The sequence below is a fragment of the Triticum aestivum genome, chromosome 3B, assembly GCF_018294505.1.
Source record: "Triticum aestivum cultivar Chinese Spring chromosome 3B, IWGSC CS RefSeq v2.1, whole genome shotgun sequence".
Lineage (NCBI taxonomy): Eukaryota > Viridiplantae > Streptophyta > Magnoliopsida > Poales > Poaceae > Triticum > Triticum aestivum.
The window spans coordinates 108,594,371-108,666,459 of record NC_057801.1 but is presented as its reverse complement, the minus strand read 5'-3'; the positions used below and the strand labels follow the sequence as shown (position 1 = coordinate 108,666,459).

At 44.5% G+C, this 72,089-nt stretch overlaps 1 protein-coding gene and 2 pseudogenes across 1 annotated transcript; all 3 read right to left on the bottom strand.

Annotated features, from left to right (window-relative positions):
- Positions 1 to 34,369: 34,369 nt before the first annotated feature.
- On the bottom strand, positions 34,370 to 36,010 carry LOC123067374 (elongator complex protein 1-like; annotated as a pseudogene).
- A 9,628-nt stretch (positions 36,011 to 45,638) lies between these two features.
- LOC123064979 (EPIDERMAL PATTERNING FACTOR-like protein 3) lies at positions 45,639 to 46,479 on the bottom strand. The gene is made up of 2 exons (XM_044488355.1): positions 46,167 to 46,479; positions 45,639 to 46,050 (listed from the first exon to the last, which is right to left on the bottom strand). The coding sequence occupies exons 1-2, from the start codon at positions 46,290 to 46,292 to the stop codon at positions 45,850 to 45,852; spliced, it is 327 nt and encodes a 108-aa protein (XP_044344290.1). The 5' UTR covers positions 46,293 to 46,479; the 3' UTR covers positions 45,639 to 45,849.
- A 5,331-nt stretch (positions 46,480 to 51,810) lies between these two features.
- LOC123068889 (BTB/POZ domain and ankyrin repeat-containing protein NPR1-like) lies at positions 51,811 to 63,094 on the bottom strand (annotated as a pseudogene).
- Positions 63,095 to 72,089: the final 8,995 nt, after the last annotated feature.

Below are 72,089 nucleotides of genomic sequence, written 5' to 3'. Positions count from 1 at the left end.
ATAAGTAAGTTGGGAGGCGAAACATTAAGCCCCTATCTTTCTATGTGTTCGATGGATGCTATTTGTTCTAAAATATGCTTTGATTAGAAATCATAGGATGTAGAGCTCTTACTTAGATTTTGTTGAAAATAAGATGTATTGAAATTGGTTGGTGACTAAGAACATAGCTTGTTAAGTTTCAAGAGAATATATTGTGTAAACCATAACATGTGAAGTGATTGCTACTTTATCATGGTGAGTTTTATGAGAAAGAGTTGTTTTATGATGTTAGGAAAAGTGATTGAAATTATCATTGGTTAGACTTGTGCACCATGCTAGCATTCACACTTCACAAATTATTTCTTTTATCATTTACCTACTCGAGGACGAGAGGAATTAAGCTTGTGGATGCTGATACGTCTCCAATGTATCTATAATTTATGAAGTATTCATGCCATGTTTACAACAGTTTTATATGGTTTTAGTGCACTTTTAAATGATTTTTATGGAACTAACCTATTAACCTAGTGCCCAGTGCCAGTTGTTGTTTTCTGCATGTTTTTGCCTTTTTAGAAAATCCATACCAAATGAAGTCCAAATGCCACGAAACTTTACAGTATTTCTTTTGGACCGAAAGAGACCCCTGAAGCCTGGGAGGTGGATGAGACAAAGTCCACGGGAGCGACAAGCTCAAGGGGCTCGGCTCCCCCTAGGTTGCGGCTACTGAGCTTGTTGGCCCCTCATGGCCCCCTGACATGAAACCTGCGCCAAAAATTCATATAAATAGTGAAAATCCAAGGAAGAGACGTAGAACACCCACACCACCACTACAAGTCTCTGTACCGAAGCGATCTCATCTGGAGTCCTTCTAGGGCACCCTGCCGGAGGTGGAAATCATCACCGGATGCCATCTTCATCATCTCGGCGGTCTCCATGACAACAAGGGAGTAGTTCATCCTCGGGCTGAGGGTAAACTAGTAGCTATGTGTTTGATCTCTCTCTCTCTCTCTCATGTTCTTGATGTGGCACAATCTTGATGTACCCCGACCTTTGTTAATAAAGTTGGATCATGTTTTGTTTTTCCCTCTCTATCTTTGTTGTGCTGAATGAGTCTTGCTCTTTGAGGTTTCATTATGTTGGATTGAATATCTTGGATTTGAGAACACTTGATGTATGTCTTGCATATGGATACCCGTGGTGACAATGGGGTATTATATCGAGTCACTTGATATATGTTTTATTAATCAACTTGTGGATTCCCTTGGTGACATTGGGGCGATCTAGGCACATAGGTTGATACATGTTATCGTCCTACGTTCTCCAATAAAAACTTTGGAGTGATTCTTTGTTGCACGTTGAGGGATTTTTATATGATTCAATTATGTTAGCATTGTTGAGAGATTGCACTACTGAAAGTATGAACCCTAGGCCTTGTTTTCAAGTATTGAATATCGTCTGTGCTCACTTTTGTCACTGACTACCTTGCTGCTTTTATTATTTTATATTACAAAAACCTATATCTACTATCCATACTACACTTGTATCACCATATCTTCGTTGAACTAGTGCACCTATACAATTTACCATTGTATTTGGTGTATTGGGAACACAAGAGATTTCTTGTATTTGATTGTAGGGTTATTTGAGAGAGACCATCTTCATCCTACACCTCCCACGGATTGGTAAACCTTAGGTCATCCACTTGAGGGAAATTTGTTGTTGTCCTACAAAACTCTATGCTTGGAGGCCCAACAGAGTCTACAAAAAATAAAATTGTGTAGTAGACATCAGTAATCACAATGCTCGACTCCTCGCCGGAGTACTTGGACTGGCTAGGAGTCTCATCCTCAAAGAGTAACAAGATCAATGGGGAAAGCTCAACTTTCTCAAATCCCGATATCCTTTGGTCACAATAGGGAGAGGGAGTGGATTTATCACTTGATTGGAAGTACTCTCACAAATGCTTCTGGAATCATTGATTTGGTTAGGAAGAGTGAGAAGGAGCACTTCTAGGGTTCTCAGGTTCTTTTTGAATGGAGTGGTCAACCCTCTCCTAGAGTGGGAGATGGATATTTATAGTTCTAGCTAATTGTGGTTGTTGGAGCTGTGTGAGTTGAGTAAGTGTCGAACGTCCAGTGGGTTAGCGGACTTCCGGTGGCAAATCAAGCATTGAACGTCCGGTGGAATCACCGAACATCTGGTAGTTGTAGTGTGCCAAATGATGAATGCAGTGGTGAGTTGGCTAAAATGAGGACTCTTCGGACGTATGATACTTGTCGGACATCCCGTGTCTTGGGAGGCACAAGACATCCGGTAAGTATCGGAAATCTGACATTTTCTATTGGATGAAGTGCACCGGATTTCCAGATGGGACCGAAAATTTGACAAATATGTTTTGTTGAAATCACACCAGATCTTCAGACACAATCAGACAGCAAGTGGCACAAGAGATACCGGATGTCTAGAGAACACTAGATGATCAACATTTTGGTCCTATATAGGATGGACCGGATTTTTGGTGGGGACCGAAAACCCAACAATTGTTCTGTTGTATAGGGATTTTCGGTAAAGACAAAACTACTTTTCCTTGAGATATAAGAAGTGGGTCAATTTTGAGAAGTACTCGGGAATGATTTGTGGGTCACTGGTAAGCGTCGGTGCTATACAGACGGTTTTAAACCCCCTTCCCCAACGACATTTGGAACCGTCCCCAAGTGAGTGTGGGCAATAGGGGGGCCCTTCCCACACGACCTAGAAACCGTCGGGGATATGCCCTCCTGGCACACACGCTCGGCAAAATGAGGTCGTGTGCGGCCGGCGAGCTAGCAAATACGGTTATACATACAGTAGTGCTAAAAAAACAATTATACAGGCGAAATCGTTTCCGGTCGTAAGTACATCCCACACAGTCATCCCCCACTAAACGTTTCCATTCGTATGTACATTCCACACCGTACATCCAAGGAATACGTTTCCGTTAATATGTACAACCCACATAGTTAATCCAAGAAGTACCAAACATTTGCGATGCGCACAACATCACAAACAGCCAATAAATTCGAAGCGTGTGTGATAAGGTGACTCTCGCAAACATTTAATAAAAAAGAACTGTTGTGATGTTGTTGTTAATCGCACACATTTTTTCTTGGCTAATCGTGAGTGCAGTGGAGATTGATCGCACACGTTTTTTCCTGGCTAATCGTGTGTGCGGTGGAGATTGATTGCACACGTAGTGGATCCTAGAAACGCGCCTGATCTCCACGTCTATCACAGACGTTTCGCTTTTGCAAACCCTGTGCAGTGTAATCCATAATTAATCCCTAATTTAAAAATCACCTTTTTGAATTTGAAAGTAGGCAATCACTTATTTCATATCCAACCAGGTTTATTACAAATATAGGTTCAACAATGAATGCATAATTTGATGCACGTGTACATATACTGAAACTACAGAAGCACCAAGTAAAGAATGATGAACCACAGTTGTACTAAAGACTGTAAAGAGAGAGGCGAAAGACATTCTGGTTGCTCGAGAAGCTGAAGCGGAATGCCCATATTGTGCCCTCCTCCATGCGTAATGCGCGCACGACTCTAGGCCAACCCCTTGTGGTGGCTGCCCGTCCACCCTTCATTGTCTTCATTATGACTTCCCGATGCTCATTATAGTCTGGATGAAATACTTTAACCTTCATTGTGTGTCTGCCAATCATGTACTGTGCGAGGTAATCTTGAGTGAACTGCTTCGGGAACCACTACGAATGGGAAAGATTCAGACATTGTTGTCTAACAACTCATTATGGCAGTAAAAAGAGAAGGATGCAGGGTTTGTAGTTACCATCATATAGCTCACTGTTGTGTTGGATAGAGCATAAACAAATAATTTGCTTGCCACCATTCGTATCTTTTTGCTAATAATCCTTATCAGTTTCCTCACTTGATGCTTGTTCATGAATATCTCATCGCCCCATACGCAAAAAGGGTCGATGCATGGATCCTTGCCAAGGGCATATGTACCTACAAGCAACGAGTCAATATTAGAAGCTAACAAGTGTCTAGGCCTGGATCTATATGCACTACATTATGGAACGACGGGGGAGTACAAGCCGAGGGACGAACATAACCTCGGCGGAAAATGGTGGCCACTCCCGTTGTTGTCCTGCATAAGTAGTGAAAAGGCATGATAAGTACGGCAACCTTAACATCACACAAATATAGCAAAGGTAAACAATATCATCTCCAAATGATAGCTTGAATGTGTTGGTTTCAGCATGCTGTTAAAGCATATATAAAATGGAAGGCAATGTTATCGACAGCAGGCTTAACAGCCATCAAATATTGCAATTCAAACTGGTCTTTTTGAAAATGAATAGAACATAGGTAATGCTTAAACATCACTGGATAAATGTGTAAAACTGAAATAAAGGGCATGTGTTAACTACACCAGGCATAACTGGAACCAAATATAGCCGTTCAAATTGGTATTGATGAAGTCAAGCGGCACAGTTCTGACTTGCACATAATGAACAACACATTGTGAATGACTGAAATAAACAAGGCATAAATGATCAGTATAACAACCAAATATAGCCATTGAAAACTGGACAGAGTCTCACTGGAACCAACCTAACAAGCAAATATAGATAAACATGGCATATGCTTGAAAACTAGACAAATGCTCACTCCAACCAACCTAACAAGCAAATATAGATAAACAAGGCATCTGCTTGAAAACTGGACAAATGCTAAAAAAGCAACCTAACAACCAAATACAGATAAACAAGGCATCTGCTTGATAACTGGACAAATGCTAAAAAAAGCAACCTAACAACCAAATACAGATAAACAAGGCATCTGTTTGATACTTGATAAATGGTCACTGCAACTAAACTAAGACAAAATACATATAAACAAGGCATCGACTCGATAACTGGAAAAATGCTCACTGCAACCAACCTAAAAACCTAAAACAGATAAACAAGGCATCTACTCACTATAAACAACCAAATATAGCCATTCGTGAAACTGAAGTGGACAATTCATACTTAAACATCACATAGCCTTATTGAACAATACATTTTTGCATAACTGAAATAATTAAACACGGCACAGTTATAGCACCGCACGACAAATGCTACTATAACAAAGGGTACGGGTTGGCAAGCTATAAAAGGTAAGATTTGCTGATAAGATGTTGACTCACATTTCATGGACCAGATCCTTCCAGTTGGAAGAGCACAGACCCATGGTGGAAGAACCTTTGTGGGTGCCCTCCTTGTCGTCGTGGTCATGGTCGATGAGATCCGACTTGGCAATTGAGGATTCCAAGCCGCCGCCGTAGAATGTGTCCTTAAGAAATGACAAAATGGGCTCAATTGCGTATAAGGATCGCAAATCCTTGACCGCTTGGCGGAGGAGATCAGCGCCAGGGCCGTCGAAGAGATCGACGGCGGTTGAACCAGAGGGGTTGGGGATGGACCACGTAACCTGTGACATGGCCCGCGTGAAGCCGCCGCTGTCGACAAGCTTGATGTTGTAGCCAGCTTTCCTGAGATACATTAATACGCAAGCCCGCTGACATGAAGCCTTCGACATGGCAACATAGTCAATGTCTTCGCCGGCTTCTACAATGACGTGTTGCTCTGGGATCGACAGGTCGGGGCGAATGGTGGCCACCTCACCAATGTCCGCCGGAGAGGCCATGATAAACCACTTCTCGGCTGAACGCTCGTCGGGCTCCCCCGGATACGTGGTCGAGCTTAGGCTGCGACATTCTGGAGAAGGGGATGTGGATCTAGCGGGGAGGGACACTGGATGCCTCATCTAAAAACTCAGGGGAGTGGGGCGACGGTATGAGAATCACTGGGTAACCTGAACTTTATTATCTAAGCTAGGAGGAACGGGCAGACCGACATGGGTTGGCGGTGTCGCCGGTGGCGGCCGTGAGATAGGGTTCCAGGGGGGAGGGGCGGGTGGGGGCTGTGGGGGGGGGGGGGTTGTGGTGTTTTAGGATACGCCGTGACTACTGAAATTTTTAGTAATGGTGGGCGGAGATGGTGGTGGACGAGGGAGGGCGACGGTTCAAATGCCTCGGCTACTGCAATTTTACTATAAGGTCGATGCTGGAGGAGTGTGGGCGATGGTTGAAGTACGGCGGCTACTAAAATTTGGGTAAAGGAATTGATGTGGGGCGGGAGTGGCCAAGATCGCGCACGGTCCAATAAGAATATGTGTGTATGATAATAACGAAAAGTGGCGGAACCGCCGATTTTTGCAATGCTCAAGGCAGGTAGTTTGTTTTTATATTTCTAGCTAGCTGGTCTATCACACACGGTTCATCCTAATTTCTAAATAAACTCACCCACCTTTAGCTTGCGCAGTCGTGGTGATTTTACAGCGCACTTGCATCGCACAAGGTTAAGCCAGTACCTGCATCATTTTGCTCACGCTTGCACAGTCGTTGTGATTTTACAACGCACTTGCATCGCACATGGTTAAACAAGTACCTCCACCATTTGCTCGCGCTTGCGCAGTTGTGGTGATTTCATAGCACACTTGCATCACACGCGGTTAAACCAGTACCTCCACCATTTGCTCGCGGTTGCGCAGTCGTGCTGATTTTACAGCACACTTGCATCGCACACGGTTAAGCCAGTACCTGGACCATTTTGCTCACGCTGGTCACCCTATGGGTCCTACTCCCTCCTATCACGCACATTTGTTCTTTTAGAAACTGTGTGCGATGGCAGGTGTGTTGCCGCCTAGCCTTCAATGAGCACTGACACTGGTAGCGGGAAACCGATTGGAGAAGAGGCGGGAAACCGATAAGAGGAGTGGCGGGAAATGGTAGCCTGTTTAGAAAATGTACAAGAGAAGGAAGCGTGAGCTAGACGACGCATGCGCACAGTGCTTACCTATGTACTGCATGTGCTGTCGAAAGGGCTGAGGGTTGTCGTTCGACCTGGGAGCATCCAACGGTGTAGACGTATGATCCGTGGGGTTTGGGTTCTGGCCAATTGGAACGCACGACTCAGATCACGGGTGGCATCGGCTATGGTTTGGTAGGCACACGGCTTTCGTTTGGCCTTTTTATACACTAATTGAGTTTCCTAGGCATTTAATGTCCATAATTCAAAGCTGAACTTCAAATACATGCTCCAGTTCACCGAAATGGATAGAAAAATTATACATGAAAGTTGACATGGTGTCACGTCATGAAAGTTGGCATGGTGTCACGTCATGGCGCATATATGTCATGGTAAAAACATTGTCCAATTTGGGCCAAGCTTTATTACAAACCTCAAATAAACTCTGAAAAGGTTGAAAGTTGGCATGGTATCATCATTTCACCCACATAGCATGTTCTAAAAAGTTGAGAGGATTACGGCAAAAATTGGATGCACTTCGTGTGCAAAATGGACAATCTCTTTCGAAGTATCAGGATTTCGAACAAAAACTTATCTGTTACAAATGGACAATCTTTTTTGTGAGCTAAATGACCCTGAAATTAAAAAGCACTTCAAATGAAATCTGAAATGGTTGAAAGTTAGCATGGTATCATCATTTCACCCGCATAGCATGTTCTAAAAAGTTGAGAGGGTTAAGGCAAAAACTGGATGCACTTCGTGTGCAAAATGGACAATCTCTTTCGAAGGCATGGTGTCACGTCGTGGCACATATATGTTGTGGTAAAAACATTGTCCAATTTGGGCCAAGCTTTATTACGAACCTCTTACAAATCGGAGCTTCTCTCAACAAGAAGCCTTGTGGTTCCGATAGGGAAACATGTTCCCCTTGTTGTCGAAACGTAATCACAGCCTCTTTTCGCCTTGTATTTTTCTTCTACCGGCAACACGGAACTACATGATATCCATGCTGAAATTTAAAATTATTCAGGGTTCGTTTGGCCTTTTCATACACTAATTGAGTTTCCTAGACATTTAATGTCCATAATTCAAATCTGAACTACAAATACATGCTCAAGTTCACCAAAATGGCTAGAAAAATTGTACATGCATGTGTCCTTGGGTGCATGTTTAATTAGGTCCCATGCCAGGAATGGGAACGAATTACAACCGTACCGACGTCCTGGCTCGTCCTCAAACATTTGGAATCTCGAGTTTTAAATCCTCATAAAATCCAAAACTCACCAGAAAGTCATCAAAGGTGTCATGGTGTCATGTCATGGCACATATATGTCATGGTAAAAACATTGCCAATTTGGGCCAAGCTTTATTACAAACCTCTTACAAACCGGAGCTTCTCTCAACAAGAAGCCTTGTGGTTCCAATAGGGAAACGTGTTCCCCTTGTTGTCAAAACGTAATCACAGCCTCTTTTTGCCTTGTATTTTCTACTACGGGCAACATGGAACTACATGATATCCATGCTGAAATTTAAACTTATTCAGGGTTTGTTTGGCATTTTTATACACTAATTGAGTTTCTTAGGCATTTAATGTCCATAATTCAAATTTGAACTACAAATACATGCTCAAGTTCACCAAAATGGATAGAAAAATTGTACATGCATGTGTCCTTGGGTGCATGTTTAATTAGGTCTCATGCCAGGAATGGGAACGAATTACAACTGTAGCAGCGTCCTGGCTCGTCCTCAAACATTTGGAATCTCGGGTTTTAAATCCTCATAAAATCCAAAACTCACCAGAAAGTCATCAAAGGTGGCATGGTGTCACGTCATGGCACATATATGTCGTGGTAAAAACATTGCCAATTTGGGCCAAGCTTTATTACAAACCTCTTACAAACCTGAGCTTCTCTCAAGGAAGCCTAATGGTTCCGATAGGGAACGTGTTCCCCTTGTTGTCAAAACGTAATCACAGCCTCTTTTCGCCTTGTATTTCCTTTATGGGAACATGGAACGACATGATATCTATGCTGAAATTTAAACTTATTCAGGATTCGTTTGGCCTTTTTATACACTAATTGAGTTTCCTAGGCATTTAATGTCCATAATTCAAATCTGAAGTACAAAGACATGCTCCAGTTCACCAAAATGGCTAGAAACATTATACATGCATGTGTCCTTGGGTGCATGTTTAAGTTCGATGCAAGGAATGGGAACGAATTACAACCTGACCGGCATCTTGGCTCGTCCTCAAACATTTGGAATCTCGGTTTTAAATCCTGGTAATCCAAAACTCACCAGAAAGTCATTAAAGGTGACATGGTGTCACGTCATGGCACATATATGTCGTGGTAAAAACATTGCCAATTTGGGTCAAGCTTTATTACAAACCTCTTACAAACTAGAGCCTGTCGCAAGAACCCTCATGGTTTCGATAGGGAAACGTGTCCCCTTGTGGGTCAAACGATAATCGCTCCCTCTTCTAGCCTCGTATTTTTTTCTATACGCGACACATACAGAACAATTGGAGATTCACACTGAACTTTGAAATTATTCAGGGTTCGTTTGACCCTTTTTTATTCATTAATTGAGTTTTCTAGGCATTTAATGTCCATAACTCAACTCCGAACTACAAATACATGCTCCAGTGCACCAAAATGGCTAGAAAAAATGTACATGTGTCCTTGGGGTGCATGTTTAGGGTTCGTTTGGCCATTGTATATATTACTAATTAAGTTTTCTATGCATTAAATGTAGTCCATAATTCAAATTTGAACTACAAGCACAAAATGGGTGGGAAATCATACATGTGTCATTGGATGCATGTTTAGGTCTCATTTAAGGAATGAGAATGAATTACAAACTTGTCGTCATCATGAAACATTGAGAATCTTGGTTTTTAAATTCTAGTAAATCAAAAACTCACCCCAAAAACATGAAACTTGGCATGGTTTCATGACAAGGCACATATATGCCGTGGTAAAAAAATTCGACCAGCTTGAGAAGAGGCCCACACATTAGTAGCCAACGAAGTCCTTTTTGAAACAATAAGCTAACACGTTAATATCACAAACTATTGTATCATATGAACCGTGTCAATATTTAACCATACTCAGTGGCGTGCGTGTAGCTGTTTGATTAGATGGGACGAGCGCGAGAAGTCCCCTGTGCAGGCTCGATAGGGCGCGTGCGAGCAGTCCGCTGCGCAGGCTTGACGGGACACGTGCGAGCAGCAAGGCCGCCCATGCTCACGGGAAGCGAGCTCTTTGACCTCCATGTACCAGCCACAACCCACCTCGCTCAAAACTTTGCCATTAATGGGTTAATTAAAGCGCCTGGACGAAGGTTTTTTTAGGGGTGGACGGGGGGAGTTTGTTTGTGATCCGATGGCAGCATTTGCTTTGTTCGTGTTTTCAACTCGTATTACGGCCTAATTTAAATTTCCACATAGGGCAACGGATAATACGACGACAAATAAAATGGCAACGGATAGTACGACAACAAATTTACAATGGCGCAGATAATAATTGGCTTACATATTCTAGATAATTTTAAGTGCCACATGCGGCAAAGTTCGGAAGACATGGGGACAAGAGAAGAAGGAAATCGTAGACAACGATCTAGATCGCTATTGTATCTATTCTTCGATGGCTCGCCGGACGATGACATCCTCCAGCTCCTTCCTCATTTCCTCACGGCTTTGCTTGAAAGCAGCCACGGATTTCTCCACCTCCTGCTTGTGCTCGATATGGATCTTCCTCAAGTCACCCATTAGTTCCTCGACGACTGCTGTCAGCGTCAACCCCGAGGCACTGCTCTGCTCATGCAACATCTTCCAGCCGGCGGCCTTCTCCTCCTCGGTGAGCGCCTTGAGGAGCTTCGTATTGTCACCCATGAGTTGGTCGACGAGGCCGGTCGCCTTGTCAACCAAGGTATCGCTGATCTCGAGCAGCTTCATCAAGCCGTTGACCAGCTCCTGATGCTCAATGAGGCCAGGGAGAATGTCGTCGTTGCCGGCCAAGGACTTCAGCAACGCCAGCTCGTCGCGATCGCCGACGCGGCAAGTGCACTCGTGAGAGTCCTCGCATGCCCGTGAGAGCTCATTCGAGGGCTCTGCGGCGCGCCGTGACATCTTTGTTGTGGCCGCCGCTTCGTGGCGGGACCTCGCTAGTGCTTCAGCAGCCTTGGTCTTTGCTGCCTGGTTATATCCCCACCCGAAACTCCTCGTACCAGTCATGGCGGAACGCCTTGACAGGAAAGACCAGTTTTGTAGGTGATTAGGAGAGGAATTGTGAAGTAATTTTCGAGTGGGTAGCTTTGATAGCCGGTGCTAAGTGTGAACACATATGAGTTTGCAATTACTTATTGCATTGTAATCTGCAATGTGAGGAGAAACAAATTCAAAATTTATTGATGGTTCTGGGCCCACAAAGCCCCGTTTTGTTGTTCTGTCTCATTGCAAACAGTTCTTTTGGACCAACCGTATGCCACGCATCGGAAGCCCGAAACATGGGCCCTTGTTGTCGGATGTACGTGTATGTGTCCGCCCACTATCACACACAGTCATGATATCACCATCGTGTCCTATGGATGCGCCGTCGTGTCTCCCACGGGGTGCCAGAAGGTTGACCACGTGGTTGCTCGCTGTGGCGTCCCTGCTTTTTTTTGCGGGTTCCTGGCGTCCCTGCGCGCGCTCTGCTCACCGTTGAGGTAAATTTACAATGTCAACGTTTAATAATTGTCTTATATATTCAGGATAATTTAAAATGCCACATGCGACAAGGCACAAAACACTCACAACCTACTTATGCATATAATTATAATAAAATATAGGCTTAGAAACTAAGCCGGCGGCCTTCCGACGACTGTCTTCACGGACTCCATGATCAGCATATCACCCTTGCGGCCGTTCATTATGTGTAAATTACTAATCATCGCACACGAGTACTCGCAGACGCATCGTGTGCGATACTCCTAGCCACCGCAAGGAACTAGTTTGCATTTTTTCAAAGGTTTTTGTACGAACAGAATCACACACGAATTTACTATAGTAACCGTCTGTGTTATAATTTTTCATCCCAAACAGTTCATCTGAGTGGGATGTTTGCTGCATATCACACACATCTGGTTTACATGAATGGTTTGTGTTCTTTTGGCTGATCGTTAAGATGAACCATTTTCGTTCTCTTGCCTAATCGAAAACAGTTTGTCCGAGTGAACCGGTATGTCATATATCACACATACCTTGATGTGGCTGACCGTTTCTGTTGCATTCCCTAGTAGTACACAGTTCATCGGAGGGAACTATATGTCGTATATCGCACACACATTGATATGGCTACCCATTTCTGTTGTTCTTCCTCATTGCAAACAGTTCTGCTGAATCAACCGTATGCCCTGCATCGCGCACGCAACTAAAATCTGAACCGTGTTTGATGCATCCGTCATCGCAAACGTTTTGGAATTTTTGGCGGTTCTCTGACACCACCGTTTGCGATTATTGCATCACACATAGTTTCTCGAAGGGTCTCTGATCGTAGTGTCGCGTTAGCAGCATCCTGCAATAGTGGGTGTGTATGTGTGAGAAGGATGTATGATGTGAGTGAAAGATATTTGAAGAAACCGTGGCTTTTGAGAAAAAAATTCTTAGTCCCGATAATCCCCTATTAATAGTGCGGGATCCCTATATTGAAGAAGAAACCGTAAAGCCTAAGCTATTTTTCTTGTTTCTTCGTTCCTGAGCAATATACACTTATGTAGTCATGATCCACACACATGATTCGACGGGGACTAAAACATGTGATAATCTTGACAAACATGATTAGTCCCCTATATATATTGTGATCAACATCAAAATATGATTAAGGGCATGATTGCATTTTCATCCAGAACCCGAGGAACTCCACTGCCTTAGTTCGTCTTTTGTCACTGGACGAGCCCCCACATCAAGTTGCACAAGGACCTCATATGATCGTTTAGGGGAAGCCTGTTGTAAACCGGTGTGCCATTGCTGACTGAGGATGTCGTCGTAGGCTACCCTTACATCAATGGGAAATAGGTGTGGGATACTTCCTGTTCCTTTACTGGATCACTAAAAAGGAAGTATCAATCAACCCCACTTCCATTGTGGGTTTTCACATCTAGTAGTAATTCCGTGAACTATTACCGCAACCTTCTATTTTACATTGTAGAATTTTTTTGGCGCCAACAATTTAGCTTTTCACGTATTCCAACAAGTCTTACATTCTTATGTAGTTGGTTCAAATTCTCTCAACATTCAAAGTGCCCACCACAACGTCCAACTAAGCAATGCATTTAAGTCTTCTCTCCCACTAAGCCATGCAAAATCTGCCATATAAGCGAGTCATGCATTTAACTTATAAATTATAATTATTTTGGCATTAGTCTATGCAAGTAACGCTGCCATATATTCATGTTAGTCACCCTCCCCATTTTTGTTCGAAATGACATTTTTAACTGTAATTCAAAAGTTTTTATTCTATTTTAGACACTTATTTATTGATTTTCAAGCTTATACTTTCTTTTCATTAGTTTTAGTTATATTTAGCAACCACTTACAAAGTTACCGCGTCAACGATTTATCTTGACATGCACACATGCCAACTCAGCTATCATGCCATATCAGGAAGCATGCAATTCAACTACCAAATTTCCTTGCTCTACCATGATGTCATGTCATCGCTTATGTTTTCATGTTTTTTCTTTGCTTCAATTTACTAACTGTGAGTCCACTATCTCCTGCATGCAAAAAGAAGCAGCAGAAACGGTTGGTTGTTCACATCCCCATTATCCCATTGATATTCAACTTCTCCACGAAACAAGTCTAGGAGTAATAGCTAAAGGCATCGTTTCACTCCCTCATAACATGTCATTCTCAATGAGTTCTTCTAATAAATAGCAACGATCTCATCACCTAACGTGGATTCATGATTTTTCCCTTCCCTTTCTTGATCTCTTCCACAGAACCCAGACCAACATGGGTAATGTGCGACTATACATACCTAGAGGTTCGGAGGCTAACGTTGGTGCGAAAAGACGATGGCACCGATTTTGTTGTGGCCGTGGACAACGTCGGTGCAGGGATAAGGAAAACAACGAGGCAGAATGAGAGGGGAAGCGCTACATGTGTCATCAACCATGACGACCAAATCAGACGGGGGTGTTGCGGTCGCGAGGCACCTTGCCGCTAAGGATGTCGCCACGGGCAACACCATGAAGCCCCCTCGATCAGGCCATGTGGCCCGCCTTCTCCCGCAGTGTCATGCAACCCAGCAGGGTCCAGCATGCGCATGTCCCACATATCTTACTATTTCTGCACCACTCATCATCAGTCTGCTTTCGATCTGCTACACGAGCAGGTCACTGCATTGCGTCACCGCCGCTAGGATACCTGGTTGGCCTCTGCCTGCTCACTCCACCCGCTCCTTACAACATCTGTTGGTTCAACTACATCACATCTAGTTGTTGTAAAGGGGTGAAACAACCCTCTGGTATGGCTCTTAAATCTCATGCTTCCTTTGTACTATTTCTAGCATAAACTGTCACGACGTCTATTTTATGATCTAGATACTATACATACATATAGCACTATGTAAGTTCAATGAAGTCACATACCCTGAGAAAGATTAGCGCTAAGAGTTTATTCAAGGCGGAGACATGTAATTTATATTGTAGTATTAATTGCTTCGTTTTAAATTTGTATTAAATGATGTATTGTCTTCTTTCCATTGAGATGATCAAAGGTAAGATCCTCTGCTAATTTGGTTAGAGAACTGATCGTACTAAGTAAGTTGATTTCAGAGTTACACATTAAATCCAAACCATCTTATGCTGCAAAATATTTTTTATTTTTATTTCCTTACTCTTTTTCTCCTTACTGTGTGCCCCTCTCTTTCAAATTATTTATTACACTACTATCTCGCTGCAATGCGCGGGGTATTGTCTAGTATATGTTATGTTAAAGTATTCAACCGTGTGAGATTTGTTTAAGTTTTATATAGATGTCTTATCAAGGGAGACACCCCTTTTCAGTTAGACTAAACAACAATCATTTTTTCGAAAAGAAGGATAACCTCTAGCCTCTGTAATCGAGCGATGCACACAACCATCTTTATTATATTATTCAACAAACCTTACAAAATAAATAAATGGATCAACTCAATGCCAACCTTCCGACGAACAATTGTCGTGATACCTACAAAGCTGATGATGTGCCCTGGCCTCGCACTAACACACACTAGGTAATCTAGTGGCCTCACCAAGCCATCCATTGGCGAGCCGGGATCACCAACTAGTCTAGCGAACCCTCATCGCGCATCGCAGGTGCATGCTTTATAATCAGTTGTCATCATCTTCCACCATCCCAACTTCAGGAGTGATCAATGCATTAACCTTGCTAGGCCCTTCTGCCGAAGATGCCACCACGGTGCTAGACAACACCATCCACCTGTGCGTGTCCATCAACATGTGTCCAGCACCGAGATCCCATTGTTCCAAGCCGCTGAGACTCGTTGCGTCGATGTTGAAGATGGAACACGCTCCACCTCTTGCACCCTCGAGCCAACACTTGCTCCAAAACGATGCCCCCAGATGGGAGAACAACACCGGAAGTTTCTTCATCGTCTTATCCGGGAGACTCAGATCTAGGGTTTTTCATGGAACTGCGTGGTGACGCAAACTGCAGCAACGATTCCTCGACAAGGAAGCGACGTCTGAGACGCCGTCATCGTCTACCATGCCCGAAATCAACATGATTTTCATCGACAGTTGCGCCACCAAGTCACGCGCTGCCGCCACCACGGCTGGTCCTTTTGGTTGGATCAAACTCCAGAAATGATGCCCGGCTATGACACAGATGCACCGCCATCGCTCAATCCTTAGGAGATCTAGTGTTTCCCCTGGAGTTGCCTACGCCGTCGTGGACCCCAGACGAGGGATGCATCCTAGCGTGGCCGGAAGACCTAGCCAAGATCCGTCCAGCCACAAACACGCCACATCCGCCACCACACCGTCCACAACCCGGTAACCGTGGCCGGTCAGAAGAAATTGTCAAGTCAACGACCATCACTTGACAGCAGATTGTAAATACTTTATTTAGGATTGAAAAAATTGTTGAGTGTTAGGGTCAACATTAGATGGGAGGTTTTATATTTTGATAAATATAATTATTCAGGCCTCACTGGAATAATCAAAGTATTAGAATTCTACAAATTATTTCTTATTTTGAACAAATATAGTTGAATTTTTTTCGCAAATACACAAATCTTGTGTATCATTTCATTGATAAAAGGAATAAAATGAGTACAGTGAGGGGTAAACACATGACACAAACACAGGCAAACGTGAACATGATGCCCAGAGAGACAAGGAATGCTCGTCCCGAATAGAAAATACAACACAACTAAACCTAATCAAGCCTGAACCAAAAGCGGCAAAGTCGAACCAACAATAAGTCCAACATCGCCAAAGCCAACATGAGGGACACGGCGAGCGAGCGAGGTAGCTCCTTTAAGAAGGAAGACAACACCGAGACGTTGTCGCCATCCGATCCGGAGGAACGAGACCTAGGATTTTCACTGAGCTCGAAGAGGGGCGCATCTGAAGGAGTGAAGGCACCATCTTGGTTTTGGCGATGTTGAGTTTTGGTAGAAAACCTGATTTTGGTTTGATATAGTCCAAATTTTCGAGATGTTTTTTTTTTGTAACCCACCAGTTTTTTTTTTTAAAAATCATCGAATTCTAAACTATAGATATAGATGTGTCCTTGGGTACATACATCGTGTCTATGGTGACAAATCTACGAAGACTATGTTTGAAAAGTGGCATCATCACGGAACTGGTAGAACTCGGATACTAGCGGCTCCTATGTATATACCAATGCGGAATATTCTAAAAAGACACATGCAATCAGATAAGACTTTGAGACCCCTATACTCTATACTCTATATATTCTTCACCAAAACCTGGCTCCTGCAGGGCTAAAAGCATGTACTTCCAGAAAAATGCACTAAAAAGTCCTCGTTATATAGTCACTTGATCACACTGGCTAGGAGCCTGATGTACTCCGATCTGCCATACTTTCTTGGCATCATCTGGGCATGATGGGCCCGTCCTCTTCAAGCTTATCCTAATTAATTCCAACTCTCCTTTGAACTATTCTGACTCTTTCAACAAACTTTGTCACAAAATGAACTCGACGTGAAAGTATTTCACGATCTGACCCTTTTAGCAACGCCACAGCCCGCGACGTTTCTGCCCAACATAGAAACGGCGAGGTAGCTAGCGTTTCTGACCAAGAAGAAACGCCGAGGTAGCTAGCGTTGCGACCAGGTAAGAAATGCCAAAGGCGCTGGCGTTGCTGCCCATAATTGAAACGCCAAGGGACCATGGCGTTGCTCCCCTTACAAATAAGCGACAATAAAAAGAACTTGCTTCAAACGCCACACACTTTGGCGTTTCATACTTGGGAACAAACGCCACACATGATGGCGTTCCCAGCAACGTCACAAGGGCTGGCGTTTCTACATTAAAACCTAGCTATTTGACCAGGCCAGCAACGCTAGCTAGTTCGGCGTTTTTAAATAGAGCAAAAACGCCACGGCTAGTGGCGTTACCAAAAGGGTTAGATCGTGAAATAGTTTTCGAAGGAGTTTATTTTGTACCAAGATTTGCTGAGAAGGTCAAAATAGTGAAAAAGCCCCTGCACTGACAACTGCATTACCCAGATGCCTATGGCATTCTTGCATGTGCACATCATCGGTTCATGCAGACTTTGTTTCCAAATGGCAATATAACATTAACTGTAGTAATTTGAAAAAGAAGGAGACACACACACACAGAGAGAGAGAGAGAGAGAGGTCAAATGGAAGCAGGTCATGAGTGACAACGTGTTTGGTACCTCAAAAAGTGTAAAAGGGCATTGGTTTCACTCAAAACAGAGGACATCATGCATGCAAAAAAGGTTAACAAAGGAGCATCTTCATGCTATTACAGAATCTTGAGATTTGAACATGCCCTCGGCATCAGCTTTACCCCAACCCAATTGGCGCTCACTGCCAAGCAAGAGCAGAAATTTGTGTCAGCTGTGGAAATAAACAAGGGGAGCTAATTTGAAAGTTCTCAGCCTGTCTGTCCTCCCGGTCTCATCAAATCTAAAATTTATGGATAAGTACCTTTTTCAGGGACGATAAGCACTTTGTACTTGAACAGGACGCTGAATTTATGGGCAGTGATGTTTTTTCAGGGAGCAGGTCGGGTGAGTATCATGGGGAATTTAATGGTGGTTAGTGGGCTCCGGCTGTGCCTTAACTTTTTGTTTTCTAGACGAGGCTGTACCTTAGACTGACCATAATGGGAGTAACTTTAACATAAGCTTCAACTCAGTAAAATTGTATATGTGACATTGAGTTAATGAGGAGAGAGACAAATTAAGTAACTTAGCTAATTACAGTAAGGCTGGTCATAGTGGGAAGTAACTTAGACTAGTAACATGCATATGTTACTAGTCTATGTTACCACCTTCATAGTGGGGAGTAACATGTATTTAGTAACATGCAAGCCATCATTTATTAAGATGTAGACTCATTTTGCCTTTGGATGTGTTATGTTACAGTAACATATTATGTTACTCCAACCATCTCTCTCATTAAATACATGTCATGTAAGCAAACTTTTTTTGAGATGTGTTATGTTACTTGCTATGACCAGCCTAACATCATATATCTCAATACAATAAGTGTTTATAACCTAATAAATGAATGTTTGCATGGCACCACACTTATGTTACTATACCCACTATGAAGACAATAACATAGCTTAGGATAATGTGTATGCTACTTTTGAAGTTACTCTCCACTATTGGCTAGTCATAGGCAGCCTTTTAGCGCTCAGGCACTAGTGCTCCTGGTGTACGAATATAATTTTTGAAAATCATAGGAACACAAAAAAAATCTATAATAACAAGCAGCAGGGAAAAATCAAATTCTGATTTGTAGAACTGCAACCGAAACATCTTATTTATTTTTGCATAGGTCGCATTGCAATGATTTTCCTTATGAAAACACCAAATATTTAGAGTACTACATCTGTGAATTTTTTGAAGAAAGAAAAAAATATCTGAAATTTATTCATTGCATTAAATTCCTTTGTAAAAATTAGTCATTTCACCAAACATTTAGAGTACCACATCTGTGAATTTATTTAAGAACGGGAAAAAAGCTGAAATTTTATTTCGGCAGGATGAAAGATCCAAAGAGAATTTCCGTAGCCTGACACGCATAATTAAGTAGAGTAGAAGCGTGCAACAGACTAATTATTTTCGTGTTTGAAATATTCGTACGGCTGAAAACATCCCTATGACTTAGTAGTGGATTTGTCACTGATGCTTGAACGTGACAATAGCTCATGCTTCGGCCTCAGGTACATCTTGATACTACTTCTCTTCAACCTTTTTTTAGCGTAACGTCTCTTGAAATGGATTTGGCGCTGCAGTTCTTTCTTTTTTTTGTTGAGGGGTTGCGGTTCTTTTATTTGTTTGAGGGAAATTTGGCGCCGCAGTTTGAATGGCTCATGCTCCGACCAATCTAGGCTAGTGCTTGGGCCTTTACATGGTACCACCAGAGCGGGTCAGCCCACTATGCTCTAACCGAGGCTGGTGTTCGAGCGTGGTGGGCCAACTCACTCTGGTGGTATGCAGTGCGCTTTCTTGAGCATTTTTCTTTCTTTATTTTCTTCAGTTTTCAAGTCGGGTTTCCTCTGAAAAAACGGCTGTTGGATCTTTTGTGTGGATTTAAATTTCTAAAAATAAATAAATGTTTTAAAAATATTCACTATGTATTTGAAAATGTTTAGTATGTATCCCAAAATGGTCATTGTGTATTTAAAAATGTTTGTCATATATTAAGAAAATTTCACCTCACAATTAAAAATGTTCAACTATATTAATAAAATGTTGAATGTGTATTTAAAAGTATTCACCGTAATTTAGAAATTATCTTTTGCATAGAAAAAATCAGGAAAAAACAAAGGAAAAACGCAAAAAGAAGACCTGGAGAACAATCGAAAACCTGAAAGAAATCGGGGGGGGGGGGGGCAACTAAATCAGAACCAAATAAAAAATAAAACAATTGAAAACTGAACTGACGAAAAAAGGTGAAACAAAGCCAGGAGAAAAATCAGTGAAACCAAGCCGAGAGTGCTTGGTAAGCGAACGTCAATTTGATCCACCTCATGCAGTCACTACAGCCGATTCAACAACTGTCGTGGTAGAAAGAAACAAAAATATGAATATTTTTGTCTGTTGTATGATATGTCTTCTTTTAGTTGCATGTTTTCTAGTTCATTTTGTGAGCACGTACACATTAGTTGCAAGATATTTCACCAACAAATTGTGGATCATATTTGTTTATCTCCTATGAGTTACGTGATACAAAATGCATAAGAAAAGATAGTCTAATCAACCATTGTATATACTCTTTTGGTTTTGCACGGAACCATTGTACATACTCTTAGGCTATATAGGTCTCTCATGTATTATTGAAAGCACATACTTGTAAGTGAAAACACCGACTAGCAAATGTATCATCTACGGTCCAAAGAATCGGGATGATTTAGGCATCCAAAATGTCAAGGTAAAAAGTACTCCTTGTTGAGAAAGTAGTTGTTGAGGCTACTTATTAGTAGGATATTCGGCAAGATTTTCATAGAAATATTCGGGATCGAAAATGCTTTCACAAGTTGAATGAGAAAAGGAGGACTCACATTTCGAGGCTGGTCATATGAAGGTCAAGTGGCATTTTCTATGAGACTAGCAAATAATATCACGCATAAATGTGACACATTTGCACAGGTGCTAAGCCCATTTCTGCCTAATGTCTCCTTTGATGACATTTAAGCATGAGAAAAATTGTGTGGAACGGCCTTCTCCTATGACTCATCAACATCAATTTTATCAAAAAAGTATGTTGTATCTGCCGAGCTTCCACAAAAATGTGAGGTTAACTCTATGTATATGCAACTCTCGAAGCTTAAGAATTCTTAAATTAAAAATAACATCATTTCATGTATATAAAAAAATGGGTCATTCTTACCGAAGTCTAATGGTGGAAAAGTGCGGCATGCGGGGGCCTGGATTCCCCTCACCCTGGCATGCATCTTCTTTCATGCAAGCCAACGAGGTAAGTGAAGCTGAAGGATCAAATATGACTGATATGTCGACTAGAGGGGATGAATATACGACTAAGTTTTTTTTTCATTTTCTTAGTTGATTTTAGAGGTAAATGCATAATTTTAAGTTCTCTACAAATGCAACTATGTGATACCCAATACAAGCTAGCAAGCTACACAAGGAAACCAAGCAAGTAAGTAATAACAAAGGGTAAAGATAAGGTTAGAGATAACCACAAGTGACGGAAATGAAGATGTAATTTGGAGTTCATGCTTTCGGGGGAGTGTTAATATCCATTGAACAAGTAGGAAACAATGAATGTCTCTCCTAACTCTTTGAGTACCTTGGACAACAAATGTCCATGCACCCTTTCACTAGGGTAGCTCTTGGGGCAAGCTTGCACTCACAAACGAGTCCGGACACAAATCCACAACTTGGAAGCTCTCGAAGAACACCAACAGTCTAGGGTTCCCCACAAACCCTAACAAGATTCGCAAAGTATCTAGCGGCGAGTCAATAAATTAACTTGAGTTTTGCTTTCCTGGAAGTGTAGATCGGGATCTACTCTTGCTCTCTCTAATAGTATAGCGGAATGGAAAGCTAGGGAGGGAAATCTCAAGCTATTTAAGTGTTCGACAATGGTTAAGAGATAGTGGGAGTGGTCACTCTGTTCGTTGGGATGAAGCCATCTTCTATAGCCCTCTCAATAATATTTCCCATTATATTGTGTCCTGGTAAGCTCAGGGCACCTCTCGATGCCGTCCAAGAAACTGGCATTTAGTCCTTCTGCTTGGACGCGCCGAGGAAGCTTCGAGGCATACTAAAAAGCAACATTTCAGCCATATGTTTATGGGTGGATTAACGAGCTGCTCGGCTCGTTAGCTCGTGCTCGTTAAGGCTCGGCTCGTTAAGATTGTTAAGATTAACAAGCAGAAAACCCTGCTCGACTCGGTTCATTTGAAGCTCATTAGCGCTCGTTAACAGATTCTAATGTCTTACGGTGTACAGGATGAGTGTTTATATGTGGTTTTTTATAAGAAAATGGTGACTACAAAATGGAATGCACTAGTTTGTTGCCTCCTATGTAGATTCGATTGAATAAATGGGCTGAGGTGCTATGAAACTGTTGTCACATAAGATGAAAATATGTGTTGTGTTGTTACTAACGAGCTTAACGAGCTACTCGTGAAACTCGTTAGCTCGTTAAGCTTAACAAGGTGAAATCAATGCTTGGCTCTTTTTCGTTAAGTGAGCCACGAGCTTAATGAGCTAAACTATTGAGTGCTTATTATGCTCGCGAGCTATGAGCTTATGGTCCAGCCCTATATCATATGTTTGAGGCACTCTCTCGCACAGAATGTAGGTGTATTTGGCTTCTATAAAGTTTGTTGATCCCCAAACCTATATCCACTGCGTACCCCTATTTGTAATACATCATACCTATGACTCAAAATGAGAAAGCAACGGTCGAAAATTGACGTGACATCTTCTTAAATCTTTTTGCTTGCTCCGACCAACCATTTGTTTCATATCAAAGTTCGTAAACATTGTGTAGGCATTAGAAGTTAGGTTATTCGTCCAACCATATGTCATTAACACCAATGCCCTCATTAGGGGCAAGATGTACTTTTAGAAGGGCCATTTCCACTTCTATTGTGCATATTTCTCTTAGTTCTTAACTAACAAATACTAGTTGTGAAACAATAAGCAATACTTTTCAGTTTTCATCGGTCTGACTTCTACTCTACGTAGTTATAAGCTTCATCAATGTGACTTCTGCACGTAAACCTTTTCTTTTAACCTAATTCAACAACTGGTTTATGCTCCCTAAAGTGATATCTTGACCTCACACACTTTATCATTTGCTAGATGTCTCCATTAGATTTACCTGCATCATATGTCACTAGTCATTTGTAAATGCTTTGGATGTGACCTTGTTGTGCATAAGAACAATACTAAATTGGTGAATAAAAACTAAATCACTTATATTACAATAAATTTATCACGGAATCTTAGCATGGTAGATTTTATTGGGAATTTTTGGACGTATTTTGGTCTTCGTGTCAAGAACAACACAAGAAAACTTGTTTGGACCGTTGTGTTACTAGTCGTGTCGTTATTATGTATTAGAAAAGATTGAACTACTTGCAGGCCATACACAATGCTGGAGTATGCATGTGTCGACAAATATTGAGTTAGTTGGTTGAATCATGCAAAACCATTTGAACCATAATATATCATCCTTTGTGTGTGTGTGTGGAGGGGGGGGGGGGGGGTTGAGTGCTTATTGTAGCGAATGATTCACCTTGTTTTTTTATTACTAGCTAGCTGCTACTAATTTGCATGCAATAATATTTAGTTGTGTGACTAGCTACTACTACCAAGTTTAATTACCAACATTTTATATTTGAAGATAGAAGATATGCATACCCAGTTTAACTATTTTTTGCATGTGGATGATGCAATTTTGGTGTTATATTTTAGAACTACGAAGTTATTGCATGTGTTCTTTTAGAAACACCATACAAATATAAATGCATGATCACTGGACGATCATATATCTTCAACCCCGTGCCATGTCATCTATAGGATCTGGGATGGTTGGAAGACGGAAAGCTCACTCTATTGTTGCAAGGGTTAACATAAAAGCTAGGCTAGTCGTACATATTTTGGAGATGCGATTCATGCGGTCGTGTGCCCCTGTTTGGTTGAGCCACTTCCGATGGATGTAACATATAGTTATTTGTGTGATGTTGTGTTAAATTATTGTGTCCATTATATTCATTTAGGTTGTGATGGGCTCTTTATGGTATAATGGGTTGAAAAAGAAAGTTCGTAAGTTCGGTGAGGGACTACATGGGTTCGAAAAAGAATGCTAAATAATACAGGCCTAAATGCATAGGAAAGACAACGAGATAAAATTCAATTTGGTTCTAAATTGGCCAACCCATTTAATATATGATGGGACCATAACTGGATACATGATTACGATGGAAAAACCCGTCAAAGAAATATTCCATCACACATGTGTCAAACAATATAATTAATGGGCCAAAAGTAACGGAGTAAACTCTAACATAAACTTAACAGAGTAAACTAAAATTTCTCAGAAAAAAGTAAACTAAAGATGGGATCAATCATTACTAAAACTACCATATAGTCCAAGTCTTTGATTTCTCATAGTCGAAGGAGAATGAAATGACGATGACGTTTTAGGGTTTGATGGAGTTACTGGACAACGGTTAGACATGTTTGAGACCGGTATGTTTGGCTTAAGCTCAACTTAGCCCAATCAAAATTTTGGCTAGGCAATATTTTGGTCAACCCTTTGCTTGCCCATGCACTTACCAACACTGTTTAAATAGTTGAGCTAGAGTTTTCAATAAAAGTCATGTGCAGGCCAATATGTTGACAACCATCCAAACAAACACCAAAAGTTTGGTCATGACCAAATACTAATTGGAACGGACGAAGGGTAACGTATTGGCAACGATCCAAGCACACCCTAAGGTGGCCTTTGTTTGGGCTAGAGATTTTGGGCTAGAGATAGTGATTCCTGGATTCTAGCACAATCAAAATCGGATTCACAAACAAACAGGCAGATTCCAACATCAGATGTCTAGAATCGATTCTCGAACTTGCACTGGATGCGGCCGGAAGCTGGAATCAACAATTTTGCTGATTCCCGAGCTGCCACTTACCCCCTTTTAAATATGGGCCAACTTCTACCCGTTATTACGATGGAAATGCCACTGCGTGCCCAGCCCAACCTCTCCATCGACAGGGTCATCCTTTCGTTCACACACATCCACACCTACCGAACAGAGGCAGAAAAACAGAGAGGGGATGGCTCTCTAGAGTTCGCCCGCCGCCACCGTCGCCGGCCCCGTCGCCGGCAAGGCGTGTGGATCCGGTCTCCGCCGCCCCCGACCATACACCGACCGCATCAGATCCGTCGTGTCTGTAGGAGATTAGAGGATTGATGCAACTCACGATGCATTGATCGGGTGCATATGCACGTATATATATAGGTACAAGGGTAGCCACGTCCTCAACTATACAAGGGAGGAGGACGGCTTGTGGTACAAGAAATATACATGCAATATACATATCTCAACACCCCCCGCAGTCGAAGCATCGGGACGTCCGACGCAGAGACTGGAGCGAAAATCCTCGAAAGACACCGTAGGCAACCCTTTCGTCATGATGTCCGCAAACTGTTGGGAAGTAGGGACATGGAGAACCCGGATGTGTCCAAGAGCCACCTGTTCCCGAACAAAATGGATATCGAGCTCAATATGTTTGGTGCGGCGGTGATGCACTGGGTTGGCGGAGAGGTACACAGCGGAGACGTTGTCGCAGTAGACAATGGTGGCCTTGGCGACAGGACAAGAGAGCTCAAGAAGAAGCTGACGAAGCCAGGAGCATTCTGCAACAACATTAGCCGCTGCTCGATACTCGGCTTTAGCACTGGAGCGAGAAACAGTGGGCTGCCGCTTAGACGACCAAGAGATCAACGATGGTCCAAGATAAACACAATAGCCCGAGGTGGAACGTCTCGTGTCAGGGCAGCCGGCCCAGTCAGCATCCGAGCAAGCAGTGATGTCCAGAGCCGTAGAGGCATGAAGAGACAAACCGAAATCCAAGGTGCCGCGGATGTAGCGGAGGACCCGCTTGACCGCACTCCAATGAGCATCACGAGGAGCATGCATGTGTAAGCAGACCTGCTGAACGGCGTACTGAAGTTCCGGGCGTGTCAGAGTGAGATATTGAAGGGCGCCCACAATAGACCGATAAAACGAAGCATCCGGAGCAGGTGATCCGTCGGTGGCAGAGAGCTTGGCCTTCGTGTCGACAGGAGTAGACGCGGGTTTGCAATTAAGCATCCCAGCGTGATCAAGAAGCTCATGAGCATACTTCCGCTGATGAAGAAAGAAGCCATCCGCACGTCGAACAACCTCGATGCCGAGGAAATAGTGCAGAGGACCCAGGTCCTTAATGGCAAACTCAGCGCGAAGACGATCGGTAAGCTGTCGAAGAAGAGCACTAGAGCAAGCTGTCATGATGATGTCGTCGACATAAAGAAGTAAGTAGGCGGTAGCATCCCCGTGTTGGTAAATGAACAGCGAAGCATCGGAGCGAGCGGAGCGGAAGCCGAGTTGATGAAGAAACGCTGCAATGCGCTGGTACCAAGCGCGGGGAGCCTGCTTGAGCCCGTACAAGGAGCGAGAAAGCAGGCAAACATGCTCCGGACGAGTGTCGTCGACGAACCCCGTAGGCTGCTGGCAATAGACCTGCTCCTCAAGATGGCCATGAAGGAAGGCGTTGGAGACGTCCATCTGGTGCACCGGCCAGGCACGAGATACCGCGAGCTGAAGAGCAGTGCGAATCGTCCCGGGCTTGACAACCGGTGCGAATGTATCCGTGAAGTCAACGCCAGCACGCTGTCGAAAACCCCGGACCACCCAACGTGCTTTATGGCGGTCGAGGGTGCCATCGGGATGAAACTTGTGCTTGAACACCCACTTCCCGGTAATGATGTTGGCGTGCCGGGGCGGGGAACAAGCTGCCAAGTCGCATTGCGCTGTAGAGCCGCAAATTCCTCCTTCATCGCTGCATACCAAAGCGGGTCGCGAATAGCCATACGAGCGGAGGTCGGAAGAGGTGACAGTGGCACCGTAGACGCCGGACAAGCATATTCATCAGCGGAGTAACGGAGACTCGGCCGATGAACACCCATGCGTGCACGAGTGATAGGACCAGCAGGTGGTGGTGTAGTAGACGTAGAAGCAGCAGGTGCCGGGGGCGCGCCATGCACGGCCGGGCTGGGCGACTGCCCCGACGAAGCTGGTGAAGGCGCCGGCGTTGCCAGCGAAGGGCCCGGGGTGGCCGGCGAGGCCGGCGAAGAGCCCGGCGTGGCCGGGGTGACCGGCGAGCCCGGCGAAGAGCCCGGCGTGGCCGGGGTGACCGGCGAGCCTGGCGAAGAGCCCGGCGTGGCCGGGGTGACCGGCGAGCCCGGTGAAGAGCCCGGCGTGGCCGGGGTGACCGGCGAGGCCGGCGTGGCTGGCGAGGCCGACAAGACCGGCGTGGCCGACGAGCCAGGCGAGGCCGGCAAAGACTCCAATGAAGCCAACAAAGGGGCTGGCGAGGCCAACGGTGCACGACCCAAAGGAAAAGGTCCCAGTGCAACACGTCGATGAGTAGAGCCAGCCAAGGGGTGATCATCTCCAGCAGGTGGCACCTCCATTTGTTCCTGTGCAAAAGGAAAAGAGCACTCGTCGAAATAAACATGCCTAGAGGTGATGACACGGTGAGACACCGGATCATAACATCGGTAGCCTTTAGTGTTAGCCGGGTAACCGAGGAAGACACAAGGCAAGGAGCGAGGGGCAAGTCTATGAGGGGCGGTGGCTACGACACTAGGATAACATAGGCATCCGAAAATGCGAAGACCGTCGTAGGATGGAGGAGACCCAAAGAGAAGATGATGCGGGGTGTAGTTCCAACGGACACGGCACGGACGTAGGTTAACGAGGAGGGTGGCGGTGGCAAGGGCATCCGGCCAAAACCGGGGTGGCATGTAGGCGTGAAACAGAAGAGTGCGGACGCAGTCATTAAGAGTGTGAAGAACGCGTTCAGCCCGACCGTTTTGCTGGGAGGTGTATGGACAGGTTAACCGAAAGATGGTGCCATGGTTGGCGAGAAGTGTACGGATGGTGAGGTTATCGAATTCCTTCCCGTTGTCAGTTTGTAGAGCATGGATGGGACGACCGAATTGTGTAGACACATAGGAGAAAAAGGCGAGGAGGGTGGCAGGAACGTCAGATTTCTGACGAAGCGGAAAGGTCCACACAAAATGAGAGTAGTCATCGAGAATAACAAGATAGTATAGAAAACCAGAATTACTTGTGATAGGTGACGTCCACACATCGCTATGAATTAATTCAAAAGGATAGGAAGCAACTGTCGAAGAAGAACTAAATGGGAGTCTAACATGTTTGCCCATGCGGCATGCTTGACAAGAATGAGCATCCGCTTTATTACATGAAAAAGAAAAACCCTTGACTATTTGACGAAGTGCGGTGGTGCTAGGATGACCGAGACGGGCGTGCCAAAGATCAATGCCGGCGGAAAGAGCGAGAGGTCCAGTGCGTGATGATGATGAAGGCTGGACGGGGTACATGTCGCCGGGACTGTCACATCGGTGAAGAACCATCCGGGTGCGGGCGTCCTTAACAGAGAAACCAACTTCGTCAAATTCAACAGTTACAAAATTATCACGGGAAAGATTACGAACAGACACTAAGTTCTGAATAAGGTGAGGAGACACGAGCACATTATTAAGAGACAATGGCCTAGACGTAGATGGAAAGGGAGTAGAACCGACATGAGTAATGGGAAGACCAGCGCCGTTACCGACGATGATACGAGAAGATGTGTGAACGGGAGACGCGGAGGAGAGGTTACCCGGGTAGGCTGCCATATGAGATGATGCACCGGTGTCCATGAACCAGTCGCCACCGCCGGTGTAAGAACCGGGCTGAGGCGTGTATTGCAGCGCCGAGAGCAGAGCCGGGTCGTAGGAGACCGGCGGCGTGGGGTAGCCAGCAAACCCCGTCACCCCCCACTGGGATTTGGCGCGCCATAGCCAAACTGTGCAGGGTAGGGGGGAGGCGGTGGTGTCGGAGCGCCGAGCTGGGGGGCCGCGTAGAAGGCCTGGTGTGCCGCTGGTCGAGGCCCGAGAAGTCCTGGAAGTGGAGCGCGGGGAACCGGCATTGTATAGGCGTGTACAACCCCGGTCCAGGGATTGTGGCCGGTGCCCCATGGTGGCGAGGGAAGTTGCTGTTGCTGGCCACCACCACGCTGCTGTCCACCGCCGTTGTTGCTGCGGTTTCCACGGCCACGCGACCACCACGGCCGCGCCGGTCGCCCTGGTTCTGCTGCTGTTGTTGGGGAGGGGGCACCGGCGCCGGACGCCGAGGTGGATGGGAGCCGTAGGAGGCGTCGTAGGGTGTGCCGTAGCCACCCGCACCTGCGGCTGCTGGAGGCACCGGTGGGCGAGGCTGCGGAGGCAGCGAGGCGCCGTGGCCCCCGGCGGGAGGTGTTGATGTAGACCCGCCGTGGGAGTAGCCGGCGGCGAAGGCGGTATGAACCGCACGAGCCCGCAGGTTCTTCAGGCGACGCTCCTCAAGACGTAGATAGGCCACCGCCCGTTCATAAGTAGGGTTAGCCATAAGAGTAAGATTGGACGCGGCATTACCGAGATCCTCGTTGAGGCCGGCGGTGAGGGTGGAGAGGAGGAGCTCGTCCCCAACCTTGAAGCCAACGTCGTTGAGCTCGTCGGAGAGAGTCTTGAGGCGCATGCAGTAGGCGTCGATGGAGGAGTCGTTTTGGTGGCAACCAAAAAACTCCTGCTGCAAGAAGACGATCCGTTGGAGCTTGTTGTCGGTGAAGAGGCCGACGATCTTCGTCCACACCGTGTAGGCATCATCACCGTCGCGAACAACAGTGTGAAAGATGTCCTTGGACACGGTGAGGAAGAGCCACCGGATGATGGTGGCGTCAACCGCCATCCAATCCTCATCGCGACGCATGGTGAGGAAGTCGGTGGTGCCGTCGATGTGGTCACGGAGGTTGTACTCACGGAAGAGGAGTTTGAAATAGGTTTTTCATGCATAGAAGTTGGCCTCCGTGTGGGATAGCTTGATCGGAACGCGATCGAAGATCGAAACTTCACGGATGTACGCCGGGTTGGGGAGAGAGCCGGCCTCGGAGGAAGAGGCGGACGGGTTGCTGCGGTGGGAGAGGCTCGAGTGAGACATGGCAGCGATAGATGAGCGGCGCAGCTGGAAGGCAAAAGCAGCGCGGCTGGGTGCTAGGGCAGAAGCTACGCACGGCTTTGAGGAAAACGGCGGCTTGGCTGGAGATGTGAAAGCAGCGCGGGGTGTGGCTGGAAGCAAGGGAGCAGTGCAGCTGGTTGGAACGTGAGGTGCGGCGGCGACTAGGGCGCGCTGGGAGAGGCGCAGCAGCAACTAGAGCGGCGGCGGAAAGAGGTAAGGCGCGGCGGCAGCTAGGGTTGCAGGGCGCGCGAGGGTAGACCGAGTTAGGCTGATACCATGTAGGAGATTAGAGGATTGATGCAACTCACGATGCATTGATCGGGTGCATATGCACGTATATATATAGGTACAAGGGTAGCCACGTCCTCAACTATACAAGGGAGGAGGACGGCTTGTAGTACAAGAAATATACATGCAATATACATATCTCAACAGTGTCGCCGTCCCTTAGCACCTTCTGCCCTCGCTCTCAGTCCGCCCCTGTGCTCCACCTGCGCCGCCGCCGGAGCTTCAACTGCACCACGCCGGAGCTTCAACTGCACCATGCCGGAGGCCCCCCTTGCCCCCCGACTCCACCTCCTCCTGCCCGACTGCACCAGCCCTGCCCCACCTCTCAGGATGGACGTGACGAGCGGGCTTTCGGCCCGGCTCGCGGCTCGTTCTGGCCCGGACCGTGCGGTCCTGGCTCGCTCAATAATATGGCCGGTCCGGTCCACGCAAACAGGACCGAAATTCGGTCGGTCCGGTCCGCTGAAAGCTCGGTCCGGCTCGGAGGACCGAAGGCCCAGCCCAATATACAGCTAATCAGGAGAGCCCAACGCATATAGTCGTGCCTCGTGCGTGCGTGACCTAGCGAGCGAGCTTCCTCTCTCCCTCGCCTCCCTCTCCCCTGCGCGGCTGCGCCGTCAGGCAGCTTCTTCTCTCCCCTACGCGCCCCCCCCCCCTCCCTCGCCTCCCTCTCCCCGGCACCGGCCCCCTCCGCCTCGCGCCGCCGTGCCCTCGCGCGGCTGCTCCTCGTCTACCCCGCATAGCCGAGCCGCTCCCTCTCTCTTCCTTGCCTCTCCCTCGCGCCGCCGTGCATCAGGAGCGTCTTCTCCGGCTCCGGCCACCCTGCTTCTTCTCCGACCACCCCTCCGCCATGCTGGACCCACATGGAAGTGACTGGATGTCGCCGGACCGTGAGGACCGCCGGTCCGCACCGAGCTTCGCGCCTGCCGGTCCGGTCCCTGAAATCAGGACCGCTGCACTGCTCGGTCCGGTCCGGCCCGGACCGCCGGCGGCCGGTCCAAACGACGGCTCGGACCGGGACCGGACCGGCCCGGACCGTGTCCACCCTGACCCACCTCCTACCTTTGAGAAGGTAACTGATCAGTCCCAAAAAATGTATTTTTTTGCTTGATGCTCTGAATTATGTTCTTATGTACGAACTGCTTTAGTAATAGGCTTTGATTGGAGCAGTAGCATTGTTCAGATTTAGTAAAATGTCAGATTTAGTAATAGGCCATGATTGGTTGGATATATGTAAATTGCCCTTATGAATGTCATATGTTATAGATGTCAAAAGCTAATTGGAGTCCAGAAATGACCACCGTTTTTTGCAATCTCGCTGCTAAGAAGAAGGAAAAGGGGAATAGGCCTGCCAAATTTTTGAACCCTGCTGGATACAAGAATGTAGAAGTTGGCTTCTTTCAGCAGACCGGAAAACTTTACAGTAGGCTGCAGTTCAAAAATAAATGGGGCAGTTTGAGGACCTTGTATAGGGATTGGCTGATCCTAAAGAATACATCTACTGGACTTGGTTGGAATGATGAAACGAACACCATGATTGCTGATGACGAATGGTGGAAGAAGGCCGATGAAGTAAGTCATGTTCGTAAGATCAAATTGTCTTGTGGCTAATATTGCACTAGAATTTTTTGTTGACAAGTGCCAAATGAATTATCGTATGCAGGAAAAACCTTTGTTTGGGCTACATATTCCCAAACAGGTCAACCTTTTGGGATTCCTGATTCCCAAAAAAGACCTTTTCCTCCCTTTGTGAGTACATTGACGACCGTGCCTACGTTCCAGATTCCACCCTTTGATTCCTCTGACGAAAAATAGTGGCGCTCAAATTTGAGAGCGGTTATCTCCAATCAACAACGCAAGCATAACACGAGCGCACAGATTTGTAGTACTACCGAACAATGTCGCTCAATTAGAGTTTAGAGAGCTCTCACGCTGGTCACTGTTGAGTATAATGTTTATTAGGAAAGACGAGATAGACTAGGATTTGTTCTGGCTTGTCTTGTACTTCAAGTAGATCATTGTACTCCTATATATACTAGATGACTCGTTGCGCCAATGGCGCAAAGGGCGAGAGCAAGCCAAGTATTGAAAGAGTACACATAAAAATATTTAGAGACATATTGAAACATATGAAAATAAAAAAATGCTGCTGGCAATGTCATGATTTTCTCTAACCAGTGTAATCATATATAAATAGTCTTTTGAAAATATTAGTAGAAGGGCAGACGATTACATATATAGAACAAGTGATCACAAACTTCTTTTAACCACAGAAACATTAATGAGGCCTAAAGTGTGTATCATACACAAATGGAAATCTATACATATCTTGCTCAGAGCAACACCAAAAGGGCAAAGACGCTGGATCGATTGATACGAAACAAAGGGTGGCTGCTGTTGGTTAGCACATATAGACTGAAGGTCACCAGAAACTATCTTGTGTAGTCTTCAGGCGCTGCTCAAACTTCATGCCAATATAGTGTAACCTCTGCGTCACTTCTTCAATGCTTGGATTAGCTACTGCTTTAGTTCTTTCAATAAAACATCTTTTACACCAGTAGCAGCACCCCTAAGATTAGCAAGTTTCCAGCAAAAGGATCACATGGGAATCACATATCTGTATCCTATACAAAGAGAAACGTGGGTAAGAAAAACAAAGAAAGGAGAGAAAATGCACAGGCCATGGTACCAGGAACTACAGTCCCAAACATCTTTCCGGTCCTGATCTTCTGTAGGTACTCAAGCAGTTTCATGTGATATACTCGAACGGTAATATCAGCCCTATTGACTATTTTTTGCCCAGGTTCAGGACTCTCCATTATTTCAAGCCACTTTGGATTACACGTGAAAGTTGTGATTATATCAGGCGAGGCTTGGAAACGGGAAATAGTCATCGCGGCGTGGAAGTTTTCAGTTATACAGCGACGCCCACCGGTATAGGATGACGGCATAATATTTTTCTTATGGACCTCGGCTTCATCAAGCTTACCAAGTCCAACAGCGTCAACAACAAGCTGGAGCTTTTTAGCGCTTATATCGTCCTGAAGCTTTTCAGAAAGGACCTTGATTGAGTAGTGAGAAGATCAGAAGGCAGTAAATCACCACAGTCAGCGTAGCAGCAACCAAATAACAAGATGAAGATGATAGGACAGCAAGGAACCTGTGGTAAATGGAGGAACATGAATCTTCTACATGTAGAAATAGCTGGAATGAAACATGTTTTGCTATCTCAGGCACAACAGATACTGTAGTTGCTCAACATAATCTAATAAGCAAGAACGGGAAAAAATAATAAAACATTGGCTGAAAACATAGGAAAATTGATAGCCAGAGTGGGATACAAACTGGTTATGTTTACTTTTTGCTTAGGCAAAAATTGATTATGTTTTCTTTTTTGCTTAGGCAAAAACATACATGAATATGACTAAAAACTTTCTATGTATACAGAGGCAAAACCAAAGCAAGGTAAATAATAAGCTTTTAAACCTATATTTTTGGCTGCTGATAAGTGAAACCTGTGTATTTCTTTGTACCAAGCAGACAGGTAAGACCAGAAAGAAAATAAAGGAAGAGGGTCCTAGCAGGCCTTTTACAAAAACAAATCGACCTTCTCTGTGTTGAACATTAAATTCAGCTGGCAATTCTTGGCTTTGATTTCCTGGTGAGTCCCTATCATTATGCGAAGAAGGCGAAAAAGAACCTAGACGATGAACTGCGGCAGGGAATTAACAGGAAGAAATGTGATGTTTGCCTTCAGAGGTAAACCGATGAAGGAGAAGGGCTTTTAGATTAGCAAGCCCAGCAGTAAATAGAAGATATAAGGAGGCGCAGACAGTGTAACAGCAACGAAAAGACATAGTTTAAACAGCATGCCCTAGCGACATTTGCAGTGAGTAGAGATTGTCAACAGGAGGGAGAGATAAGGCAGAAAGGGCCAACAGCATATTTACAACAATGTGCAGAAAATATAATCCAAGCCAAGGTTGATCCAAGCACCTAAGAATGGCTTCATAATCCACTATGCATAATGTGAGATTTAATATAAATGGACAAAATTTATTTGAGCCAACAAAGAAAAACCCTGATATACATCATGCAAGTCAGTAAGTTATACACTCCGGTCTACAGATCACTAATATACATGCCATTCGAAATTGATATCACATTAAACAAGGAAGATGGAATTGGAACATTAAGCACAAGGACTTAGGAACTTAAAACGACAGAATAACAAACCTCGTCGTGTATGCACTCATTTCGCTGAAGCTAGAGCTGACTTCTGAAATGTTGTCGTCTTCGACATCCATAAATCACTCCTTTGACTGTAGTTTAGCTGCGAGAGATAATCTCCTCTTCCGCACAGCAACGTAGCGTGCAAGATATTTACCCACCTTCAGCAATCCTTCTTGATACTCGGATATCAACAATGCAGCAAACTCCAGAGCTGCATCTTTAACAGTATCAACAAGATCCTGCCTGCTGTGCATATAAGCCACTCTAAGAGCCTCTTCCCATTCTCTTGCCATGATGTAGCAGCCTACACCTCTATCAACATCTAAACAATGCTCGGTTTTGGCGGCATCTCCTGGCTTCCCGAGTGCTTGGAACTCGTCACACAGCTCCTGTGCTAGTTGAAGAATGTCTTCCTTTGTGAAGTTCAGAAGGCCTGTAACAGTGAACACACGTCTGTAGTCCCCACAGGCATGATAAGCTTTCAAAGATTTCTGATATGATGAGCAGCATTGATAAGTTATTGTAGCTTCTCCAAAGCATTTCTCTTCAAAAAGACGGGTCGCCCCATGCCTCAAGAATTTGGTGCCTTTTATCTGGGTCACTAAATAACTGGAGGCCTAGTAGGAACAACTGAGGGTTAGAATTAAGGAGTTCCATGCAGTCCGCATGATACTCATTACCAGGAGACACAATGTTTCTGAGAGCACTCTCATATCTTGAAAGTTTCAAATCTATTGTGTACCTCATAAAAGAAGGAGGTAGGCATTCAAGACCCTTAAGAAAAGGAAGGAACTCCTTTGGATCTTTTTGGGAATTTAAAGCAACTATAGCAGCAAGACTCAGATCATACAATCCCAAAGCAGCATTAAAAACAGTTTCTGGTTCTCTTAGCCAAAGCAAGTGCTTCAAAGACTCTTCAGCAGATGGGTAAAGCTTCCGTCGGCCATCATCAACCCCATGAAGTTCCAGTTCTCGAATGACTTTAATTCTATTCAATGTTTCTTCCAACAATGGAGGTTCGCTACACGCCAAAGTGGTAAGTATGCAGAGTTCTCGAGATGAGCTTTCTTCTATTTGTTCCTCAAGGGCTTTTCTGATTGACATCAGTGCAGATGTTACTTTGTTCTCTGACAAGGCGCCATGCAGATTCTCACTATCCATTGAGCTCAAGCACTACTCAGGGAATGATATGTACGCCTCATACAATTTGCTGCTGACATTCTCATTCTTAATTGAGCAAACAAATTCAGTGATGCGGCTAAGGTTATTGACTTCTTGAACAAAATCTAATGCTGACTTGATAAAAGCTTTCCATCCACAATAATCAACGAACATATTGAAATATATTCGATGGCGTCTTACCATGTCCATTGCATCTTTGAAACGCCTCTGGACCAGTGCCTGAACAATTGCAACAAGGACCAGCTTTCTAGGGTACATACACTCTAAGTTAGCACGAGATGTTTGAATTATGACAGCCGCTTCATCACCATGGAGAACATCAACCAATTTTGCTCCTTTTTCCCACACAGTGATATGCTCTTTGCTTGGCTTTGCTTGAGGATGGTTGTTAACATGGCTATCAATTGTCACTTGGCCGCTTCATCATCATGAATAAATTTTTGGCGTTTGCTAGATGTTGAAAGTGCCAATGTCATAGTCCTGCAAGAATGGATCACATCAGTTAAACATACATGGGTATACCTAGTGGAAAGGAGAGGGAGGAAGGGACAGGTGACAGAGAGGAACCTAGAGGTGAAGGGGCACGAATCCTGCCTGGCCCTTCTCCATCAAGGCCGCTGCTGGACCGGTCGACGCCCCACAGGCTGCTGCTGCCCTTCCAGCTGCCGCCATGTCCGCCAGATCCTGTCGGCCGCAACGCCCGCCAGACCCCCACCGGCCGCTACCATCTAAAACATGGCAACCCAACACCACCTTGCTGTTCAAGCATTTATTTAATGTTCCAAACAATTGATTCACCTTCACGATTAGAGTCGGATGCGAGAATCAAATTTGCTGCTTCAGATTAGAATAATGGGGAATATAACTACATATTATGAAGGACCAGTTGTTAAAGCCTGAATTGTTTTTAATAAAAAAAGTTATGTCAACTTCTTGAATTTCTCATCCTTAACATAGAGATGTTCAGTGTCTGACCTGGGGTATTTATTAGAGGCGGATTGTGATTTGAAAGAGTTGAGCCAGGGAAAACAACCCCACCAATTGTAATTCCTGAGGGCTTGTTCGTTTAATCCCTTCCCCAAGGGGATTGGAGAGGTTTGAAGGAGACTGGGAAGGAATTTGACTTACAGGAGATGTAATCCCTCACAATCCTCTTTAATCCCCCTCAAACCCTGTGCAACCGAACAAGGCCTGAATAGGTTAAGAAAATGATAGCATGGGAGTACTATTCATGTGAATCAGTAAATGTGACATTTACATTTATTCACAAACAAGGTACCTTCATAACACCATCAGTCACTCTTGCAATGGTGTTGTACAGGTCATTCACATGCCACCCTATTGAAATAATGGAAGTTCGGTTTGTAAATAATAATCAAAATATGCAGTTGACAATATATACTAATCAGTTGTCTAGCTATCTTTCTCCCTGAGGTTTTTTCTTTCACTCTTCTCCCTCTTAACAACATATGTACATATATCACAACAACAACAAAGCCTTTAGTCCCAAACAAGTTGGGGTAGGCTAGAGGTGAAACCCATAAGATCTCGCAACCAACTCATGGCTCTGGCACATGGATAGCAAGCTTCCACGCACCCCTGTCCATAGCTAGCTCTTTGTCGATACTCCAATCCTTCAGGTCTCTCTTAACGGACTCCTCCCATGTCAAAATCGGTCGACCCCGCCCTCTCTTGACATTCTCCGCACGCTTTAGCCGTCCGCTATGCACTGGAGCTTCTGGAGGCCTGCGCTGGATATGCCCAAACCATCTCAAACGATGTTGGACAAGCTTCTCCTCAACATATGTACATATATATCCATCTAAAATGATCTGCTCTAGCAAAAAGGAATTGTAATGAAAATGCATTAGAAACTAATGCATATCTTGTTTATGGCATCCTCCCAAGCCAGGAATCATACTATCAACTAAATTATAAGTTGAAACATGGGGTGGAGGAAGAAAAAATGCAACCTGGACATATCCATCTAGTTCATGCTTTCTGCATTTTCTTGTATTGAAGTACTGCAAATCACACGGAAAATTAAGCGAATTAATTAGCTCATTTTAGTGAAGCACAAACAATGCATGCGCATCAGTCCGTCAAAAATAGAAAAGCAAGGTACACACGGCTTGCTGTACTCCTCCCATGAAGTTTCAACACAACTAAAACACTCCATCCATAACATTTTTATCTAGTCAACATATAGTAGTATAGCACGTACTTCCTTCATTTATCTTGTTCTTCACTAACTGCAATAAGTTGGTTGCAGAGAGAAAACTAAAGCATACCCACATCAATTTTTGACAACAAAAGGATGAAAACAACATGTCATCCATAATGCTTACCCTAAGATGGACCAGCAATAATAAACAGATCCACTACAAAAACAAAAGCTCATGGAGATGGATCTAGTAAAACAACAAAGACAACCAGTAGTATCTGGGGCGGAAAAAACTATGCGACACATGACAGCCAGAGTAGCAAAGAAGAAACATGGCTTATTGTCTTACCTATTCTCAATTTCTATCATCTCAAATCTGAAAGAATTGTTTGAACTTCATGAGCCACCATTGTAACCAATGACTGCACATGAGTCCTGCCATAATGCCATTAACTAAATTATGCCATCACCTCATGTGACATAAATATTGGAGAAAAAGTATTCAGACTTGAACATGACTGAAACGGAAGAGGGATTAGTTAAAAATAGAAATCTAATTAAGTGGTTGTTTTTGGCATGGCCACAGCATACATACTGACAGTGCAGGTCGCGCCCATGCAGAGGCCGAGGAAGAGCTCCTTCCAAAAGAACTGACCAAGGGCAAGAGCTAAATGTCAGGAATAAAAACGAGAAAATAATCAAGCATAAATTAGTTGTCACACGGTCCTCTAGTGGTTGTCAAAAGCACAAAGATTACCATGCATATACTAATCATTTGAATTTATGCCTCAAAGGTAAATAAGAACAAAAGCTTAAGCACAACCACTGATTTCTACCTCCTCCCCAAACTAAAGCATCTCCAGCTATATTAATCTGCGAGTGAAGTGCACTGTAGGTCCTCGAACTATTTCAGGAGTGTCACGTAGGTCCTCGAACTATGAAAATTGTCATCCAGGTCCTCGAAGTGCAATAAGTGTGTCATTTAGGTCCAAAATCTCCCTCACGCCCCCCCCCCCTAACTGCCAAGCTGCCGCCGTTAACCGTGAACACTCAATAGTAAACCGTGAACACTAAAATAGCGTTCTAGTTCAAACATTATTTCTGTATGTGATGAACAGTAAAATAAAAAAAAAATGGAATTCTTTGGCATCGAAGATACACTGGTGCGTGAACAATAAAAATGTTCATTAATTCAAAAAAATGTTCGCGAATATGGAAAAGTTATTCTTGACTTTAGAAAAATGTTCACAAACAATAAATTTTAAAATATCTTCGCGAACTACAAATATTGTTCGCGGGTATGGAAAAAATGTCCGCGACTTTAAAAAAATGTTCGCGACTTTAAAACAATGTTAACAAACTTTTTATTAAAGTCACAAATATTTTTCCCAAATTCATCGTTCGCGAACATTTTTTTGAAGTAGCGAATATTTTTTCCAAATTCATCGTTCGCGAATATTTTTCTAAGGTCACGTATATTTTTCTCAAATTCATCGTTCGCGAACATTTTATTAAAGTCACAAACATTTTATTAAAGTCGCAAATATTTTTTTCAAATTCATCATCCGCGAACATTTTGTAAAGTCACGAACATTTTATTAAAGTCGCGAATATTTTCTCCAAATTCATTGTGCGTGACCATTTTTTTAAAGTCGCAAACATTTCATTAAAGCCATGAATATTTTTTCCAAATTCATTGTTAGCCAACAGTTTTGGAATTAATGAACATTTTACTGTTCATGCACCAGGTTATCTTCGATGCCAAAGAATTTCAGATTTTTAATATGTTTTTTTTTCTGTTCATCATGCCAAAGAATTAATGACCATTTTTTCACGTTTAACACCGCCAACTGGCGGTAGGGGAGATTTTGGACCTAGATGACACACTAACTGCACTTCGAGAACCTGGATAGCAATTTTCATAGTTCGAGGACCTATGTGATACCCCTGAAATAGTTCGAGGACCTACAGTGTACTTCACTCTTAATCTGCAAGCCTGCATTTCCATGTACTTTTGTATGGTGAAAACAACCATATCGAAGATGAACATGAATCATCTTCTTCCATGGAAAAAAAATTACATCTAGCTTATACAGAGGCATGACCATGTACTGGTCTGACCACAAGGGAAAAACAAACACTTTTGAGACCTTCATTTACAAATCTAGCTTTTGTCAGTAGTTAATAGGAGTACAAAATCATGCCATGTGCTCTATTATACAGAAAAAAAATCAAACATCGAAATGCAGGAACAAACATGATTATATTTGAGAGAGAGAGAGAGAGAATTTACGTTGTTCTCTTCATCAAAATTCTCCTTCTACACTTCAGAAGTAACCAGAAATTCAGAAATCAAATTAGATTATCAGAAAATCAAAGAGTAAAAAACTGGAAGAGGAAGATGCCAAGGACGGCAGCCTAGATTGGAGAGACGGGGAGAAGAGAAGGGGAGAATAGAAGGGAAGGAGGAGGGGCACGGTTGCACGCCTCCATCCCTTGCGTACGTGCCATGGCCCTATCCAGATCGATTGAAGAAACTTGGATGGTCGACATCTGCCCAATCGACGAGCACCCCCAGCTTCTCCAGCCTGCACGAGCCTGTCAGGCCCTTCTCTTCCATGGAGGTCGCCGCCGTTCTGGTCGACGCCCCACAGGCCGCTGACGCCCTTCCATCCGCCGCCACGCACGCCAGGCCCCCGTCGACAGCCACCGTCATCTAATCCAGGCCGTCAACACCTGCTTTGACCCGGCCCCTGCTCCCGTCATCGCTGGCTGCCCCTGCTGACCCGACTCCTGCTCCCCTCGCCGCTTGCTGCCGCTGCTGCCCTCCCGCTGGGCATGAGGCGAGGCGGTGGAGGAGTAGCAGTCGGCTGCGGGGGGCTCCTAGGGCGCAGAAGGAGGAGGTGGGAGGGAGCGCGGCGGCGGATGACGGAGGGAGGAGCGAGGGGCGTGGGGGCTGTGGATCGGGGGTTGGGGCTAGGGTTCGCACTTTCTTCCGTCTGTGCCTTCGATGCCTGTTTCTTTCCTCTCTCCCGACTCGCTCGCTATTCATAGCGAATAAAAGGAGACGTGGCCAGTGCCGCTAGTTGGGCGCACTGGCTTAGAGGGTGCTTGGATACGTTTTAGTTCCATGACTAAAAATAGTGGGACTAAAACTTGCTAGCCTCACCCATGTTTGGATACAAATGTTAAATAGACTAAAATCGAGTTAATGAGCATTTATTATCCTCCAAACCCTTCAATCCAGAACTCGCATGTGTTAAAAGAGAGGAATTAAATGAGAGAGAGGACTTATCCACATTTTAGTAAGGTTCCCTTGACTAAAAATTTTTAGTCTCAAGACTAGTTCTAGCCTCTCTTTAGTCAGGGGTGAATGGAACTTTAGCCTCTAAAAGAGACTAGTTTTAGTCAGACTAAAAATAGTCCCTTGGATCCAAGCATGCTCTTATCCTTTATATGTTCAATGCCCACGAGGCTCAAGCAATACAATAGACTATTCCACCAAATCCTTCTCTTCCTTCCAACATGGTATCTGTCGCAAGTCGATCCTAAACCCTACCGCCGTCGCTTCCGCACTTGCGCGCTGCCCCCGGGGCGGTCGGCCTCCATGACCACCGCCGGGGGCCGCGCCACCCGTACCTAGGGTTCGTCCGCCGGTCGTGTTGACCGGCTGCCCTAGAGAGTCTTTTCTCCGAGCCTTGCTCCGGGGTTTTCTCTCTCCCGCCGGTCATCTTAATCGCGCGGTTTCTTTTTGGTTTTCCAATCTATTCTTGATCGGTTTGCGTCGCCCACCGTCGCCGTCAACCCCGAGCGCCTCTACTCCGACTCCGGCGTGACCAGCCGGCCTCTCCTCCGTCCCGGCGGCCTCGCGTCATGCGGCGGCCCTTCACCGCCGCCGTTCGCGCGATGGCTCGCCCGTCGATCTACGCCGGCCGTCACCGCCCTGCTCCGACTGGGACTCCTGCATCACCCCGACCCGGCGGCCTCGCGCCATGCGGCGGCCAATCATAGCCGCCCTGCCGCTCGCCACCGCCGGCTTAATCTCGAACTCCGCTGCCACCACGCCTCCACCGAGCGGCGTCCCCGACCTCGCGCGCGATCGGCTTGATCACCCGCTCGCCGCTGCGATCCGCCTCATCTACGCCGCGCGACGACCTGGTCCGTCAGTTACGCACGCCTCCGCAGGTCCTGTGAAGATCGTCTCTCCGCCGATCCGCGCGCCCCTCCGCCGATCGAGCAACGGGCTGCCGCTGCGTCGCCCCGTCGGGCCGCAGCGCCGCCGCCCTGTGGTTCTTCTCCCGGTTGCACCGACCCGCGTCACCGCTGCGTCGCCCCTTCGGGCCATAATGCCGCGGCCCGCGGTCTACCGCCGCCCCGAGGCCGTCCGCTCCAGGTCGTCCCCGTGGCTGCACCGACCCTCGCGCCGCCGCTGCGTCGCCCCGTCGGGCCGTAGCGAGCGTGGCACGCGGTCCACGCCACCGTCTCGATGACGTCCACGAGGTTGCACCACACCGCGCTCCACGTTGCGCCGCCCCTTCGGGCTGTAGCACCGCGGCCCGCGGTCCCTGCGACCGTCCCGAGGTCTTCCGTCGTCGCCCTGACCTGCCCGCCGTCGCTGCGTCGCCCCTACGGGCCGTAGCGCCGCGGCCCGCGGTCCACTGTCGTCCCCGCTCTTTGACTTCCTGTGGCATGCGCCGCACCACCTTCTTTGGCGCGGGAACGCCATCGTCCGCGCCGGTCTTCGTCACACTGTCAGGGTTCTTCGCCTACTTCGAGCATCGCCGCCGCGCTCATAACCTAGCCGCCGCCGCCGCCGTCAGGCCGCCGCCGCCGCTCTTCTTTGGTCGCCGCCGCCGCTACCCTGGTAGCCGCCGCCGCTACCCTGGTAGCCGCCGCCGCCGCCCATCCACCCCGTCCGTTTTCATCCAGCACCAGCCTGTCGCCAGCGTCGCCGTCATCTACCCCGACCGCTTCATCTACTCCGACAACCGCGGGCGACATTGGCCCCGCGCCGATTGGCGCCGCAACCGTCGTCGAGTCCTTCTCTGTTGGCCTCTCCGATTTCTTTGACATGGCGTACAGCTTGTGCAGGTCCCAGTCTATGCATGCCCGGTGCTGGCAACACCGCCGCGTGACTTCGTCCACGACGTGTCCCCGGGCCTGGCAAGCATGGTGCGGCACTTCGTCAACTTCGTCTTCGTCCGTCTACGCATTCCCGGTGCTGGCAACACCAGTGCATGCCTTCGTCCATGATGTGTCCCCAGGCTTGGCAAACCCGCCGCGACGCGTCGTCAACAACATTATCTTCCTGGCGCACCCCTACTTCGACACCACTGCGCCCATGCTAAATCGGCGCCCCCTTGCGCCCGCGGCTCCACGACGACTTCCTCGACACCGGCCACCCGGACTCGACATCGACCACGGCATTCTTCGCACGGCTACCTCGACCGCGGCTTCACCACCCACGCTCTCGGCTACCTCGACAAACGGCACAAAGGACTATCGCCTTGCTTGAGCAACCTCGTCGGTTTCCACTCCAGCCACGACTCCGCGATGCGTCGACTGTTACGACTGTGGGGGGGGGTGTCCGTCGGCTTGCCTTCGGATTCTTCTCCAGTCTCACCGTCTGCGTCGCTACCGTTGTGACTGCGGGGGGATGTTGAGTATAATGTTTATTAGGAAAGACGAGATAGACTAGGATTTGTTCTGGCTTGTCTTGTACTCCAAGTAGATCATTGTACTCCTATATATATGCCCACGTGGCTCAGGCAATACAATAGACTATTCCACCAAATCCCTCTTTCCTTCCAACAGTCACAATGGGCAAGAACATAAGCTAGTAACTTCACACTTCTCTAGACTATGTTACTACCTCCATAGTGGGTAGGAACATATATGTAGTGTCATGCAACGATGTATTTATTAGGTTATAGACTCATTGTTTCTTGGTGTGTGTGATGTTCCGGTAACTTAGCTAGTTACCACAAGCACTTCTCTCTTCATTAAATACGTGCCATATAAGTAAAGTTGTATTGGAGTGTGTGATGTTACTCCTAGGTTCCTCCCCATTGTGACCAGCCTCATGTCCGATCAACGACATAAACATAATTACGACCATATAAATACAGATTGTTCTTTCTTCTCTTCTTCCAGATTTATAGTAAATCAAGGCCGAGAAAAGGAATTCACTGGTGGAAAAAGGGCCTTTGGTCGCGGTTCGCAACTGCCATTAGTCGCGGTTGCGCAACCGCGACCGAACGGGCGCGACTAAAGGCCCCCCCCTTTAGTCGCGGTTGCTTAAGAACCGCGACTAAAGGCCCGTCCACGTGGGCGCCAGGTGGCCGTCGGGGCGGAGGACCTTTAGTCGCGGTTCTTCTGGCCAACCGCGACTAAAGGCCGCCGCAGGTTTAGGGTTTTAGCCCCCCCCCTTAAACCTGTTTTCTGTTTAATTTGTATTGTTTTATTTCTTTTGTGCTTTATTTTAATTTTGAAGGAGTTTCATATATTCTACGGTACTACATACATGCATATGAATGTACAATTTCAAATAAATTTGAAATTAGAACCAAAAAGAATTCAAGAGGAATATACAATATATATTCAATATCATCGGATGACCATATACAATTTTGAACAAGTTTCCATACATGATTTAATGCATATAAAGTTCTACGTCCTCGTAATAGTGTTCTCCTTTAGGATGGAGGACTTCCCTGCTGAACCATCCAGCTAGTTCCTCTTGAAGTGGTCGGAAGCGAGCTTCTGGACTAAGCATCCACCGGAGGTTATTCCTCTGAGCATTGGTATCACTCGGAACCCGCTCAGAGGTGTATCTCCGGATCATCTCACAGACATAGTATCCACATAGATTGGTCTCCGGTGGCTGAATATCCCCAGCATTCTTAGCCTTTAACATTTTGAATTCTAGCTCTTTTTTGAATTCACCGACCTTTGTATCTACGAACCGTCTCCAAACCCTACGAGGCAAAGAAAATTAAATGAACAAGAGAGTTATTAATTAGTTACTTGATATTAGGAAATGAACGAAATAGGCCGATCGATATAAAGCGCAAATGAATGAAAATAATTACTTCTGCAGCATTCTTCTCATGCCGCCCCAAAGCTTTGGATCCATATTCACAGAGTCGTGGACGAGACATTCTGAGGTGTTAACTTTAATTACTAGCAGAATTCAGTGGAACCTGCGGACACGATACATGCACAGTACGTCATGCATAACTCATCGATTAGCCGGCCACATACCATGCATGGAGTAAACAAAAGAGAATGTGCTCAAGACAGAAACACTCACTCAAAATGGTAAGGAAATAGAATATCACTTTTGAGTTCCTGCTTTGTAAGAAACTGCCACAGGTCTGCCTCCACGTCGGCGGGGTAACGCTCCAACACATGTCCATTAACGATGTGTGGGTCAATGAACCCAACATCATGGATGTTCCTTACTCTGCATTCCTTAATCTTCATTCTGCATGTATAATAGCGGACACAACAATATAGTTAGGACATATATATAGTGCAGGTAATATGAACGAGATGGGGTAGAAATTAATAAATCACTTACAGAACGTAGCAACTGATGATAGATTTATCGAGCTCGCGCAGATTGAAAAGCTGGAACAATTCACTCAGTTCAATTTGTACATAGTAATGTTTGAAGTGATGCTCATGTCTAACTTCCGCATAAATATATTCTTTGGCGTTTTTATTTTTTATGTAACCCTTGTACCATTTCAGCAGACCTTTCATTTGTGGAGGTAGATCCTTTTCCTGCGCAGGCTCGACGAGAGGCCCATTCTTGACATATGTAATTACTACCTCCTTCACTGGCGCCTCATCAAGGCCTAACAGTTCACGAAGAGTAATACCTAAGTTGGCCGCTTGTTCTCTGGCACTCGTTACAGTCAATCCCTGTGCTGCCGCAGCTTGTATTACTACACTATTTACTCCTAGTACCAGCCATGCATGCATGCGGACCTTATTTCTACTTGCTGTACATTGCATGGCGATGGCGAACGGCATCACCTGAATTATCGACCGCCGCCGCTTTGCCCTGCAGGCTGCAGTGCACGCGTTCATCTGAATTATCTCATGGAGTCATGGGTCGAAGACGGCGTCGCCGCACTTGCACTTCCACCTGACGGGCTCGTAGTTGGCGCACAGCGGCCCGACTCCGGCGCGGACCTGCACGGCCGTGCACGGCGCGCAGCCGCCGCACCTCCGCTCGCACACGCAGCACGGCGGCCTCGACCCCACCCTGCTCAGCCGCTGCTCCTCCCCTCCTCCTCTCCCGCTCACCTGAACAATCATCAACGGACCAACGCGTCATGCAGCAGCATGCGTACATATATGTCCCGCATGCATCAAGCGAGGAGGTGCTGGAAAAACAGACGGTGAGCTATGAAGAGATGTACCGGCGATGCGCGCGGCTCCTCTGCTCTAGACACGGCGAGCACAAGGAGGCAGCAGGCGAGGAAGAAGAACCAAGCCGCCACGTCCCGCTCCCGCGGCGTGCGCCGCTGCCGCCGAGCCCCGCACATCGCCCGATCACGCGAAGCGAAGCCGGCAGTGAAATGGCAGGCCCAAAGCGTCTCCGACTTTGCTCTGCTCTGCGCTCCTCGCTTCCTCAGAGCACATAGATTCTGGAGCCGGCCGGCGCTCTTCTCCTGCTGCCCCTCCTCTGTTTCTGGGATAAGGTTTCAGCAGCCTGGCTAGGGAATGACTAGCTAGACGCGTGCATGTAAAATGAAATGGCGATGCCACGACCGGCTGCAGGTCGTGAGAGTTATGGGCACGGAAACTAGTCCAGAGATTGCTGCGTGGCTGTGGCCTGTGGGTGTGCATGCATGGGCGGCTGCCGTTTCAGAGTTCGAGCGTGCCGTCGTAGCATCGAAAGGCTACGGGCGTAGGAGTAGAGCGGATTTAGGAAAAGTGCGCAGGCTTTTCTGCTCCTCGGCCTGCCTAGGCTGCAGCGCTGCTGCTGCGTCGCAGCGGGGAGGACTTCGCCTCGCATTAACGGCACATGGTTTTTTGTGGTGTCTGAGTTTGCTCTGCTTCTGCCTCTGCTGTGGATTTCTTCACTGTGCCGGGTGCCGGTAACAGGGTAAAAAAAAAAACCGGCACTACACTCGTTTACATCTCGCCAGCCATGTATACAATGACATCAATCATCTAAGTCACCATTCAAGAAATTCATCAAAGTTAGAATCCCGGAACTGATACTGCTAGTACTACATGGAGATGGAGAGCTTATTCGATCAAGAAAACACGGAAAATAAATTTATTAAAAATATTTTTTTAAATTCGAGAACATTTACAAATACATGGATATTAAAAAAAGATGAACTTTTTTATGATATTTGTGAGCTTTTTGTTTGTAAAAACGTGAACATTTAGAAAGAAATGCAACATTTAAAACCACTCTCATGAACGATTGCTGAACATTCTAAACCTTCTCAGAAATTTTAGAACATTTTTAAAATATGAATTTATTGAAAATTATGAATATTAAAAAAACTAGTACATTTTTAGCAGAGTGAAGTGCACTGTAGGTCCCTAAACTATTCGAGGGGTGTCAACCAGGTCCTCGAACTATGAAAATCGACATGTGGGTCCTCGAACTATTGTAAGTGTCTCAGTCACGTCCAAAACCTGCCCGACCCAGTCTGACCTACCGTTGACTGTTGCCACGTCGGACAGGGGTAACGGAGGTGGATGGATATTTACAAAAAACACCCCGAATCATTTCAGATCTCCATTCCCCAGTCCTTGCCTCTTCTTCTCCTTCTCTCCCGATCTCTCTCACGGCGATTTGGGGGCGGCGGCGCCATGGCGATTTGGTGTGGCCGCACGGAGACGGCGGCGCCTGCCTAGGCGTCGATGGCGGCGCCTGCACGGAGACGGCGGCACCTTAAGACAAAGCACGGAGGAATACTTCTAACAGCCATAGGAGTTGATCCCAATGACTGCATCATTCCAATAGCCATTGCAGTAGTTGAGGTTGAAAACACCATCACCTGGACATGGTTTGTCAAGACCTTGAAAGAGGATCTGTTAATTCAGAACACTAAACCATGGACAATCATGAGTGATAGGCAGAAAGGCTTGATTAATGCTATGGACGATATGTTCCCTGATTCGGAGCATAGGATTTGTGTACGGCACTTATACCAGAACTTCCATGCCAATTGGAAGGGTGAAACATTAAAGAACCAGTTGTGGGCAATAGCAAGAAGCAACAATATGGCTACATGGAAAAAGAACATGGACAAGATGAAGGAGATGAATCTAGAAGCATGGGCATATTTGGATGGCCTTGCCCCTAACACATGGTGTAGGGCATTTTTTGAAGAATTACCTAAATGTGATCTACTCCTCAACAACAGTTGTGAGGTCTTCAACAAATGGATACTTGATGCAAGGGAGTTACCAATTCTGAGCATGTTGAGGAAGATCAAGGCGCAGTTGATGACAAGATGGTATACAAATAGAAAGCAATGTGAGGATGACTGGTCTCAACTACCATTATGCCCAAAGATCAAGAAAAAACTTGACAAAAACATTGAATGGGGAAAAAGTTGCCATGAACGTCCTACTGGCAAAGGCGTGTTCAAGGTAATGAGCCGTGAAAATGAATATGTTGTTGATATTCTCAAGAACAAATGTAGTTGCAGAAGGTGGCAGCTGACAGGGATTCCTTGTAGCCATAGTATTGCTTGTTTGAGGTTTGAGAGAATTAAACCAGAGGACAAAGTGGCTGCTTGCTATAGTATTGAGGCATATAGGTTGGCATATGGACATGTCATCATGCCTTGCAGAGATCCAGCTGAGTGGCAGAAAACAAATGGTCCTCCGGTAGAACCTCCAAAGTATGAGAAGAAGGCAGGCAGGAAAAAGAAGAAGAGAATAGTTCACCCTTCAGAGAAGGATGAAGGCACTAGGTTTAGCAAGCATGGAGTAATAATGCATTGCAGTGTCTGCAACTCCACAGAACACAATAGAAGAAAATGCACTGTACTACATCCATCTGATAGAGTGCCTGCACTAGAAAAACTACCTGTGAGAAGAAATTTGCTTCAAGCACCTACTGCACAGGACTCCCAATGCACTGAGATGACCATCACACAGGTACTGAACTAACCATGCTTGAATGCCTACTTGTATTGTATCCAAATGCAATGAATTGACATGGTTTTACATTTGAAATTAGATACCTGGTGAGGATAGTTCACACATATGTTCGGTGCTGTCAACATTATTCCAAGAGGTTAGCATTTGTTCCAAGGAAATGTTGTTTACATATTTATCTGTCCGGAAATACTTGTCGCTCAAACGGATGTATCCGTGGTGTCAATTGTGTAGGTTGAAGCACCTCAAGTAACACCTGATGCACCACCAGGACCACTTCCTGAGTGCTCTTTCATTGCATCGAGGAGAGATGAGCTGCCAGTGCCCAGGGCTACAACCAGTGCACAATTTCTGAAGAAAAAGCTACAAACTAAGAAGAAAAAGACAACTCCTAAAGCGGCTGTTAGGCAAGCCTTTGTGCCTCCTAGAGCAGCCACTCAAGCCTCCCAAACAGATGCTGCTGTTGGTGTAACTGAAGCAGCAAAACAGGCCAGAAGAACAAAGGCAAAGAAAGTGCATAAAGATTAATGCATAGAGAGAAAAGCTCCTTGAGGTGTTGAAGGAAACCTGAGCTCATGCCCATGTCTTGGCTGTAGGTTTTGATCCACACCTTGTAATAGCGTATGGAGTGCATATGTGTCCTTTGTGAACAACCTGCTATGATAGATGCTACTGTCCCTCTCTTTTGGATGCACTCCTCTTTTGTGACAAAACTTGTTATGCATTCAGCTAATCAATGATGATTGATTTCATGCCAATTATGTATGTCTTTTGTGAACAACCTGTTATGATAGTGCTTGTTAAAAATGTGATGAAATGCTTGCCAAAATTTGTCATGCTTACACATTCTGGGAATATTGCAAAGCACATTCTGGAAATATTTCATAATGTCATCGCTACATGCACCATACATTGTTCACTGCCAATGTTTCTTGCACATTTGGCAACTAAAAACACATTTCATCTCCTACTTCATTACAACAGCATACAAGTTCACGGCAAGAATCATGGTACAAACAAGCAGAATCTTCCAACCTATGCCTACAACAAGATCCAACTGAAGCTTGATATCTTCAGCAATCTGGCTCATCTGATTTCCAGGAATGTTGCTAATCTTCTTGACCACACTTTCTACCCTGCTATCTTTCTCTATGAAACTAGCACGAATGTTTGGCTTCGTTCCTTTGGTTGTCATCTCCCTGTCTAGATAGGGCTTGGAAATCATTGCAATGTACTCCACCTCCTCTTCAGGAATATTATAACCATGGCACAAAACAAGATCCAAATATTCATCTATCCAGTGATAGCAGTCACAAGATCCATGTGACCCTCTCTGCCAAAATAAAAAAAACAAAAAAAAACAAGCAAACAAAGAGCAGAAAATTTGAGAAATCTTATTGATTCGAAAGTGAAGACTAACTCAAACAACGAAAGTGACCTTGTGATTAGGGCATTTGAAGAAAACCCGTCCTGGATTGCTGTCAGATTTGGAAACCAGACGAATCACTTGCCTCCAGCCGCACATGTAGCACTTAAGTAGAGGGAGAGATGCACCAACCTCAGGGTCAGAGGAAGGCGGCCAGGAAGAGCTCGCTGACGCGCTCCAGCTCCGAACCATGGCGCCGCCGCCCCCAAATCGCCGTGAGAGAGATCCGGAGAGAAGGAGAAGAAGAGGCAAGGACTGGGGAATGGAGATCTGAAACGATTCAGGGTGTTTTTTGTAAATATCCATCCACCTCCGTTACCCCTGTCCGACGTGGCAACAGTCAACGGTAGGTCAGACTGGGTCGGGCAGGTTTTGGACGTGACTGAGACACTTACAATAGTTTGAGGACCCACATGTCGATTTTCATAGTTCGAGGACTTGGTTGACACCCCTCGAATAGTTTAGGGACCTACAGTGCACTTCACTCTTTTTAGCATTCCGCAAACATATTTTGAAAACTTTGAACATTTTTCTGAAAAAAAGGGAAAGAAAAAAGCTGAAAAGGGGAAAACGAAAACGAAAAAAGGGACCGGAACCTTCTAGATCATTCCCAAAAACGGATTGTTATAGAGCTACAGACCTGCACACTCATACTGCTCTGTGCGATTGGCCGGCACCTTGTCATATGTAGCAACAAATACTACCTCTGTATCAAAATATAAGATGATGCAAAACCGTCTTATATTTCGGTAGGTAGGGAAGGTAAATCCTACACTTACGAAAATGAGTTACAAAAGCTTACGTAATGTTACACCTATGTAGGGATTTTTATGTACTTTACGTAATCGCTGATTTGGCCGTTTTTAATTTGTCATTAGTTGGGCGCATGGGCCACCCTAGAAAACAGGGGGCAGTTTGATTACGTAGGTTACGTAACAACTGTTCGTAGGTGTAGCAATTTCATTCCCCCATCCTAGTCACAATTTGCCATGTGGCTAATCACGTAACATTTACGTTAATGGCTTAGTACGTGTAGCAAAGCCCGGGAGGGAGTACAGTAAACAACGCAAACTTGTAATACTCCCTTTGTTTCTAAATATTTGTCTTTCTACAGATTTCAACAAATGACTACATATGAAAAAAATTGAGTAAATTTACACTCTTAAATATGTCTATATATATCTGTATGTGGTAGTCCATTTAAAATATCTAGAAAGACAAATATTTAGAAACGAAGAGGGAGTTCGCCCTCCAGTGCCGGGATGCGTTCTGGAGGCTGCTTGCGCTGCTGGATTCCCTGAGCCTGAGCCTTGGTATTGAGTTTTCTCTGCCTCGGTCAAACGAGACATTTTTTCTATTTAAACAACACTGGGACAGAAGGCGCAGTAAAATGGGGACTGTTCAACTGTGCCAGACGTAGAAACAGGGGCAGTGCTAGTATTGATTCAGTCATGCAGAATAATCAAGCAAAGCAGAAACTATCTACTGTTTCTCCACGACCATCCTAGTGAGAAAAGCCAAGAACTGCTACTGCATGTTGAAGTCCATTTGCTGTTCCATCAACAAAATACTGTATGGACAACTGTTACTGCACAAGCAAACATGAGCATAACTAGGCGATTTACGGGGCCAAAGCCAACAGCTTCATCATATCTGACGAGGATGCTAGACTACTACAGTAGTACAGTACTCGTTAAACAGAAAAGAAAGATCTGGCGAGCAGTTTCAGACGGAAAAAATAAAATCAGCTACCAATATGGCAAGAATGAGCCAGGGTGCTCCTAGGCCGACCTGTCAAATTCCTTGCTGAGGGACGTCGACGATGAGGAAGATGAAAGGGCTGTCGTTCTGGCAAACTCCTCCTTGTCCTCGCTGAAAACCTTCAGGAGCGTATCTTGCAGGTCATGAAACCGAGGAAGATGCATCTCTTCCGAGTGAAGCCAGCTCAGGTTCATCATCCAGGAACTTGTCCAATACAATTGAACAGCTCGGGAAGAAACGTTTGCCGAGTTCAACTGGTATACACATTCAGCTTGCAATTAGTCCAGATACATAAACTTGGTAAAGCATCATTTTATAAATTCCAAAAGGTTCATGCACAAGTGCAGAAGCACGGTGCGGACACACAGGCGAGAGTGATCATTAGCAATTGAACAACCGATTAGTATTATGTATGATTAGTAAAGTGTACTCCCTCCGTCCGGAAATACTTGTCGTAGGAATGGATGTATCTAGATATATTTTAGTTCTAGATACATCCATATTTATTCATTTCTCCGACATGTATTTCCGGACGGAGGGAGTACATATTTGGGTTCACTCTTCACTTCTTAACAGGAGAAGGGGATAAAATCTAGGATTTCAACCTTATCTACACCAGCTAACCATGTCAATATTATTATTGTTTAAAACTAAAGATAATGTAGAAGTGCAGTGGTATACAAATGCAAGCAGCAAGCTGCGCCTCACCTGTTTTGGAGAGGGCTCTCATCCGAGCTAAGTGTTCCTCCTTCATTTTGAAAGAAGTATCATTCAGATCAACGGTTGTTATCTCCAGAGGTGGATTTGTACTAGAACCAAGGGTAAATTCCAAAGTACCATCCACTTGAGCAATGTCCATTGCTACTCTTGCCTCAATTGGAAACATTATCCTTGCCAAAGCAACTACAAAGCATGAAAATAATTGTGTGAAAACACAACTTCCAAGAGAATAAAAAAAAGTAACACATTGGCTAGTTGCCCAGGGAGAGCTTCACTCCACATGCAAAACATCACCAACTGTAACCATAGCAAAGAACTAATTTTGAACACTCGTACACCATATGTAGATGAATATTACCTCGGTTTTCAAGGTACAATAACTTCCCAAGAAGACAGTCACCAGCCAATGCAAGAGAAACCGACGCTTCTCCAAGTTGTGGATCCCTTCTTTCAGCTTGCTCCAGTATCTTAATGCATAATTTATCCTTGGGAGACGGCTTTCCTGCTTCAGTACTCCCAAAATAATCCCCATGTTTTGTGAGTCTCTTTGAGATTTGAACTGCTTTTCTTCCATCAAGTGTAAAATCGGAAGGCCGAGCACCTTTGGTTAAAAGGGAGACAATGATTTTAGGATCCTTCCGTCTGGCGGCAATGTGAAGAACAGTGTAACCTCTTGGGTTTCTGAGACTAACATCTGCAAGTGCGATGTCCAGAAGTTCTGTTGTAATTTTTGAGTCACAGTGTTCTACAGCATAATGGAGCGCAAATGCATCATCAAGATTGGTCTGCCCTTTCTTGATCAGAATCCTTACTAGCTCCACATCATTGGAATCAAGAGCTCTGAGTATCCTTCTTACATGTTTGTTAGGAAAGCCCATGTCCTCGGATGAAGCTAATCCAAAACTTAGCCGTAAGTCAGTAATTTGCTTAACAACATCTGGAGGCAATACTTTCTCAAGAGTAATCATGTCAAGATTTGACTGGACTACCATCTCAAGGCATCTCTCGAGCAGTTTCCGGCAAGATTTTTTGCATAAGTTTGCAACAGACAAGATCAGTGGAAGGTTATCCACTTCAACCTTATGAAGGACATCAAAGAGATCCCGCTGCATGCAAAGAGGAGAATTATTGTCTTCTTAGTAGGTGAAACTTTAGCTACGATAGAAGAACATTACTCAGGTAATTACATTCTATGACGATAGTGGGACAGCCTTAGTGAATAATACTCCCTTCGTCCCAAAATAAGTGTCTCAACTTTTTACTAACTTTAGTATAAAGTTGTACTAAAGTTGACACACTTATTTTGAGATGGGGGAAGTAGTACAACCTACATCCATATCTAGACAAATCTAAGACAAGTAATTTGGGATGGAAGGAGTAGTATAGAACAAAGCAATATTGCAATCTGATGTCTCAGATAGTGAAAGCTTGTTTTGAAGATTCATAGAGTTAAAATAAGGAACTTTCTGAATGGAGGAAGTATATCTCAAATACACTTGGCCTCTACAACAACATGATATCAAGAGCTAGTTGAGAAATCAAGGATGCACAAACCCAAAGTATTACACAAAAGAAAAAGGAAAAGGATCCGCAGATCAAGGCAAGGCAAACTATCCGCTGCAGCAAAACATCAAAGACCATCACACCATCGTTGGCAACACCCAAACTACGAGTAAAGTACCCAACAATGATACCTTATGCAACCACTTCCTACCATGGAGAAGGGAACGAAGCATAAGCGAACGAAGGATGCACAAACCCAAGTGGTCGTCACCGCATCCTTCCTAACTGAGCATGGTCATCACCGCCTATGTGGTAGGATGCGGTGAAAACTTATGATCCGGCCTTGTTGAAGGCATTATCTGCAGATTGCTTGTTTTGAAGATTCACAGTTATCATCCGGTTTTTTGTGTGTCTATGTTGCATTGACTTACATTTCTTTAGTATATAAAATAATTACTCAGTATGATTTGATCTTATAACTTTGTTAAAACATCACATCTCAGTTAGTTTTCTTCGATTATTTTGTGTGAATCATTTCTCGGCTAATCTTTTCTTTTGCCAATCACCTCTTAGTCACTCCCACCATAGCTTGTTGGGTTTTATCCTGCCCATCTAGTTTTGATAAATTGGTATCAGAGCCATAGTCTCTGAATCTTTAACTAGTTTAGCACGTTGCATTAAAGGTGTGATAGCGGCATTCTGACCATTGGCAAAAGGGAAAGGGAGATGCAGACCTGGAAGAGGCTGGTCAGCTCGGGGACCTGGAAGGTGAAGGCAACAAAGAGAACCTGCACCTTGAAGGAGACGGTGGGGTGGCAGCCGAGGTGCGCACAACCGTTCTCGTCGGCACATATGTACGCCGACTCGGGAAGGTCTCCGACACGGCCACTGTACAGGTACAAGAGTACCAGTAACAGCGCATCATACTCGACCTTCACTTCCTTGCCTAGAAATTCTTGGAGGTCCATCCTGTTGCCCTCCGCACTGCCCCCAGATGCACCATAATGATTGTTGTGGCGGGCAAAGATCGCACGAAGGTAGGGACTCCGCATGGAGAGCATGTAGGGGTCCACATGAAGTTCAGTACCAGCGGGAGAGCCTGGGACAACGATGCGGACGATGGATGCCTGTGGAGAAATGTGTTCTGCATGCAACAACACCAAGTGCAACCCCATAGGAAACAGAATTAAAAAAAATCTTCAGCAACAATAAACAACTTGTAGATGAAGATTACCTCCGTTTTTCAGGTACAACAACTTCAAGTTTCCACATAGACAGTCACCAGCAATTGCAAGAGAGACCAATGCTAGATCCTGTCTATCAGCTTCCTCCGAAATCTCAATACATAGTGTATTTTTTGGATGTGGTTTTCCTTGTTCACTAACCCCATTTGAAGTCTGACAGTTAGAAGGGAGAAGATATATAAGAGCTCTTTTAAGATGGTGCTAAACCGATATGAGTAACATCTCATGACTGATCCGTAATATTACTATTACCTCTTGTGGGGTAAGAAGTTGTCAATGATTATGTGAGGCTAGTATGGACTTTTCACTTCCATAAATAAGGAAATAAATTATGGAGCCATTAAAACATAAAGGCAAGGAAGGGTATACAAAAAATACACATGTAAGCTAGCTATATTTTCCTTTTAACGAATATACATAGCACAAATGAAAATCTCATCTTGGAAAGAGAAATCACTAAATATATCCAGAATGTTTCCTATTTATTTTATTGTACTTACCATATTTCAATAGTCAAAATTGCCCTCCATTAATCGATGGCTAGGATTAAATCACCTCTTACCAAGGTAAAAGGGAGAGTCTTAAAACTTCTCAAAAGATAAATACAGCTTTGACATCGAAAATCTAAAATGCACAACTCTGACTACTAGTTTATGTTGAAATATATTTATAAACCCAAAAGAAATTATACATCGTGGAAGTATGTTCTAAGACAAGTTTGTTCGTGTGACTTTCAAGCAGTATTTAAGTTCTTAATGATAGAATCCGGCCGGGTTTACAAGACACATTTTGTTTGTCCTAAGTCAAAACTTGTTAACGAAGTTTTTCTCGATAAATCTAGCCAAACTTATAAAAGTTTAACTTAGGACAAATGAATCGTGCCTTTTTAATGGATAAAACAAATTGTGCTTGTAAATCTTACCAGAGGGAGTAATAGATTTTTTTAATTATTTGCATGACAAAGTAGAGGGAGCAACATCCATTGTGATTAGTGAGGATCACTTCTGTACGTATATGATTAGCCTTTTACAAACTTATATCCTAACATGAAGACGTAACGTAAGGTTGCTACTGATATATTCAAACTTACCTCCTTATGTTGTACTACATGCTTAACGACCTTTGTATTCGAATTTTATTGAGCAATAGCTTTTCATATTTCCAGTAACTTATTACTAAATCAGTATCTACCTGGACCATAGTAACCATTTTTATTTTATTAGTAAATTTAATGTCTATCACAACATTCTTTAACAATACATCGCTTGTTCTGGTTGTACATTTGGGGAGCAATTTAATGTGTATCTACCTGGACCGTAATAACCATTTTTAGTACATTTCTTCATATTGATATTACCTTCATCAACGTTGTACAAAGATACATAAAAGTAGTCCTTGTTGAAGTAAGACAGGTACCAAAAGTCAAAATTAGCTAATTGATTTGAGATTTTCTTAGGAAAAGCAATCCTAGCAATACCAAAATGCGAACTACATATGACCAAAGACAACATGATACAACGAGTGAAACAGGTGACCACCTACAGCTACATATGTGCCTAGGGCTTCAACTCTTACGGGGACCTAATAAAAGGCTCTAAAAGTTTCAGCAGACAAGATAGTTCTTTTTCTTTTTGTGAAGAGTGATAAAGCCCTCGGCCTCTGCATTGAGTGATGTACACAGCCTACCAGCCAACATTGTTGATGGCCAACAGCTATAATCTGCTTTCTATTCTCGATAATTAATGGATTTTGTAGTGATGCTTTGTAGTGTTTCTAACATTGTAGAGACATATATCAAAATACAAAGGTTTATGCACTTAGGGGGTTATGAATTATGATGACATCTCTTTTTGAAAGAACAAGAAAGAGTAACAGATAGTCAGATAGTACATGTTCCACAAATGCATTCCCCTTGAATGATTGTACCTGATGTGCTGATGACGTTGCCTCATTGCTAATCCTACAATCTGAAATTTCTAGTCCTTTAAGCATCTTGATAATTTTTGCTGTTGTAGGCCTTTTGGAGCACTCAGGATTAACGCAGATTAGACCTATTTGAATGCATCGTTTTATTTGTTGGCAATCTACTTCTATCTTTGTGTACCCCTGTGCTTTCTCCAGTGTGTTTCTCCATTTTTTAAGTGCCTGTGAAATCAGAACAAGAATCAGAATGCCGGTAATGCAAAGATAAAATGTAACATGGTCTCCTAAAATGGAATCAAACTGAGAAAGCTGAAACAGAATTCCCATACAAGCTCAATAAAGCCATCGGAAGATGTTCCAGCAACACTTGGGTAGTCCCTGTGTCCCGTTATTAGCTCCATGATTATCACACCGAAACTAAATATGTCTGTCTTAGGTGTGATTGTACCTTCATCGATGTATTCTGGTGCCATGTAGCCTCTGCATGCACATCATGCATAAATATTGTGGTGCTGAAGAGACTAGAAAAACAAATTTTGCCGATGAATTGGAAGAAAGGGACTATAAAGAGGCACTAAACTTACAATGTACCAAAACGATTTGGAGTGAACATAGTTTGATATTGATCAAGCAGTTTTGACAGCCCAAAATCTGTAAGTTTTGGTGCCAAATTGTTATCAAGCAATACGTTCGCAGGCTTAAGGTCCAAGTGAAGAACAGACTTGTCAATTTGCTCATGAAGGTAGTGCAAACCATTGCAAATCCCCTCAATTATTTTGTAGCACGTGTGCCAATCAAGTTGGGAAGATCCATCTGCATTTGGTACCAAAAAGAGAGCATTTGTCAGATGTTATCTGAAAGTCTATTGTTGCTTTTTTGCGGGTGAAAAATCTATTGTTGTTGTGGACATGGGTCCACTAGGAGGTTGTGGGTGAGGAGTCCATGAAAGAGAAGAATATTAGTAATAGTTTAGAAAAAAAAATGTATTCCCTCGGCCCCATAATATAAAACGTTCTCGCAAGCTAATAGGATTATGAAAATGTTATGTACGATAGTGCATGGCCCACCTAGGGCCAAGTTAGTTACGACATCTACAGTGTATGAAAAAAACTGCCCATAAGCAAAAAGGCACTCTTATGGACTGTCCATATACACGGTAGGGGTTGTCCACAAAGAAAAAAAAGGGCATCTCCAGCGCACACCTCTAAAACAACGTCAAGATGACACTCTACCGCTGAGTTATGTCCCTTCCCCACCCCATCGAGAAAGAGAATTAACGAGTCCTAAGGCAAAGGGGCGAGAAACTCGAGGCCACTCTTCCTCCAGTCTTTTTTTAGAACTCCTCCAGGCTTTCTTTCCACACTATTATGTAGTTAAATAACGTTACGACCTAAGATAATAAGCTCATGAGCTTGGTCTTACTTCACCCTAAACGAAAGAAGACTTCCATATCCAAGTTTAGCTCAGATCGTATCCGTCCGCAGACGCACACGGTAGTCTCCACAGACAATGATACGGGAGCCGGCCATCCAAATCATGCCCGCATACCTTTCAATCCGATTTGAACAAACCGGACAAATTACATGCAAACCGGATTATTTTCATCTAAACAAGACAAAAATCATTATATTTCCGACATATTTCAACTAAATTATAGCAAACTAGGTTATCCTAACCTAGTCTAAATGATCGCCGTCCATGGCGGCACCCATTTCCCATGACATGTATTCCCCATGTCCGGAAGCAAGCTCATCGGCCGGCCCCGAGCCCCGAGAAGTGAAGCTTCAATGGGAGGGGAAGAGTAGTGGCCTCCTCTAAGCTCCAGGCAAGCTCTAAGCTCCAGGCAAGCTCACCGGCTGTGAGGCCCGGCAAGACGTTGGTGGTGGCCTTCCTGGAACTCAAGCGGCGGCGTCCCCCCAATGTTGTACTTTTCCTCGTTGTAGACGGCGGTGTACATGGACGCGGTGTCCTCGTCGTCATGGCGGAGGGGCGCAAAAGGTGGTGGCGGAATAGCCGACGTGGAGCTGATGACGTCCTCGGTCTCGTTATCCAATTCCTCAGCCGCTGCATCGATGGCTACGAACATGGCGTCTCTCTCCGCCAAAGGACGCGTAGCCACCATCACTCGTGGTGGATCTCGCAGGCTCTACGGTAAGACAGGATCAGCGTGTGCTGGTCATCCAGGAGCATTGGACTGTCCACCACTATGGTCGTGACGGCATTTTCGTTTGTATGGTCACCTGCGATTTCTTTCTCCGTGAGTCGGTGCTCGTCGAGGAGCCGTAGGTTGTACCTTTGGTCCTGTGGCGCCTTCCAGAATGCCTTCTCCTGCTCTTCCCTCTCATATCAGTGTAGTGCGCCCGCGCCTGCCCCAACGTGATGTCAACCGGCAAGGGTGGTGGCGCCAACTCATCAGCGTCCTGGAGAGCTACCCGGCAAGCTAGCCTATATCTGGCTAGCTCGGTGGGCCTACCAACCGGAGCAGTGCCTACATCTCCTACTTCTGTTCGGTGGAGAGGCTGCCCCACAGTGCTTTCGAGCTAGAGGCCATGGCAGGCATGGTGCAAAGAGGAGATAGGGAGCAGAGGTGTGGTGCGGATCTTGTCGAGGGCCTGGCCACGTATAAATAGAGGGTGCCGGCCAGGCCAACCACGCCATGTATTAATGCCGGCAGGCGGACGGACGGGTGGCGTTTCCATGCGGGCACCGGAGTTGGTTTCTCGGCAACCGCACTTGTTTAATGTCAGCAGGCAGACGGACTGGTTGCATGAGGAGAGAAGGCGCGTACAACAAGACTGTGGCGCGGGCGGCGTTCTCGGCCAGTGTGCCGCTTCAATACCGGCTCCATTAAGAGCTCACATCCGCTCTGATACGCCATCAATACTACACTAGCACTCTGGAGTGGCGCCGACTGGCATGAATGTGCGCAACCGCTTCGAGCGGGAGAGGGCGCGGGCGAGGGAGAGGGTTTTGGGTGGGAGGTGGGACCAGGTTGTCCGGACGCCGCAAAGCTCGCTGGTTTGCCTCCAGTTTGTAGGAAAACGAACATCTGTACCGGTCCATGGACTGATGGGTTACGCGTTGGATGGCAAATCACGTCCGGACCGCCCGGTCCAAACGGATGCGAGCGGTTTGAGGGTCTACGTTGGAAATGCTGGTGGTAGCCCTTAAGCTTATGAGTAGTCCACCAACACTAGAATAATATTATCTACTCTCTCTATTCTTTAATATAAGACCTTTTAGCTATTTCAAAATATTAACTACATACATACTAAAATGAATAAACATACATACTAAAATATGTCTAGATATATACGAATCAAGAAAAAAATTAGAAGTTCTTATATTAGGGAATGGAAGGAGTAGTATATAGTATATATATAGCAAGTAAAGTATAGGTAAAAACGAATTTCAGTCGAGTTGGTTATTCTTGACCCAATATACGTTGTGGTGCATTTAGTTGCCTTATGGATTAGTATGCGGGTCCCATCATAAGGGCAAGTTGGCCATATACATAGATGGCGCCCTTATAGGATCCCCGTGATCTCTTGGTTCGAAAAGTTTACTATTAATATAGAAATATACTCCCTCCGTTCATAAATATAAGATGTTTTGGATATCTTAATAAGGACTATATATACACTAAAATAAGCGAACAAATACACTAAAACGTGTATATATATATTCAGTTCAGAAAAAAGTTAGAACATCTTATTTCTGAACGGAGGGAGTATCTCATAGCTTCAACCTTAAGATAATTAGAGATGAGACATATGATTTGTTATTTTGATTGAATTATTAGGCCTCTATGCAAAGAGAATCTCTTATGATGAATAAAACAAGCAAGAATCAGAAGAATAAATCTACTATCTGGACCAGGGGCAAGAGCACTTCCCCTACCTCCCTGCAACTTTAGTACACCACTGGAAGAGTCCAAATGTATTAGGAAGATCCACATAGCCCAATCATATTAGGAGGGATCACAGACCCAAGCATCAATTGCATAAGGATAATATGTTTTTTACTTTGAGTCAAGCAAGAATAATTAATCTAATCCCCTACAGCCATGACGATGGGCTCTCCTCCGCAAGGTAATTATCCCATTTTGTCTTCCTTCACAGCAATTTGTTTGCTCTAGAAAACATTTTTTTTTGCTCTAGAAAACATATGAAAGGACTATAAACTCCTATTGTGTGTTATCCTTTATTGTTCATAGATAGATATTAGCACCACATGTCAATCTGTTAGAACATTAGTAGTACTCCCTCCGTCCGGGTTTATTAGGCTTCTTAGCATCACAAACATGTCCCTTTTTATAAGGCCTCGCTTTGGAAAGATGCATGCATGCAACAATTTCATTGGTTGCATTGAAAGCCATTGTTGTTGGTGTCATGACTAGGAAATTAATACACTTCATGCTTGCTTTTTCATTGGCTGCATGCATGTGAGGGAGTGCATTGGGAGTGGAATGGAAAAATTAATGTGAGCAAATTACTATGTGTCTTGGTCTAAGAGAAGTTGTCTTTAGGCCTAATAAACCCGGATGGAGGTAGTATATGTGAATAAAATTCAGCAGTTAGGAGCTACGCTCAATCCACGCAAACTACATTCATGGAGGAACACGAAAAACTTAGAAGCAATACATGTCCTATATTGAATTATCATACCTGAAATATAACCATCAAGGCTACCTTTAGGGAGATACTCCAAGCAAAGTAACATTTCTGGCCTCTCACCAAAAACATTTTTCCCTTTGTATTCTAAAATAAATTTCTTTGTTTCATAGCAATAGCCCGTAAGTCGCACAATATTTGGGTGCCTAAGCCTCATAAGATGATGAACCTCATTCTCAAATAAACTCTGAGCGCCCACCATTGATGGCATAAGCCTCTTCACTGCGATTATCTCCCCACTTTGCTCCACACCCTGTTTTAAAATCTCGTTGTTGGTATGCTAGGTACATATATATTTGAAAGATTAAATGGGCATGCCGTAACCTTACCTTATATACAAAGCCAGTACCGCCTTTACCAAGTAATCGCTCATCAGAGAAGTTGTTTGTGATCTTTTCCAGATGATTCAATGATACAGCTTGTGCTTCTGAACTTTGATCCTGTAGTTGGCTCTCCAGGTTATCATGTTTGCGGCGTTTGTTGGACTTCCCGTGCATTTTTTATATTTCCTAAATACACTTCCAAGAGATAGCAAGCATCTGTTGGATATACAGTGCCCTCAATAAGTCGTGGATCCAAAACAAGATAACTGTAAAAGGGAACCCAAAAAAGTAGTTTCAGAACCGAATTAGCGGCAACCTCTTTAGAACCACGACCAATCGATCCATCTGATTAGAGGTTTAAACGCGATCTATCATCATCCAGTAACTCACATGAGGATTCACACGGCTGAAGAACGGCCGGAAGAAAACCAAGAGAATAAAAGGAGAATAGCACACCATGGGGGATGTATCGTCGCCGTTACCTGGAGTCGCGGCTGCCGTCGCTGCTGCCTCGTGCTGCCACACCACCGTCCGCGGAGTCGCTTCTTGGTCGAAACTGCGGTGCGGTGCTCGAATCTTGCAGTGGCGCGGTGGGAAGTGGGGAATGCAGGACGCGGCTTTCTCTCTTTGACTTGGGGGAATCACTACGTAAGAGCATCTCCACCGGTTCTGTAAAATAACTATGGTTTAAAAAAAGTTGGGCAAAAAGAGCTCGTCAACAGTTCCGTGAACGCGTAATTTTTTTACAGTATATCGTATAATCTCCGCAAGTTCGAGTAAATTGCGAAAACACCACAATTAGAGACTCTAATTTGAAAACCCCCCAAAACACCACATTTCGTTTTTTGAAGAAAAAAAAACACCACAATTGTACTGATAGTTTTCAGACAACACTGGGGCCCTCAGCCTGGCTCGCGGAAATTGCGGACGCGGCGGCGACAGCAGATCCGGCAGTACGAGCTGCTCCTACTCTTCCATTTGGCCACCATCTGGTCGTACTTAAATCAGCCATGCCCCCTCCCCCTCGTCGTCCTCGTCTCCGATGCCGGTAAGCAACATCGCATTTCCCTTATGTTAGCTGTGTTGTTAGGCCGTTAGGCAAGGTGTAGGATCGATTTCCCCATTGCTTAACGCACCTTCAATGTGGACTAGGTTATGGACGCACGGATGCGGTTGGTACTTCAGGTCGGAGCACTGATAGCTGTCATTTAGGCATGGGTCATGTTCATGCACAAGAGAGTTGTTCGTCGTGTTGAGAACCTGTCATAAGATGTCCTTCAATGCTAATGCGAGAGCAGAAGAGGATCTCCAATCTAACTACATATACAACTGCAACGACCCAAAGGCTATGTGGATGCTTAGAATGAAAAGAGCACCATTTGCCAGACTTGTCCACACCTTTAGGACCAGGGGGTGCTAGAAGATAGCATCTCCACCAGTGTGGAAGAGCAAGTCGCCATGTTCCTTCATATTGTTGGCCATAACCAAAGGTTCAGGGTTATCCACAACACATTTAGGAGGTCAATGAAGACCATCTCAAGTGTAGCGACCAGACCTCAAACAGTCTGATCTCTGTGCATCAGTGTCATCCCTGGATCAGTAATGCTGACACGCACAGTACTTGAAGGATTTATAACAGAGTGGCAATCACACACTTATCGGCGGCGGCAGGCGGCAGGGGCTGGCGGGGGCTGGCTAGGGCGGCGGCGGCTAAGGTTTCGGGTGGGCTCGGGGTGGCCTCCCGGCGCTTATAAAAGCCGGCCGGGCCAAGTGTCCTAGCCGGACACGGCCCGGTTATGTCGGTTCGCGTTTTTTTTAGAAAACATTACGTGCAGAAAAACAATTAAAAGAAATACTAAACGGACTCCAAAAATCCTGAAATGAATTTTCACCGACTTCTAAAATCAAGCTGGTTAAGATGAACATTTATTTGGGGCCTAAATGCAATTTTGAAAAACGCGCATTTTTCCTAAATTCTAATAAAATAGCAATAACTCCAAAATAAAATATTATTTGCTTTTTTTATTAAATCCTCAATATTTCTTTATTTTGGGAAAGTCATTTTATTCCCTCTCTCATATTTTTATTATCGAAATAATTAAAGATAAAAATAAATAAAATCAAATGATCCTATTTTCAAAATTCGAGAAAACTCAAATATGAAAATAACGAAATCCCCAACTCTCTCCAAGGGTCCTTGAGTTGCTTAGAATTTCTAGAATCAACCCAAAATGCAATAAAATATGATATGCAATGATGATCTATGTATAACATTCCAAATTGAAAATTTGGGATGTTACAAACCTACCCCCCTTTAGATGAATCTCGCCCTCGAGATTCGGGTTGGCTAGAAAATAGGTGAGGGTGGTCATTCAGCAGATCTTCCTCTCTCTCCCAGGTGGCTTCATCCTCTGTGTGGTGGCTCCACTGAACTTTGCAAAACTTGATAACCTTGCTGCGGGTGACTCGGCTAGCATACTCAAGAATCTTAACTGGTTTCTCCTCATAGGTCAAATCACTGTCCAACTGAATCGCTTCCAGTGGCACTGTATCTCTCAGTGGTATATCAGCCATCTCTGCGTGGCACTTCTTTAACTGGGACACGTGGAATACATCATGAACTGCTGACAATCCTTCGGGCAATTCCAACTTATACGCAACTTCTTCCATACGCTCCAAAACGTGCTAATTTTTTTAAAATAATACATTTTTATATTAAATTTCAGAAATATTACGCCGTAATTATATTTTTTAAAAATATTATCCAGTTGGCCTACTGCTGACCGATTGGATCCAGTCGGCCTACTGCTGGCCGATTGGCCCCCAATCAGCCCACTGGCGGCCGGTTGGATCCAGTCGGCCCACTGCTGGCCGATTGGCCTCAGTCAGCCCACAGCTGGCCGATTGGCACCCAGTCTGCTTCCTCTAGGCCGACAGGTGCATGTAGCCATCTATCTGTTGAGTAGGTATTTGAAAAATGTTGAAGAAGTATTTGAAAAAATGTTGATCATGCATATAAAAATGTTAATCAAGCATTTAAAAATAAAGTTGCACAAGTATTTGAAAATGTTGAACAAATATTTGAAAACTGTTGAATAGGTATTTGAAAAATGTTGAAGAAGTATTTTAAAAAATGTTGATCATGTATATATAAAAATGTTAATCAAGCATTTGCAACAAATGTTGAAGAAGTATTTGAAAAAAAATGTTGAACGGGTATTTGAAAAAAATGTTGAACAAGTATTTAAAAAAATATTGATCATGTAAATAAAAATGTTGAACAAGTATTTGTAAAAATGTTGATCATGTATATAAAAATGTTGAACAAGTATTTGAAAAAAATTAAAAAAGTATTTTTTAACAAGTATTTGAAAAAATAATATAGAAAGAAAATAAAAAAAGAATGAAATAATGGAGAAGACCGGCTCAGTCATCTCTACTTGGTCGCGATCCCTTTTCTAACCAGTAATTGGAAACTAATGGGGTGGTTACCTGCTCTGGTGATTGCCATGAAGACTAGGCATCGATCCCCAGCGCAGCTAATAACTACCCCACCAGCTTCCAGATGTTAAACTTTTTTTCAAATACTTGTTCAATTTTTAAAAAATACTTGTTTAACATTTTTTAAATACTTGTTCAACATATTTTTAATACTTGTTCAACATTTTTATATACATGACCAACATTTTTACAAATACTTGTTCAACATTTTTATATATATGATTAATATTTTTTCAAATACTTGTTCAACATTTTTACAAATACTTGTTCAACATTTTTATATACATGATTAATATTTTTTCAAATACTTGTTCAACATTTTTACAAATATTTGTTTAACATTTTTATATAGATGATTAATATTTTTTCAAATACTTGTTCAACATTTTTTTAAATACTTATTCAACATTTTTTGCAAATGCTTGATTAACATTTTTATATACATGATCAACATTTTTTAATGCTTATTTAATATTTTTCAAATACCTATTCAACATTTTTCAAATATTTGTTCAACATCTTTAAAATAATTGTTCAAAATTTTTTTAAATGCTTGCATAACATTTTTATATGCATGATCAACATATTTTTCAAATACTTCTTCAATATTTTTCAAATACCTATTTAACAGATAAATGGGTGCATGCACCTGTCGGACTAAAGGAAGCAGACTGGGTGTCAATCGGCCAGCAGTGGGCCGACTGAGGCCAATCGGCCAGCAGTGGTCCGACTGGATCCAATCAGCCAGCAGTGGGCCGACTGGGGGGCAATCGGCCAGCAGTAGGCCGACTAGATCCAATCGGTCAGCAGTAGGCCGATTGGGTAACATTTAAAAAAAATATAATTACGGCGTACTATTTCTGAAATTTAATATAAAAAATGTATTATTTAAAAAAAATAGCCCAAAACGTTGTATGGTCCCACAAAACGTGGCGCTAATTTACCCTTAACACCAAAACGCTTAACTCCTCGAAGTGGAGATACTCGAAGATAAACTATGTCCCCAACTTCGTAAACTGTCTCCTTGCATTTTGAATCTACGTAGCTCTTCTGCCTGGACTGGGCTACTTTCAGCCTATCGCAAATCAACTTCACCTTCTGTTCAGACTCCTTGATCAAATCCGGTCCAAACAACTGGCGGTCTCCAACTTCATCCCATGACAACGGGGTCCTACACCTCCTTCCATACAAGGCTTCGAAAGGGGCCATCTTCAAACTGAATTGATAACTGTTGTTGTAAGAAAACTCTGCATATGGCAGATTGTCATCCCAACTTGATCCATAATCTAGCGCACAGGCTCTCAGCATATCCTCCAAAATCTGATTGACTCTCTCGTTCTGTCTATCTGTCTGCGGGTGAAAAGTAGTACTGAACTCTAGCCTGGTACCCAAAGTTTCGTGCAACTGATTCCAGAACTTTGAGGTAAACTGGGTTCCTCTATCTGATACAATGCTCCTCCGAACTCCATGCAGACATACGATCCTGGTCATTTATATCTTGGCCAACTTAGCACTGGTTTAAGTGGTCTTCACTTGGATGAAATGTGCTACCTTCGTCAAACGATCGACTATAACCCAAATTGAGTCATAGCCTGAACGAGTCATGGGCAATCCCGTAATGAAATCCATGCCTAGCTTATCCCACTTTCATTCGGGTATTGGCAATGGCTATAACAGTCCTGCTAGCTTTTGATGCTCTGCTTTTACTCTCTGACATACGTCACAAACTGCTACATATTCTGCAATATCCTTCTTCATTCCATTCCACCAGAAAGTATCCTTCAAATCCAAATACATCTTGGTATTTCCCGGGTGAATCGAATATGGTGAATCATGGGCCTCTTGCAGAATCAACTTCCTGATCTCCGGGTCATTAGGCACATAAACACGATCTTCAAATCATAGGGTATCATGCTCATCTTCACGAAATCCTTTAGCTTTTCCTTTGCTCATCCTCTCCTTTATGGCGGCAATCTCCTTGTCAATCTTCTGGGCTTCTCTGATCTTATCCATCAAAGTAGACTGAATCTCCAATGCTGCTACATAGCCTCTTGGAACTATCTCCAAACATAGCTCACGAAGGTCCTCGGCTAACTCCTTTGGTAACTCCCCGGTCATTAGTGTATTGACATGGCTCTTACGGCTCAACGCGTCGGCTACTACGTTAGCCTTTCCCGGGTGGTAATGCAATCTCATATCATAATTTTTGATGAGTTCCAACCATCTCCTTTGCCTGAGATTCAACTCTTTCTGTGTGAAAATGTACTTCAAACTCTTGTGATCCGTGTACACCTCACAATGGTTTCCGATGAGAAAATGTCTCTAAGTCTTCAATGCATGCACTACGGCTGCTAACTCCAAATCATGTGTGGCATAATTTAACTCATGAGGTTTCAACTATCGTGAAGCATACGAAACAACTCTCCCCTCCTGCATAAGCACTGCTCCAAGTCCTTGATGTGAAGCGTCGCAATACACCTCGTAATCCTTACTCTGATCTGGCAGAATCAACACTGGAGAGGTAACCAAACGTTCCTTCAACTCCTAGAAACTGGCCTCACATTCCTCAGTCCAATTGAACTTGGTATCCTTCTTCAACAATTCTGTCATAGGTTTTGCAATCTTCGAGAAGTTCTCAATAAATCTCCAGTAATATCCTGCGAGTCCAAGAAAACTCCGGATCTCTCCAACCGTTATTGGTGCTTCCCAGTTTGTCACGGTGACAACTTTGGTGGGGTCTACTGCTATACCTTCTCCGGATATAACATGTCCGAGGAATCCAACTTCCTTCAACCAAAACTCACATTTGTTGAACTTGGCATATAACTGGTGTCCTCTGAGCTTCTCGAGTACCAAACGCAAATGCTCCTTATGCTCTTCTTCGTTCTTCGAGTAGACCAAAATATCATCAATGAACACCACGACGAACGTATCCAAAAACTCCATAAACACCTTGTTCATCAGGTTCATGAAATAGGCAGGTGCGTTAGTCAGACCAAATGACCTAACGGTGTACTCGTACAACCCATACCTAGTGGTAAAAGTCGTTTTAGGTATATCCTGCTCTCGAATCTTCAACTGATGGTATCCTGATCGCAAATCGATCTTGGAAAATACCTTAGCTCCTTGCAATCGGTCAAACAGATCATTGATCATCGGCAGTGAGTACTTGTTCTTGATTGTTACTGCATTCAATCCTCGATAATCAACAACCATCCTTAATGATCCGTCCTTCTTCTCCACTAGAAGTACTGGTGATCCCCAAGGCGAAGAACTTGGGCGAATATATCCTTTATCCAGTAACTCCTTAATCTGATTCTTAATTTCCTCCAAATCCTTAGCGGGCATCCGGTACGGTCTCTTAGATATTGGTCCTGTGCCTGGCAAAAGCTCAATCAAAAACTCGATGTCTCTATCCGGTGGCATGCCTGGCAACTCTTCTGGAAATACATCAGGAAATTCCTTCACCACTGGTACTTCCTCCTGCACAACTCCTGATAAGGAATTTACTTTCATCCTCTTCGGCTCATGTCTTGATACATACTTGATCCTTCTCCCTTCTGGGGTGGTAAGCAAAATCGACTTATTGGCGCAATCAAAGTTTCCTCCATACATCGATAGTCAATCCATACCCAGAATCACATCCAAACCTTGAGATTCCAAAATGATTAAATCTGAGGGGAAAACATGCCTGCCTATACTCAATGGCACTTGAAAACATCCTCGACTGGCCATATACTCCGCTCTTGGTGAGCTTACTAACATGGGTGTTACTAGAAAGTTGGTGGGCAGTTTATACTTATCCACAAATCCCCTTGATATGTATGAATGCGATGCACCAGTATCAAAAAGAACGATTGCAGTAAATGACTTAACCAAAAACTTACCTATTACTGCATCTGGTTGGGCTTCAACCTCCTCCACATTAACGTGGTTCACCTGTCCTCTGTTGAAAGGGTTCGGCTTCTTCCCCGAGCTTCCATTGCCATTTTCGTTTTGGCCTTCGGGACATTCATTGGCGTAATGTACGGTCTTCTGGCACTTAAAGCAAGTGACTTGGCTCAAATCTTTCTTAGCTGGGGTTGATGGGTTGGTACGGTTCTGGCCGTTGCTTCCTCTATTCCCATTCTTGGGGCCATTATGATTATGCGAACTACCTCCTCCATGGGTATACTGAAAATGTCCTCCCGACTTCGGGGTAAAACGTGGCTTCTGCTGAGCTCCAAGATTGTACTTTCCTTGTCCATACTTCCTCTTGCGGTTCTCAATCTGCTGCTGCTTCCCTTCAATCATAAGAGCACGATCTACCAACTCCTGGTAGTTGTTGAAACTTGCTACCATCAACTGCATGCTCAGCTCATCATTCAGTCCTTCCAGAAACTTCTCTTGCTTAGCTGCATCCGTAGCAACGTCATCTGGGGCATAACGTGCTAGGTTACTAAAGTCATCCACATACTGGCCAACTGTTCGTCCTCCTTGGCGTAAGTTATGAAACTCACGCTTCTTCATGGCCATAGCTCCTGCTGAAACATGGGCAGTACGGAAAGCCTGCTGAAACTGATCCCATGTGACAGTGTCTACTGGATAGGTGGCTGTGAAATTCTCCCACCATGATGCTGCGTGTCCATCAAGATGATGTACGGCAAATCACACATTCTCCGCATCAGTACATCCAGCAGTGGTCAACTCCCTGGCTGTCTTGCGAAGCCAATCATCTGCAACAACCGGCTAGGTGCTACTGGAAAACACCGATGGATTCAGTCCTAAGAAAACGGGTTAAGTGATCAACAGATGGAGGTGGTGGTGGATTGTTGTTGTTGTTGTTCCCCTGATTCTGATTCTGGACTAGCAACTGCATTAGGACATTCTGCTGCTAGATCAACTGAGTGAGCTCCGGTGGGAAAGCAAATCCGTTGTCACGTCTCAGAGGCATCTGAGGGTTTAGAAAAGATGAGAATATAGAATAGAATGAGGTCTAGAGGGAAAACACTATCCATATGCACATGAGGCAAAAGCAATCAAAACACTTCATTCACATCAAGCAAGGGCATACAACGGTCTATCTATCGTTACAAAGTGCTCAGACTATACTAGATACATGGGGAAAAATACTACTACTATTATGGTGGTCAACTAGAAAAACTACTCCGTTGAAGACTCCATGATATCTGCTCCAACTTCATCAACATAGTCATCATCGCTATCATCTGGGTCTGAGTCGGTGTCGTCGTTGATGATGTAGTTCTCTGGACAAGTGCAATATTCATCTTCTCCCTCAGTCGCGAGAAATCCCATGAATACTTTTAGCTTCTTCTTCAGATCATTGCTCTTCTCCACTAGTGTTGCTATTTCCTCCTCATATCCATCGCGTGTAGACTTGAGTTATTCCTCCAGTTCCGTGATCTTGGTCATGGCTTTCTTCAGATCTATCATGCCTGCGCACATCTGGTTCTCCTGGCGTCGAATGTGCTGGTTTAACTCCTGGACGAATGCTGCAATTGATCTGTCCTTCCTGGTGCTGATCATCTCCCATTGCTCATCTCGGCGCCCACAAATCTGGTAGATAGTATCCTTAAGCTCCTTGTGGTAAACTTCTCCAATACGTCCAATTGTGATGTGGGCTGCCATGCTCTTTCCTAGACTCCAGGTTGGTGCATCGAAGAAAAACTCTATGGGCTCAGTGACGGGCATGAACATCCTTCCTGGAACTTGAACTTGAATCATCCAGCGCTCCTCTTCAGGTAAAGTGGCATTGTAGGTCCTGATGAAGCTTGGTCCAAAGGGTGTATCTTCGTCCGGTTGCATGAACTTGTTCCTTGCATCCGCCATCCTAAAAGAGAGTAGAAAAGATGAGGAGTCAGAACTGAGAAGAGAGAGTAGTGATCTAGGGCTTAGCTTAGTGGTCATGTCCTATAGTCAGCGTGTGCTCTGATACCATCTTGTAGCGACCAGACCTCAAACAGTCTGATCTTTGTGCATCACTGTCATCCCTAGATCAGTAATGTCGACACGCACAGTACTTGAAGGATTTATAACAGAGTGACAATCACACACTTATTACATCAAATGTCTTAAGAGGGAGCTTATTACAATAAATATGGCTTAAGGCCATCTAATAACGATAACAACGGAAGGC

Excerpts from the sequence above, each read along its gene's own strand:
- LOC123064979 (XM_044488355.1), bottom strand. The coding sequence starts at position 46,292 with ATGTGCGGGGCTCGGCGGCAGCGGCGCACGCCGCGGGAGCGGGACGTG. Across the intron at positions 46,051-46,166 it reads AGGAGCCGCGCGCATCGCCG|GTGAGCGGGAGAGGAGGAGG; the intron begins GTACATCTCTTC and ends ATGATTGTTCAG.